Source organism: Macaca thibetana, chromosome 15, assembly GCF_024542745.1.
Source record: "Macaca thibetana thibetana isolate TM-01 chromosome 15, ASM2454274v1, whole genome shotgun sequence".
Taxonomy (NCBI): domain Eukaryota; kingdom Metazoa; phylum Chordata; class Mammalia; order Primates; family Cercopithecidae; genus Macaca; species Macaca thibetana.
Genome location: NC_065592.1, coordinates 36,853,865 through 36,925,953, shown reverse-complemented (window position 1 = coordinate 36,925,953; position 72,089 = coordinate 36,853,865). Strand labels below are relative to the sequence as shown.

Genomic DNA, 72,089 nt, shown 5'->3' with positions numbered 1-72,089 from the left:
GCTGGGTTTTGCATTTGGTTGAGGTCTGTTATCCCTTTATTCTATTTCACTTTTCTCTTTTAGCATGGAAATAGCTATCTTGTGACTGCCCTACCATTGTAATTTGGATGTACACAACTTATTTGATGTCACAGGCTCACAGCTGGAAAGCAATTTGCCTTAGGATGAATCACACCTTGAGTCTCGCCCAAAACTGATTTAGATGATATTTAGAAGAAACTTTGATGCTGGGTCAAGTTAAGACTTTGGGAGCTATAGAAATGGGATGATTGTATTTTATATATGAGAAATGTATAATTTTGGGGGTCAGTGATGAATGTTATGTTCTGAATATTGGTGTTCTTCCAAAATTTCTATGTTGCACATGAGCCCCCAATGTGATAATATTAAGAGGTGAGGCCTTTAATAGGTGATTAAGTCATGAGGGTGGCACCTTCATGAATGAGATTATTTCCCCACGAATTGAATTAGTATAAGGTTTAAAGCTGATTAAACCTTATACAAGAGGCTTGAGGAAGTCTTTTTATCCCTTGCACCAGGTGAGGACCCAGTAATAAGTCACCATTTATGTGGAATGAGCCTGCAGCACATAGGATATGCTGACACCTTGATCTCGGACTTTCCAGTCTGTAGAACTATGGCAAATAAATGTCTGTTGTTTATAAATTATCCAGTCTAAGATATTTTGCTATAGCAGCTGGAATAGACCAACACATACATTAATTTGAATCAGAGATGTTTATGACTAATCCTTCCACATTAAGAAAATATTGGGGGGCGGAGCAAGATGGCCGAATAGGAACAGCTCCAGTCTCCAACTCCCAGCGCGAGCGACACAGAAGACCGGTGATTTCTGCATTTTCAACTGAGGTACTGGCTTCATCTCACTGGGGAGTGCCGGACGATCCGTGCTGGTCAGCTGCTGCAGCCCGACCAGCGAGAGCTGAAGCAGGGCAAGGCATTGCCTCACCTGGGAAGCGCAAGGGGGAAGGGAATCCCTTTTCCTAGCCAGGGGAACTGAGACACACAACACCTGGAAAATCGGGTAACTCCCACCCCAATACTGTGCTTTAAGCAAACAGGCACACCAGGAGATCATATCCCACACCCGGCCGGGAGGGTCCCACACCCACGGAGCCTTCCTCATTGCTAGCACAGCAGTCTGCTATATCGCGGCAAGGCAGCAGCGAGGCTGGGGGAGGGGCGCCTGCCATTGCTGAGGCTTACGTAGGTAAACAAAGCTGCTGGGAAGCTCGAACTGGGTGGAGCTCACAGCAGCTCAAGGAAACCTGCCTGTCTCTGTAGACTCCACCTCTGGGGACAAGGCGATAACAAACATAGCCGAAACCTCTGCAGACGCAAACGACTCTGTCTGACAGCTTTGAAGAGAGCAGTGGATCTCCCAACACGGAGGTTGAGATCTGAGAAGGGACAGACTCCCTGCTCAAGTGGGTCCCTGACCCCTGAGTAGCCTAACTGGGAGACATCCCCCACTAGGGGCAGTCTGACACCCCACACCTCACAGGGTGGAGTACACCCCTGAGAGGAAGCTTCCAAAGCAAGAATCAGACAGGTACACTCGCTGTTCAGCAATATTCTATCTTCTGCAGCCTCTGCTGCTGATACCCAGGCAAACAGGGTCTGGAGTGGACCTCAAGCAATCTCCAACAGTCCTACAGCTGAGGGTCCTGACTGTTAGAAGGAAAACTATCAAACAGGAAGGACACCTACACCAAAACCCCATCAGTACATCACCATCATCAAAGACCAGAGGCACATAAAACCACAAAGATGGGGGAAAAAGCAGGGCAGAAAAGCTGGAAATTCAAAAAATAAGAGCGCATCTCCTCTGGCAAAGGAGCGCAGCTCATCGCGAGCAACAGATCAAAGCTGGACGGAGAATGACTTTGACGACATGAGAGAAGAAGGCTTCAGTCCATCAAACTTCTCAGAGCTAAAGGAGGAATTACGTACCCAGCGCAAAGAAACTAAAAATCTTGAAAAAAAAGTGGAAGAATTGATGGCTAGAGTAATTAATGCAGAGAAGGTCAAAAACGAAATGAAAGAGATGAAAACCATGACACGAGAAATACGTGACAAATCCACAAGCTTCAGTAACCAACTCGATCAACTGGAAGAAAGAGTATCTGCGATTGAGGATCAAATGAATGAAATGAAGCGAGAAGAGAAACCAAAAGAAAAAAGAAGAAAAAGAAATGAACAAAGCCTGCAAGAAGTATGGGATTATGTAAAAAGACCAAATCTACGTCTGATTGGGGTGCCTGAAAGTGAGGGGGAAAATGGAACCAAGTTGGAAAACACTCTTCAGGATATCATCCAGGAGAACTTCCCCAACCTAGTAGGGCAGGCCAACATTCAAATCCAGGAAATACAGAGAACGCCACAAAGATACTCCTCGAGAAGAGCAACTCCAAGACACATAATTGCCAGATTCACCAAAGTTGAAATGAAGGAAAAAATCTTAAGGGCAGCCAGAGAGAAAGGTCGGGTTACCCACAAAGGGAAGCCCATCAGACTAACAGCAGATCTCTCAGCAGAAACTCTCCAAGCCAGAAGAGAGTGGGGGCCAATATTCAACATTCTTAAAGAAAAGAATTTTAAACCCAGAATTTCATATCCAGCCAAACTAAGTTTCATAAGTGAAGGAGAAATAAAATCCTTTACAGAGAAGCAAATGCTTAGAGATTTTGTCACCACTAGGCCTGCCTTACAAGAGACCCTGAAGGAAGCACTAAACATGGAAAGGAACAACCGGAAATGTAAAGACCATTTAGGCTAGGAAGAAACTGCATCAACTAACGAGCAAAATAACCAGTTAATATCATAATGGCAGGATCAAGTTCACACATAACAATCTTAACCTTAAATGTAAATGGACTAAATGCTCCAATTAAAAGACACAGACTGGCAAACTGGATAAAGAGTCAAGACCCATCAGTCTGCTGTATTCAGGAGACCCATCTCACACGCAGAGACATACATAGGCTCAAAATAAAGGGATGGAGGAAGATTTACCAAGCAAATGGAGAACAAAAAAAAGCGGGGGTTGCAATACTAGTCTCTGATAAAACAGACTTTAAACCATCAAAGATCAAAAGAGACAGAGAAGGCCATTACATAACGGTAAAGGGATCAATTCAACAGGAAGAGCTAACTATCCTAAATATACATGCACCCAATACAGGAGCACCCAGATTCATAAAGCAAGTCCTTAGAGACTTACAAAGAGACTTAGACTCCCATACAATAATAATGGGAGACTTCAACACTCCACTGTCAACATTAGACAGATCAACGAGACAGAAAGTTAACAAGGATATCCAGGAATTGAACTCATCTCTGCAGCAAGCAGACCTAATAGACATCTATAGAACTCTCCACCCCAAATCAACAGAATATACATTCTTCTCAGCACCACATCGTACTTACTCCAAAATCGACCACGTAATTGGAAGTAAAGCACTCCTCAGCAAATGTACAAGAACAGAAAGTATAACAAACTGTCTCTCAGACCACAGTGCAATCAAACTAGAACTCAGAACTAAGGGACTCAATCCAAACCGCTCAACTACATGGAAACTGAACAACCTGCTCCTGAATGACTACTGGGTACATAACGAAATGAAGGCAGAAATAAAGATGTTCTTTGAAACCAATGAGAACAAAGATACAACATACCAGAATCTCTGGGACACATTTAAAGCAGTGTGTAGAGGGAAATTTATAGCACTAAATGCCCACAAGAGAAAGCAGGAAAGATGTAAAATTGACACTCTAACATCGCAATTAAAAGAACTAGAGAAGCAAGAGCAAACACATTCGAAAGCTAGCAGAAGGCTAGAAATAACTAAGATCAGAGCAGAACTGAAGGAGATAGAGACACAAAAAAAACTCTCCAAAAAATCAATGAATCCAGGAGTTGGTTTTTTGAAAAGATAAACAAAATTGACAGACCACTAGCAAGACTAATAAAGAAGAAAAAAGAGAGAAGAATCAAATCGACGCAATTAAAATTGATAAAGGGGATATCACCACTGACCCCACAGAAATACAAACTACCATCAGAGAATACTATAAACACCTCTACGCAAATAAACTGGAAAATCTAGAAGAAATGGATAATTTCCTGGACACTTACACTCTTCCAAGACTAAACCAGGAAGAAGTTGAATCCCTGAATAGACCAATAGCAGGCTCTGAAATTGAGGCAATAATTAATAGCCTACCAACCAAAAAAAGTCCAGGACCAGATGGATTCACAGCTGAATTCTACCAGAGGTACAAGGAGGAGTTGGTACCATTCCTTCTGAAACTATTCCAATCAATAGAAAAAGAGGGAATCCTCCCTAACTCATTTTATGAGGCCAACATCATCCTGATACCAAAGCCTGGCAGAGACACAACAAAAAAAGAGAATTTTAGACCAATATCCCTGATGAACATCGATGCAAAAATCCTCAATAAAATACTGGCAAACCGGATTCAGCAACACATCAAAAAGCTTAACCACCATGATCAAGTGGGCTTCATCCCTGGGATGCAAGGCTGGTTCAACATTCGCAAATCAATAAACATAATCCAGCATATAAACAGAACCAAAGACAAGAACCACATGATTATCTCAATAGATGCAGAAAAGGCCTTTGACAAAATTCAACAGCCCTTCATGCTAAAAACGCTCAATAAATTCGGTATTGATGGAACGTACCACAAAATAATAACAGCTATTTATGACAAACCCACAGCCAATATCATACTGAATGGGCAAAAACTGGAAAAATACCCTTTGAAAACTGGCACAAGACAGGGATGCTCTCTCTCACCACTCCTATTCAACATAGTGTTGGAAGTTCTGGCTAGGGCAATTAGGCAAGAGAAAGAAATCAAGGGTATTCAGTTAGGAAAAGAAGTCAAACTGTCCCTGTTTGCAGATGACATGATTGTATATTTAGAAAACCCCATTGTCTCAGCCCAAAATCTCCTTAAGCTGATAAGCAACTTCAGCAAAGTCTCAGGATACAAAATTAATGTCCAAAAATCACAAGCATTCTTATACACCAGTAACAGACAAACAGAGAGCCAAATCAGGAATGAACTTCCATTCACAATTGCTTCAAAGAGAATCAAATACCTAGGAATCCAACTTACAAGGGATGTAAAGGACCTCTTCAAGGAGAACTACAAACCACTGCTCAGTGAAATAAAAGAGGACACAAACAAATGGAAGAACATACCATGCTCATGGATAGGAAGAATCAATATCGTGAAAATGGCCACACTGCCCAAGGTTATTTATAGATTCAATGCCATCCCCATCAAGCTACCAATGAGTTTCTTCACAGAATTGGAAAAAACTGCTTTAAAGTTCATATGGAACCAAAAAAGAGCCCGCATCTCCAAGACAATCCTAAGTCAAAAGAACAAAGCTGGAGGCATCACGCTACCTGACTTCAAACTATACTACAAGGCTACAGTAACCAAAACAGCATGGTACTGGTACCAAAACAGAGATATAGACCAATGGAACAGAACAGAGTCCGCAGAAATAATACCACACATCTACAGCCATCTGATCTTTGACAAACCTGAGAGAAACAAGAAATGGGGAAAGGATTCCCTATTTAATAAATGGTGCTGGGAAAATTGGCTAGCCATAAGTAGAAAGCTGAAACTGGATCCTTTCCTTACTCCTTATACGAAAATTAATTGAAGATGGATTAGAGACTTAAATGTTAGACCTAATACCATAAAAATCCTAGAGGAAAACCTAGGTATTGCCATTCAGGACATAGGCATGGGCAAAGACTTCATGTCTAAAACACCAAAAGCAATGGTAGCAAAAGCCAAAATTGACAAATGGGATCTCATTAAATTAAAGAGCTTCTGCACAGCAAAAGAAACTACCATCAGAGTGAACAGGCAACCTACAGAATGGGAGAAAATTTTTGCAATCTACTCATCTGACAAAGGGCTAATATCCAGAACCTACAAAGAACTCAAACAAATTTACAAGAAAAAAACAAACAACCCCATCAAAAAGTGGGCAAAGGATAGGAACAGACATTTCTCAAAAGAAGACATTTATACAGCAACAGACACATGAAAAAATGCTCCTCATCACTGGCCATCAGAGAAATGCAAATCAAAACCACAATGAGATACCATCTCACACCAGTTAGAATGGCGATCATTAAAAAGTCAGGAAACAACAGGTGCTGGAGAGGATGTGGAGAAATAGGAACACTTTTACACCGTTGGTGGGATTGTAAACTAGTTCAACCATTATGGAAAACAGTATGGCGATTCCTCAATGATCTAGAACTAGATGTACCATATGACCCAGCCATCCCATTACTGGGTATATACCCAAAGGATTATAAATTATGCTGCTATAAAAGACACATGCACACGTATGTTTATTGCAGCACTATTCACAATAGCAAAGACTTGGAATCAACCCAAATGTCCATCAGTTACAGACTGGATTAAGAAAATGTGGCACATATACACCATGGAATACTATGCAGCCATCAAAAAGGATGAGTTTGCGTCCTTTGTAGGGACATGGATGCAGCTGGAAACCATCATTCTTAGCAAACTATCACAAGAACAGAAAACCAAACACCACATGTTCTCACTCATAGGTGGGAACTGAACAATGAGATCACTTGGACTCAGGAAGGGGAACATCACACACAGGGGCCTATCATGGGGAGGGGGGAGGGCGGAGGGATTGCACTGGGAGTTATACCTGATGTAAATGATGAGTTGTTGGGTGCAGCACACCAACATGGCACAAGTATACTTATGTAACAAACCTGCACGTTATGCACATGTACCCTACAACTTAAAGTATAATAATAATAAATAAATTAAAAAAAAAATGTAAAAAAAAAAAAAAAAAAGAAAATATTAAAGTCCTTTACCTGTATGAATAATAAAAATATCATGTTTTGTGTCTTTCGAGATTCTCTCTGTTGTATTTCTTAGTTCAGTACTCTTTTGAGGCTTTCATGCAAACTCTAGTAAATTATGCCATGTAAGTGCTTTTATCTGTAATTATAAAATTACTTTGTATATTGTTTTTCCTTTACTCTGCTATTGTAATGTAATTTATGGGTCTATACATCAGGCAAATCAAGCCCAAAATTAATAGAAGAAAAGAATCAATAAAGCTTAGAGCATAAATAAATAAAATTGAAATGAAGAAAACAATACAAACCATCAATGACACAAAGTTGGTTTTTTAAAAAGTTAAACAAAATTGTTAAATTGTTAAATTGTCTGACACTAAGAGAGAAAGAGAGAAGATCCAAATAAATAAAATCAGAGATGAAAAAACACACATTACATCTGACATCATAGAAATTCCAAAAATCATCAGTGGCTACTATGATAAACCGCATGCCAACTAATTGCAAAATCTAAAATAAATGGACACATTTCCAGAAATACAACCAACTAAGATTGAACCATGAGGAAATTCAAAACCTGAACAGACTCATAGCAAGAAACAAGATAATATTCTATATATGACTTTTTATATGCTAGAATATACATATATATTTTATAAATGTTATTTATAAAATTTGTATAGCTTATATAGTTTATCTATATAAGATCATACCATCTCCAGAAAGACACAATTTTTCTATTTCCTTCTGATTTGGATGCCTTTTATTTCTCTTTCTGGCCTAAATGTTCTCACTAAAACTTCCAGTATAATGTCAAATAAAAGTGAAGAGAGTGGGTGCCCTATCTTGTTTCTGATTTTAGAAGAAAAGCACTCAGCTTTTTACCATTATGTTAGCTGTGAGCTTGTCATATATGATCTTTATTATGTTTAGGTATATTTCTTCTATATCTAAATTGTTGAGAATTTTTATCATGCTAGTATGTTAAGTTTTATGAAATACTTTTTCTCCATCTTTTGAGATGATAGTATTTTAAAAAAATTAATTCATGTGAGTACATGGTAGGTAAAAAATTTTAATTTATGTGGGTACATGGTAGGTGTATATATTTATGGAGTACATGAGTTGTTTTGATAAAGACATGAGATGCCTAATAATCACATCATGGAAAATGGGGTATTCATTCCCCTCAAGCATTTATCCTTTCTTTGTGTTATACATAATCCAATTATACTTTTCTAGTTATTTTAAAATGTATAATAAATTATTGTTGACTGTAGTCACCCTGTTGTAGTATCAAATACTAGACTTATTCATTCTAACTATAATTTTGTACCCATTAAACATCCCTTACCTTCCCCATTACTCTTCCCAATCTCTGGTAACTATCCTGCTCTCTATCTACATGAATTCAATTGTTTTAACTTTTAGCTCCCACAAAGGAGCGAGAACATGTAAAGTTTATCTTTCTGGGCCTGGCTAAGTTTACTAATCATAATGACCTCCAGTTCTATTCAGGTTGTTGCAAGTGACAGAATCTCATTTGTATGTCTGTGTGTGTGGCTGCATATACTCAACTGTATATATGTACCATATTTTCTTTATCCATTCATCTGTTGATGGACACTTAGGTTGCTTCCAAATCTTAGCTGTTGTGCATAGTGCTTCAATAAACATGAAAGTGTAGATATATCTTTGGTAAACTCATTTCCCTCCTTTAAGGGATATACCTAGCAGTGCGATTACTGAATCATATTTTAGCTGTATTTTTAGACTTTTAAGGAACCTTCATACTTTTACCTATGGTGGTTGTAGTAATGTACATTCGCACCAAGATTGTATGAGAGTTCCCTTTTCTCCACATGCTTGCCCGCATTCCCTATTGCCTTTTAGATAAAAACCATTTTAACTTGGATGAGATGGTATCTAATTGTAGTTTTCATTAGCATTTCTCTGCTGATTCATGATGTTGAGTATCTTTTCATATACCTGTTTGTCACTTGTATATCTTCTTTTGAAAAATGTCTATTTGTAACTATTGCCCACTTTAAAAATAGGATTATTAGATGTTGTATCTATTGACTTGTTTAAGCTCCTTATATACTCTGGTTATTCATCTCTTCTCATGAATAGTCAGCTGATAGTCTCCCCCACTCTGTGGCTTGTCTCTTCACTTTGTGGATTTTTTTTTCCCCTGTGCAGAAGCTTTTTAAGTTGATGTGATCCCATTTGTGCATTTTGCTTTATTTTCCTGTGCTTGTAGGGTATTATTCAAGAAATATTTGCCCAGTTGAAGATATTTCTTAAAGTTCTTGTAGTAGTTTCATAGTCTGAGGTCTTAGATTTAAGTCTTTAATTCATTTTGATTAGATTTTGGTATGTGGTGAGAGGCATCTAATTTCACTATACTGCATATGGATATCCCGTTTTCCCAACATCATTTATTGAAGAGACTGTCATTTTCCCAATATATGTGCTTAGAACCTGTGTTAAAAATGAGTTCACTGTAGATATATAAAATTGCTTCTGGCTTCTCTAATCTGTTTCTTTGGTCTATTTGTTCATTTTTATGCCAGTATTACATTGTTTTGGTTACTAGAGCCCAATGAGTTTTGCCTCATTATAAGAGGTCTCAGGGTTGAAAGAAGTACTTTTTTGCCTTCCATGTATTCCACCACGTGAATATGTAGCATTTCTCCTCTCTGGAGTATGCAACAACAAGGCACCATCTTGAAAGCAGAGTGAGCAGCTCTCACATTCACCAAATCTGCTGGCACCCTGAGTTTGGACTTGCCAGCCTCCACAACTGTGAACCAATACATTTCTGTTCTTTATAAATTACCCAGTCCCAAATATTTTGTTATATCAGCATAAATGGTCTAAGAAACTGGTACCAGAGAAGTGAGGTGTTGCTGTAATGAATACGTAAAAATGTGAAAGTGGCTTTGGAACCGGGTAATGGATGGAGGCTGGAACAATATTAAAGTCAATGCTGGAAAATTCTGTATTGCTGTGAACAGAGTGTTAAGGGAGATTCCAATGAAGACTCAGAGAATGAGAGCTGTAGAGAAAGCTTCAGTTTTAGAGGTTATCTAAGTAATTCTGAACAGAATGCTGGTACAGATTATTTAGACGATTGTGAAGAGAATGCTAGTAAAAACACAAACAGAAAAGTATCATACTAACGAGGTATTACATGAAAATCAGGAATTTCGTATTGAAAACTGGAGGAAAAGTCATCTCTGTTACAAAGTGGCAATGAATGTAGCCGAATTGTATTTATGTACTAATAATTTGTTGAAAGCAGAATTAAGGAGTAATGAACTAGGATTCCGGCAGAAGAAATATATGTGTAAGCAAAGCATTTAGAGTGCTGCATGGTTTCTCTTAACTGCTTATAGTAAAGTGTGAGGAGAGATAAAGAAACTAAAGATGAAGCTTATAATTAAATGGAAAAAGAACTGAAATATTTAAACAATTTTCTGCTTGGTTAAGTTATGAAGAATAAAATGTGATGTTTGGGGGATAGAATCAAGGCTGTGGCCTTTTATTAAAGAGATTAATGACCAGGCGTGGCAGCTCACACCTGTAATCTCAGCACTCTGGGAGGCTGAGATGGGTGAATCACGAGGTCAGGAGTTCAAGACCAGCCTGATCAACACAGTGAAACCCCATCTCTACTAAAAATGCAAAAGTTAGCCAGGCGTGGTGGTGCGTGCCTGTAATCACAGCTACTCAGGAGGATGAGGAAAGAGAATCACTTGAACCCAGGAGGTGGAGGTTAAAGTGAGCCAAGATTGCGCCACTGCTCTCCAGCCTAGGAGACAGAGTGAGACTAAAAAAAAAAAAAAAAAAAAAAAAAAGTGATTAATATGGATAGAAAGAGTCTAAGTACTACTACTCAAGAAAATAAAATAACTCTGAAGGCATTTCAGATATTTTGGCGGCTGCCCCTCCTGCTACAGGCCCAGAATGTCATCGCCCTAAGGGCAGAACAATTTCAAGGGAGGAGCCCAGGTGCTAATAGGACCTAAGACCCTGTTGCCCAGGGTTGCCACAGGGATGTGGGCTCAAGTGGGCCAGGTGTGGCTCAGGCTGCTGCTTCATAAATCTTTAAAAAATGTTTTTTTTTCATTATACTTTAAGTTCTAGGATACATGTGCACAACGTGCAGGTTTGTTGCATATGTATACATGTGCCTTGTTGGTGAGCTATACCCATTAACTCATCATTTACATTAGGTATATCCCCTAATGCTATCCCTCCCCTCTTCCCCCACCCCACGACAGGCCCCAGTGTGTGATATTCCCCTTCCTGTGTCCCAGTGTTCTCATTGTTCAATTCCCATCTACGAGTGAGAACATGCAGTGTCTGGTTTTCTGTTCTTGTGATAGTTTGCTGAGAATGATGGTTTCTAGCTGCATCCATGTCTCTACAAAGGACATGAACTCATCTTTTCTTATAGCTGCATAGTATTCCACGGTGTATATGTGCCACATTTTCTTAGTCCAGTCTGTCATTGATGGGCATTTTGGTTGGTTCCAAGTCTTTGCCATTGTGAATAGTGTCGTAATAAACCTGTGTGTGCATGTGTCTTTATAGCAGCATGATTTATAAACCTTTGGGTATATACCCAGTAATGAGATGGCTGGGTCAAATGGTATTTCTAGTTCTAGATCCTTGAGGAATCACCACACTGTCTTCCACAATGGTTGAACTAGTTTACAATCCCACCGACAGCATAAAAGTGTTCCTATTTCTCCACATCCTCTCCAGCACCTGTTGTTTCCTGACTTTTTAAATCTTAGCATCATCCATCTTGTGCTAACTCTGCTGGCATGCAAAGTGCATGAGCTTTGAAAGCGTGACTACTTCCACCTATATTTCAAAGAATGCCTCAGGGAGCCTTGGAGTCCTGGTAGATAAATGCCATAATGAATGAAAATGTCCAGAGGAACCATAGTATGAGGGATTTAATGTTTGCCTGTTGAGTTTTGTAACCTATCATTCCTTAATTCCTTCCTGTTGCCTGTCCTACCACTGTATTTTGCAAATACGTTGCTTATTTAATACAGTTTCCTAGCTAAAGGGGAATTTGCCACAGGGGAATCGGACCTTGAGTCTTGTCCATATTTGATTTAGATAACATTAGGTGAGACTTTGACTTAGACTTTAAAGTTGATTCTGAAATAAGACATTTTGGGGCTACTCATATGGAGTGAATGTATTTTGTATATGAAAAGAACACAAATGTTAAGGGGAAAAGATGAATGCTATAGTTTGTATGTATGATTCCTCCAAAATTTAGGCTGAAAATTAATCCTCAACGAAATGATGTTAATAATTGAGGCCTATGGAAAATGATTAAGTCATGAAATATTCACCCTCATAAATGGATTAATTCTCTTATAAGAGGCTTTAAAGAAAGTTTGCCTGCTTTTTGCTCCTCTGTATGCCACCTCGAAGACCCAGTGCTTGTTTCCACTGGAGGATGTAGCAACAAGGCCTCATCTTGAAGGCAGAGAGAGCATCTTTCACCGGACCCCAAACTTGTAGGCACCTTGATCTTGGACTTCTTAGCATTCAGAAATATTATAAATACATTTCTTTTATTTATAAATTAAGCAATCTGTGGAATTTTATTTTACAATTACAATAGAACTAAGAGAAAGTAAAAGATATGCACTCTAAAAGTTATGAAACTGTGGTAAATTAAAGATGAATAAATAAAAATATACAATGTTTTCACAAATTTTAATAATTTATGTTGTTAAAATTTCCATGCCAATCAAAGTGATCCATAATTCTATACAATCCCTATAAAAATTCTAATGACATTTTTCACATAAATAGAAAAATAAATTCAAAATTTACATGGAATCACAAAAGAACCTGAAGCAATCTTGAAAAAAAAAAAAAAATAACAAAGTGGGACGCATCGTACTACTTGATTTCAAAATACACTACCAAGTTATTTTCTGTTCCAAGATGGTAGATTGGTAACAGTGTTAGCATATCTGTCCCACTTGGAAGAACAAAATACTGTTCAGAGAATCACACTGTGAACTTTTTTTCCAAGAAGCAACAGAGGAAGTTAAAAGGAAAACTGAAAGAATCCACAGATCCTTTGAAAGACACGGCAGACTGAAGCCTACTCTGAGTCAGGCATGAAAGTGTAAGGCCCTAGATTGCAAGAAGGGGAAGAGACTGCCTTCAGGATACACATCCATACCAGGAATCTGAAAAGCCAGGTCATGACAGAAGGCCATGGCCCTACACAGAATTGGAACTGATTTAAGGAACAGTGAAAAATAGAAAAGTACAAGAAGCAGCCCGAATTCCTTGCAGGCATTCCAAATCTCCAGCTTGAAACAAGGGAAGTCATTTCTTATTTAGCTCAGAAGGGAGCTCAGAGAAGTCAGCCAACTAGCTTAGACAGGATTTGAAGGTTGAAAGAAGCACCCAGTTGAATTTCATGTTATAACCTTAAGTGGCGATAAACTCCTTTGACCAGAATCTGAAAGGGGAAAAGTGGGATGGAGCAGGAATTGTGCTGCAGACAAAAGCACAGAAGTTGAGCACCAAGCACTGCAGTCAGACAAGGAGGGGCATGGCCTGAAAGCCACAATTGCTATAAGTTTATGGCCTGGGGCAGGTCTGCATTCTGTGGGCAGGCTGCCTGAATCTTAACCTGGCGCTATTAGTAAAGCATTGCAGGAGTGAGATTCGCTTTGCCAATGCCTGGGAGCTGGGTGAGACTTACTGCTGCCTGCTACCTCTCCACTCCCCTTGCAAACTCTTCTGTGCAGCAGAGAGAGTCATACTCCCCTCTGGAACATTACCTGAGTGGCCTAAGAATGAGACACACACAGGAACCACAACTTACCTGGCATGTGGAGGGCCAGACTGCAGACCTGTCTGACCTAGCAACCACCTGGCCCTACCCTTGCACTGGTAGCTTGAAACAAAGGATATAAAATTGGGGGAGATTTATAGTTCTGCCCATTGCCTGAGGAACCACAATACCCACACTGGGCAAGAAAGTGTATGCTCAAATCCCACTGCTACTACTGCAGCTGGTGCTTTTTGCAGGCATCACCTACTCTCTGGAAGCCAACCTACACAGTCAATTACAGCATCTCTGGGTAGAATGACACTGTGCCTGAAAGGACAAAAATGAGTGTGCAACTTCAGCTATCACTATTGCCTACAACACCCTGGAAAACCAAAGGTTCTGAGTCTGTCTACATAATAAGTTCACTATTATTATAACCAGCATTCAAGAAAGCCAGCACACTAAGCCTTTCTACAACCAAGAAATCTCACGGTGTCTTCATCACTCCCCTGTCACCACTATTAGAGTTGGTGTTGCTTCCCACTGCTGAGCATCTTGAGGATAGGTTACACCACCAGATTCCTTGCAGATATTTCCAAGCACCAGCCTAGGATGTGGCAGCCCCACTGGGTGGCTTGACTCAGAATAGTAATAGCAATCACTGTAGTCTGGATGTCAGGAACTCCTACTCCCAGGAGAAGGGAGGGTGCACCACATCAAGGGAACTCCCATGGGACCAAAGAATCTGGATGGCAGACCTTGGGTCCCAGACCATTTCATTGGTGGGAATTTTCTTTTAGCAGAGACACAGTGGCAGTGCTGGGCTCAGCAAGGGAGTCTGTGCCTCTACCCCATCAGTCAAGGCAGCCTTGGTACCATGAAGGGTCTTAGAGAAGGGTTCTTCTTTCACCATTTGACCACCACTGCGCACACAGGAGAACCCACAGAAGCTCAGTATGGATGCACTTATGGACAGCCTTCCTGGAACACTTCAGGGTGAGTGCTTCTGAGGAGGAGCACTCTCCAGGTTCAGGCTTGTATGACAGGCAGTCACAGTTCCTTTGTTTTTGGAGCATTAACACTTCTATAGATGTAAAGAGGTGCCTATCTGATCTGAATAGCCAGAACACTGCAGCAGAAGCCAGGCCAGGAAGTGAATAGCTTTTCTGCTGGCCTGGCAGAGGAGCTGAAGTAGCTCTCACCTTTCACCCTGATAAGACCTTGGTGTATCTAACTGAGGGCTCTTGCAGCCACCTTCATCAAGGGATCTCTGCCCACCACTGGGTATTGCATCTACCTACCCACTGTAGCTACAATAAACATGAAAAAATGCTCAACATTACTAATCATCAGGGAAATGCAAATGAAAACCACAACGACATCCCACCTTACCCCTATAAAAATGGTCATAAGTAGAAACTCAAAAAACAATAGATGTTGGTATGGATATGGTGAAAAGGGAATACTGTTACACTGCTGGTAGAAGTTTAAATTAGTATAACCTCTATGAGAAACAGTATTGAGAGTCCTTAAAGACCTAAAAGTAGATCTACCATTTAATCTAGCAAACCCACTAGTAGGTATCTACCTAAAGGAAAAGAAGGCGTTATATGAAAAGGACACATGCACACACTTGTTTATAGCAGCACAATTCACAATTGCAAAGATATGGGACCAACCTAAGTGCCCATCGACCAATGAATGGGTAAAGAAAATGTGATATATATCACATGGTGTGTGTGTGTGTGTGTGTGTGTGTGTGTGTGTGTGTGTATACACCCCATGAAATAATACCCAGTCATAAAAATTAATGAATGAAATAATATCTTTTTCAACAACTTGGATGGAGCTGGAGGCCATTATTCTAAGTGAAATAATTCAGGAATGGAAAACCAAATATTGCATGTTCTCACTTATAAGTGGGAGCTAAACTGTGAAAACACAGAGACATAAAGAGTGATGTAATGAACTTTGGAGACTTGGGAGAGAGAGGTTGGGATAGGGGTGAGAAATAAAAGCCTACACATTGGGTACAGCATACACTGCTTGACTAGTGGGTGCACTAAAATCTCAGAATTCGCTAATATAGGATCCATTCATGTAACCAAAAACCATTTGTACCCCAAAGGCTATTGAATAAAAAATGCGAAATATATTTATGTATACACACACAACCAACTTTTAGTAAATAAAAGCATGGTACTAGCATAAAAAATAGACATCTAGACTGATGGGACAGAATAAGGAACACAGAAATAAAGTCACACATATTAATATAAACTCAACCAATCTATGACCTGGGTGCCACAAATATGCAATGGGTAAAACATAGTGTCTTTAATATGTTATTTGTTGAACCGAATATGCATAATATTGAAATTGGACATTTGTTTCACCCTATATAAAAATATCAACTTAAAATCAATGAAAGATTGAAATATAATACCGGAAATTGTATATTGACTAGAAGAAAAGTAGAGGAAAAGCTTTTGACATTGTTCTTTATCATTTAATGTGTTTCTCAAGTGATGAGAAACTCATTTAATCTATAAAGACACTCATATATGGAAAGTGAAAGAATGGAAGAAGGTATTCTATGTAAATGAAAATCAAAAGAATGCAGTAGTTGTAATACTACTGCATATCATAATCAGATAAAATAAACTTTAAGTCATAAAATGCTTTAAAAAAGTACAAGTTAAACCATTATATAATGACAAAAGGGCCAATACAGCAAGAGGATATAACACTTCTAAATATATATGTCCCCAACACTGAAGCACCTAAGTATATAAGAAATATTAACAGACTTAATGGGAGAAATTAACTGCCAAAGATGGCATCAGGGTTAAACTTCCCATTAGACCAAATGAACCTAACAGACATTTACAAAACATTCCATCCAATAGCTCCAGAGTACACATTTTTCTCAAAAGCACACGTTACCCAGGAGAGATCATGTGTTAGTTCACAAAACAAGTTTAACAAATTTAAAAACACTGAAGTCTTACCAAGTATCTTTTCTGATCACCATGGAGTACTATTAGAAATCAATCAATAAAAGAATTTTGGAAACTACAGAAGTACATGGAAATCAACCAATATGCTTAATGGGTCAACAAGAGTTAAAAAGAAAACAAAAGACTGGGTGCGGTGGCTCATGCCTGTAATCCCAGAACTTTGGGAGGCCGAGGCAGGGGAATCACCTAAGGTCAGGAGTTCAAGACCAGCCTGGACAACGTGGTGAAACCCCGTTTCCACTAAAAATACAAAAAAATAGCTGGGCATGGTGTTATGTGCCTGTAATCCCAGCTACGCGGTAGACTGAGGCAGGAGAATTGCTTGAACCCAGGAGACAGAGGTTGCAGTGAGCTGAGATAGCACCATTGCATTCCAGCTTGGGCAACAAGAGCAAAACTCCATCTCAAAAAAAAAAAAAAAAAAAGTGAATCCAATGAAAATGGAAAAACATCATACCAAAATCGATAGGATACTACAAAAGCAGTTTTATAGTTCTAAGGAAGAAGTTTATAGTAATAAATGACTGCCTCAAAAAAGTGGAAAGATCTCAAATTAAAAATCTAATATTATACCTCAGGGAACTAAGAAACCCAGAATAACCTAAACCAAAATAAGTAAAAGAAATAATAAAGACCAGAGCAGACACAAATAAAAGAGACAAAAACAAATCAAAACAAACAAACAAACAAAAATACCACAAACATCTGCTACAAAAGATCAATAAAAGAAAAAACTGATATTTTGAGAACATAAAATTGGCAAAGCTTTACATAGATTAACTAAAAAAGAGAGAGAGATGACTCAAGTTAAAACAATTTTAAAAAGAGACATGATAAATGAAACCGCAGAAACACGAAGGACCATAGCAGACTATTGTAATAAACTATATGACAAAGAATTGGAAAACATAGAATAAATGAATACATTCCTGAGCACATGCAATTTACCAATACTGAATCATTAAAAAATCCCAAACCTAAACAGACCAATAATGAGTAACAAGATCAAAACATTAGTAAGGTCTCCTTGCAAAGAAAAGCCCAGGACCTGACAACTTCACTGATGAATTCTACCAAATATTTAAAGAACTAAAACCAATTCTACTCAGACTATTTCAAAAAATTGATGAGATGAGAATATTTCCAAACCAATTCTACAAGGCCGGCAGGTACACAACAACAACAAAATGACTACAGGCCAATATTCATCATAAACGTAGATGCAAAAATCTTCAATGAAATACCAGCAAACTAAATTTAATAATACATTAAAAAATCATTTACCATAATCAAGAGGGTTTTATTCCAGGGATATAAGGATGATTCAACATATTCGAATTAATGTGACACATGATATTAACAGAATCGAGGACAAAACAATGTGATTATTTTAATAGGTGCTGAAAAAGGGTTTGATAAAATTTAACATCCTTTCATGATTGAAAACTCTCAACAAATTAGGTATAGGAAGAGCATACCTTAATACAGTAAAACCCATATATGACAAACCCACAGTTCACATCATTCTGAATGGGGAAACCTTAAAAGATTTTTCTCTAAGATCTGAAACAAGATACCAATTTTTACCACTTTTAATTAACATAATGCTTGAAGTTCTAGCCAGAGAAATTAGACAAGAGAAAGAAATAAAGGTCATTCAAATTAGAAAGGAGAAGTCAAATTTTCCCTCTTTGCAAACAACACGATCATATATACAGAAAACCCTAAAGACTCTATCAAAAACTGTTAGAAGTAACAAATGAAGTTAGTAAAGTGGCAGGATACAAAATCAATAGATGAAAATAAGTATTTGCGTATGCCAATAGCAATCCATCTAAAAAACTAAATATGAAAGCAATAGCAACAAATAAAATGAAACAAAATGTAGACGGAAAAACTTAAGGAATTGAATGATCTCTACAGTGAAAACAATAAAACATTAATGAAGGAAAATGAAGAAAACACAAATAAATAGAAAGATTACCCAGTGTTCATAGATTTAAAGAATTAGTATTCTTAAAATGTTCATATTACCCAAAATAGCATACATTCAATGTAATATTCATCAAAATACCAATGGCATCTTTCACAGAAATAGAAAAACAATCGTAAGATTTGTATAGAAATACAAAAGACCCTGGATAGTTAAAGAAATCTCGAACAAAAAGAACAAATCTGGAGGCATTATACTATCTGACTTCAAAATACACTACAAAGCTATAGTATCAAAAGTAGTATGCTACTGGCATAAAATAGACACACAGCAATTGAAAATAAAAAAATGAAATACTAGCATAAAATAGATACATAGCGATTGAAACAAAGAAAAACAAACCTAGAAATAAATGCATGTATTTACAATCAACCTATTTTTGAGAAATGCACTAAGAAAACATATTGGGGAATGGTCAGTCTCTTCAATAACTGGTGCTGGGAAAACTGGATATTCTACAGGCAGAAGAATGCAACTAGACTCCCTATTTCTCACCATAAAGAAAAATCAACTCTAAATCCATTGAATACTTAAAAAAAAAAAAAAAAAAACACAAAAACTCTGATACTCAAAACTATGAAACTACTAGAAGAAAACAGAGAAAAAACATCACAAACCTGGACTAGGCAATGATTTTTTTGTGTAAGACCTCAAAATGACAGGCAAGAAAAGCAAACGTAGACAAATGAGATTACATCAAATTAAAAAGTTTCTGCAAGATAAATGAAACAATCAATAGAGTACAAACAACTTAGAGATGTTGAAAACTATATATCTTACAAGGGGATAATATCCAAGATATGTAAGAAAGTCAAACAACTTAATAACATTAAATGAAATAGTTTGATATAAACATGGGCAAAGTACCTAAATAGACATTTCTTAATACATACAAATGACAAACAGGTATATGAAAAAAATGCTCTTGCACATCAAAGTGACAATGAGATATCACTTCACCACAGTTATAATGGCTATCATTAAAATGACAAAAACTACCAAATGCTGGTGAGGATGTGGATAGAGGGCACATTGTTGGTAGAAACGTAAATAACTACAGCCATTACATACAATAGTATGAAGGTTCCTCAAAAAAGTAAAAATAGAACCATCATACAATATAGCAATTCCATTACTGAGTAAATAGCCAAAGAAAATAAAATAAGTATGTCAAAGACATATCCGCCCTTCCATGTCTATTGTAGTGCTATAACCTTTTTACTGTGTTATCATAAAAAAAGACTCAGTGTACACAAATTATAACCTACAAAACACTTAAATATATTTACATATACATTTGAAAACTAGAATATTTATGCTTGAAGACATAGTTATTAAGCTCAAAACAACCACAAAATACTTCTGTGTTATTACAGTGTTGAAGCTGGATAGACATTGGCAAGATCTTAAGATATAATAAAAATTATATATATGAGGCAGATGTATTTCTATTAATCCTCAAATAGTAATACTATTTGCCATAAAACACAGTGAAATCTCATCTTGTTATAATAACATGGATGAACCTGGATTACATTTTGTTAAGAGAAATAAGCCAGGCACGGAAATATAAACTGAATGATGTCACTCATTTGTGGAATCTAACACAAGATGATCTCACAGAGGTGAGGAGTAGAATGGTTACCAGAGGCTGGGGAGAATAGTGAAAGGGAGGTATGGGAGAAGCTGGTCATTAGGTACAAAGTTAGACATGAAAATAAGTTATGGTGTTCTATTACACAGTGGGGTGACTATAGCGAATAATGTATTACGTATTTCAAGATAGTTAGAAGAAAATATTTGAATGTTGATGTGGTTTGGATCTGTGTCTCCATTGAAGCTCATGTTGAATTATAATCCCCAGTGTTATAGCTGGGGTTTGGTGGGAGGTAACTGGATCACAGGAGTGGATTTCTCAGGATAGTTTAGCACCATCCCCTTGGTGCTGGTCTCATGATAACGAGTGAGTTTTCATGAGATCTGGTTGCTTTAAAGTGTGTAGTGCCCACACCCCCATGGCCTGTTGCTCCTGCTCTGGCCATGTGACATGACTGCTCCCCCTTTGCCTTCCACCGTGAGTTCAAGTTTTCTAAGGACTACTCGGAATCCAAACAGATTCCAGTATCATGCTTCCAGTACAGCCTGCAGAACTATGAGCCAATTAAACCTCTTTTCTCTATAAATTACCCAGTCTCAGGTATTTCTTTATAGCAACACAAGCATGAACTAATACAAATGTGATCACCACAAATCATAAATGTTAAAAGTGATGAACATGCTAATTATCCCGATTTGATTATTATACAATATATACATGCATTTAAAACCCCCAACTGTACCCCATACATATGTACAATTATTACATGTCAATTATAAATAAAACTTTTGGAAATGATACAAAGTATTATATGGTGTAAAATATCTTAGAATGCATTTAATAAGGTGATCTCTACATTTATATACCCTTTTTATTGTCTTAAATCTTTTGTGAAACAGAGGGAGATAAATTGATGATACATGAATAGAAAGATAGATGAATAAGTAGATATATAAGTCATACATATAGAAACATTATATATGCACATGCTACATAAATATGTGAAACATTGAGTCACTGAGATTATTACAAGCTTGAAGAATCTACAATTACATATATTGATTTTAAGGATGAAATTATAAGCCATGTTTCTGAGTTGATAACATACTGCAAACTCTTAGGAAATATATCTTGTTCAAGGACCACCTCCCCTAACCTTTACATTGTTATTATAGAAAAAATGAGTTAATGCATACAAGTAAGTGTACACTCTATAAAGCACTAAAAATATGTGTATATATACATTTATAAAGTAGAATATTTATGTTTGAAGACATGATTTCTAAGCTTAGAAACCACCACAAAAACATTAATATAGGATTATAGTGCCGATGCTGGATAGACATTAGCAATATCTAAATATATAATGTGTGTGTGTATATATATATTTATATGGTTGATATATATATATAAATATATGACTGATATATTTTGATATATTTCTATTAATCCTCATATTCTAGAATAGACTTTTCATCTTAACATTGGATATGTTGTATCAAAATTTTAAGAAAGGCTCTCAACAACCATTCCTTCGGAGTGTGAGTAGAACTTGTGAATAACAGGAGATAGCATTCCGCTGATATGCTACATTATGAAGTACAATTGATCAGTAAGATAAAGACAGTATCTAGGTTGCTTGAATCTAACCATTTGAGCCATTTAGGAAACAAAGTTTTTCCTCAACTGATAGTGGTTAGGAAGGCTGAAAAAAGATAAGACTGATTGAACTATAAGGACTCTATGAAATATTTCAGGTTTGAAGATGTAGGGGGCGTTATTTGAGAAGGAATTTAGGCAGTTTCTAAGAGCAGAAAGCAGCTCATAGCTAACAGCAGGAAGAAAACAGAGATATCAGAACTACAGCCACAGAGAATTAAATTCCACTGGTTGAAATGTGCTTAGACACTGATTCCTTCTTTGAGTCTCCAGGTAAGACATAGTTCAGCTGACAATTTGATTTCAGTCTTGTGAGACCCTAAGCAGAGGACCTAGTTAAACCTCTAAGCTTTTGAATTATAAAATTATGAGATTAAAAATGAGTATTGCTTTATTTCACCAAATCTGTAATAATTTGTTATGTAGTAATAGAAGACTGACACATGCTCATTATAAAAATATCATTGGCTCTCTAAGATATTACTAGATCATACACATTTAATTAAGAAAGACAGTAAGAGATTAATTAAAGAGATGATAACACAGAAGACAAGTATTGCTGGTTGCCCAGTCATGATTTAGATTTTAATGTATGATGATAGAGTAAATGCATTAGATATTAATATTTGTATAAGCCACTATAGACTATAAAATGCTCAACAAAATATTATAAAATTAGAAATTATACTTTGCTTATTAAACTATCACTTTTCAGGAAAACTTCCGTCGATATTCTCCTTAAGTCAGATAGTGAAATAATCAGATCATAGAAATCCAAATTATGGAAGGCTCCCATCCCAGCTCCAGTGCCTCTATAATTTATCATTGTGTAAGATCGGTTAGAAACTTTCAGTCAAACTACTAATATTTTTGTAGTTTACCTTTTATAGTAGCTGATATTTAACAAAATTATTTCTTTAAGACAAAAAATAGTGAAGACGTTTTAAAAAGAGCTAAACAAGAGCAACATGTTTAAATGCCCCTCTATATAGTACTAGTATTCGTTTACTAATGGGGTAAGATCGTGAGTTTAATAAAAATGTACTATCTCAGATATATCAATATGTTTATAAGTTTAAAAAAGCATATAGCTTTGTTTAAAATATTTTGTGTATGAGCAAACAATAAGTTTAAAATGAGAGAAAGACATGTAAAGTTTTGCAAATGATATAACAAAAGTTACAGGAATGAAACGGAATTCAGGACTGCAGCTGATTCTCACAAATAAATGTTTAGACTTACCTTTTTTCCCTATCAGTCAATAAGTTACAACTACATGAAAAAAAATAAAACAAATATTTTATTAAAGTGTAAAATCAATTGATTACTTTTAAAACCCCAGCTAGATTTAGTCAGTAATAATAAGTGAAAGTAAATATTAATCTTAGAATTTTAGAGAACATAAAACACAGGTGTCTCCTTTTGTTTTACCCCTTTAATTCCAAGTGCTCTTGGCTTCTTTATGATGTCACCTTTCAACATCACCAGTCTGAACTTACAATACTTAAGTCCTGGCAAGTCATAGGTGGGGAAAATGTCTCTCCCAAGATTGTAAGTCACATTTTATGTTTTAAAATAACTGAAATACTCGTTAGCTTTACATTTAATTTATTCAGTGTGAAGAGATGTTAATTATATTATTATTGCGCCATTCATAAGCAAAAGATAATGTGTTTAAGCAGACAAAGATTCTCAAGCGACATAACAGATTTTTTTTTTTTAATTTAAGATATCGTTAGTGCATGCATTTCAGTAAAATAGATACCTGGCTTTGAATAAGTCTTTTTTGTTTGTTTTTTTACTGTTAGTCTTACTTCATTTTTTTGGTCACATTGCATTTTGGGTGATATAAAATAAAATAATTCATGATTTTCAGTCAGGGAACCCCTTGGAAATTTCTGTGAATAATTTTTGTGTATGTAATAGTGACTGAGGAATGTGACTGAATTTTAGAGGAGGCATATATCACAGTATTAACCTTTAGTAAAAATGGGACAGCTCTATCCAAATACGACCAGCTGAATACTAATTGTATCCCTCTTACAAAATATTGAATATGTGAAAGTATTTTGTAATGTAAAGCAGATAATCCAGACATGAGAAGTAAATTATATGACAGTAGCTTACTTACGCTTAATTTATTCTGTGTCAAAATAAGGTAGGTAAAGAACACATTTCAATTCTGTAAACCTTTATACAGAGGACATGCAACAAAGGTGAAGGAATGGAGTTTTGCAATATAAAGTATGGGTGGGCCTTCATTTAGCAGTATTGTCAAAGGAAAGATAAAACATGAATTTTGAAAATAAATTGGCTTTCTATAGATGCTGGTGCCTACTTTGTATAAAACAATCATTAAAGTATAATTTTTGGTAAAGGTTTAAATGCATTTGTCATGATTACTTTAGAAGCTGAGTAACTTGATGCCTACTATGCAGTAATCCGTGTTCACCTAATATGGCAGAATTACACTATATTTTAATTACTTTAAAATATACACTGTATTTTAATTACTTTAAAATATATAAGCACTGTAAAATGTCTATGCTATTATTGTTATCATGAGCATCAAATAGCTTTCGGAGAACTTGACCACAATGGTTAAAAACCTCTTTTTGGTCTTATGGCTATTTTTTATCCTGTTATTCTAGTGTAATCCCAAAACATTCTTGTTTCTGTAGGAGGAAACTGATAGAATTCATAATCAAATGGCATCACCATTAACCACAAAAGCACACATAAAAAATCTTAATAACAAATTAGCATGTTTCTTTGGGTTCAAGTGACAGCTCTCAATTCATTTAACACACAAAATTTAAGATGCAGAAAATTAATTTTGAGCTCCATTTGTCTTTTCACTAAATTCTTCTAAGAATGGCAGAGCCTTAGTTTTGGACTTAACATTTCTGTGCCTATGGCTATCAACTTGTATCTGATAAAGAAAATTTTTCTGTTTGAACTCAGTTTTTCCCTTCCCACTTATTCCTTCTCTAATACCTTTGCTCTATCCATACCTGAGCTACACCATTTAACAGTTTCATCTCTTCTAGCCTTGGCCTCAAATTTAGGTTGTGTTAGTCAACTCAGCCCGTTTCTAAAGTTGAATAGAACTAAGATTTCTGAAACAAGTAGGAGAGGATATCACAAATATTTGATGTGAGATAGGGTATCTAAAAATATGAACAGTTAAAATTCCAATATTAGCTTCCTGATCTCATATCTAATGCGTATTTTACATTTTTCTCTCTATTGAGTAGCATTACTAAACTCATCTCTTCCTATCCGGGTCTAGAGATTCACCTTGATGTAGAGAAGGGTTTATCAATCTTGGCACTACTCACATTGTAGTCTAGAACACTTTTTGTTGGAATAGAGGATTAGAGGGTCCTGGGGGTAGGGGAGATCCAGCATTCTGTCCATAGTAAGATACATTATAATATGTTTACCAGTATCCTTGGTCTCTACCAACTAGATGCCAGTATCATCACACACACATACAGACAGACAACTGTGACAACTAAAATGTCTTCAGATATTGCAAAATGTTCTCTGGGTGAGGAGTTCAAATAAACCCATGCTAAGAAATACCGCTTCAGAAAATGCTAGAGAATGATAGAGAATTTTACTACACACAGAGCCATTCCTCAGCAAGACAATAATCCTGGGGCAGTTGACCTTGCCTTTACACAGAGACTCCTCTAGCAAATACAAGAGTGGCTCAGGCTGCAGTCAGTTCCTAGAAAGCTTTCTACCATGTCTTTTATGGTCTCCTTTTGCCTGCAGCTGATGCAGATTCCAAAAATCTAGTCTACTGGCAAGAAATCTGGCAATATGCATACAAACAGGAGGTCTATGAACAACTCACATGTAACTGGGGGAGATATAACATTTAAATACTTTGACTTTGAATCCACTATGCATTTTAAAAACACATCTAAGCAGAGATACAGTTACAGGCAAGAGTAAAGATGGGTGTATTTTGTATTTAGATTAAAATGTAATTCAGACTAAAAGGAAAAATACTCAGAAAAATAAACTTGGTTAAATGTTTACCCCTTTAAAAAAAAACCCCTTTTTTATACTGATAGAACAGAAATAGATTTTTCTCTTAAGAAATAAAGTCCCCCATGTCTCTTGCATCTCTACTTTTTATTTAAGAAAACTTAATCCTAGTTTTCTAAGTTGCAAATACATTATATTCTACATGGTTGACAACGGGAAACCTTCTTTACCTCAGAACACGCAGTTACTGAAAATGATTTTGAAGTGATTGAATATATAAGCTTGAAATGAAGGTGGAATTTTAGTTTCTACATTCCATTTAATCTTGGTAAATATGAGGCACTAATTACTATGTTTCCTTGTATACATCCAGACACTTTAATTTAAGCATTAGTCCTATTAAACAACAGCAATAACCTTTTGACTTAATAATCACATTTTTCCCTCTTCGTAGGTTAAGTCATTAAATTAGATCTTAGGGATTTAATTTAAAATTGTGAAAATACATTTACATTCATATAAAATATCTCAAAATGAAAAATAAAATAAGGGATACACTAACAGTTTATTTTTTAATATGACAGTCTGTTGGGGTTTTTCAATAAGAATGTCAAAAATTGAATGCAAATGCACCCTGACCTAGATAGTTACTTGACTATACCAGAGACGGAAGGAAAGAGATGCTCTCACCAGCACAGCCAGACTTAAAGAAAGAGTGGGAAAATGCTATCAAATCCAGAAGATCAAATTGCTCTAATTGCTTATCACACACATTTACATAGTGAGTAGGGGCAAGAGTATTTGGTTTATTGCTGTTTTGGTTCTTATAAATGAATCTCACTAAAAATGCAAGAGGTTAAAATTTATTGAACTGTCACTAATTCTAAACTCATAAATGCTAAGAAATATATAGAAAACGTTGATCACACAAAAAAGATACATTATGACAGATTCCAGTCAATCCAACTTGCTTTTCTCCAACCAATGGCCGTCCAGTACCACATAGAGTCTTGCTTATTTTTGAAATGAATAAAATAAAATTGTACTGTGTATGTGCTGGTATTTCTGGACTTTTTCTTTCAATATAATATTTCTTTGTATTCATTAAAGTTTCCATATTGCACATATAAGTAATTGATCCCTTTAGATTGCTGAGAAGTATTCCATTACATTTATATAGCACACTTAGTTTATCCATTCCTTCATTGATGGACACCTTTTAGTTTGAGGGTATTGTGAATAAAATTGCTATGAACATTTTTGTCTATGTCTTTCTGTGGACTTTTACTTTTGTTTTCCTCCTTTTCTTTATTTCCTAGAGGAAAAGTTTTAGTTCACTTATGCAGCTTTTATATGTATTTTAATAACTTGTTTCTGTATAATTTGCTTTTGTGTTATTTCAAGTTTTAATTAATTTTCCTGAATTTTATCTAATTTTCCTGGTATATAGAAATATACTTCATTTAAACTATTTATCATATAATCATTAAACAAGTATAATTCATTAAACTCTGTATCATATAAACTTATTACATTTGATTGGCAGCTTTAACAATGATTATTATAGATGCCACTGGATATCATATTTACCCAATTGTGTCCCCTAAAATTAAAGACAATTTCACTTCTTCCTTTTCAATTTTAGTGCTTTCATTATTTTATGAAACAAAATACAATCTGGATTTAAATGAATATATATAGTAGCTTTATCTTTGCCTTATTTTTGATTTTTAAGGAAAGACAGTCAATATTCCTCCATTAAGTTTGATTTTAAAAATAGGCATTATCTAGATGTATTCTATCCATCTGTGGACTATGTTCTCTACTGCTAGTTTTCTCAGAATTTTAAATTATGAATGCATATAACTACTTTCTTTCAAAAATCATTCTGCACATACTGAAATGATCAGGTGATTTTTTTTTTTTACTTATTTTGTCAATTGGAATGATTGCATTGGTTGATTTTAGGTTAAACCGACCTCATATTCTGGAAAGTAAACCAGATGATCATGATGTATTAGCAATTTTATATGTTTGTCAGTATGATTTTTTAAATTTTAAGAAATTATGTGCCCATATTAATGAGGGATATTCATCTGTAATATGCATTTTTAGTATTGACCTCAAAAGGATTTGGGTTATTTATATTAGCCTCAAAAATGAGTTGGAACATACTTAGTCCTCCTCTACTTCTTTTCTTATACTATTTTCCTAGTTTCAATGGAGAGATTTAAAACATTGATTTTAAACATTTTTTATAATATATTAAAACTGTAAGTTATTATCTATGAACTTTTAAGCAGTATTCTATAATTTTCATATATTATCTTATTGTTAAGTTGCTTCTTTTTAAATAGGTTTTCATTGTGGTCCTTATGGACCACTGATTCTTTAAAAGGAGCTGTTTATTTTTCAAATGTTTATATATTTTCTAGATAATTTTATTATTGATTTCAAATTCAATTGCTGGGTGATTAAAGAATATGTCCTAGAAATTAAAGAAGAAATTAACAGATCATTTTAATGTACTGTTTTGAAAATCTCAGTTTTAGAAATGTTTCATGAACTTGAAATCTTTCCTCTTTGAGAGCTTTTGGAATAATGCAGTTAGTTCATAATCATCGTTGGACATCAACATTTCTTCAGTAGTATATAAATGTACTTTGACTGGATCTGAATTTAGAGATTCAGATATGGTGGGGCAAGTAATTTAGTTGCATGTACTCAGTTTAAGATGATAGGCTAGATAACTTATTGGTGAAAACATATTAAATATTATTCAGCTAATACAAAATTTTATAGCATGAAAAAATGTGCCACGTTTTATGCTGCTAGCTTCATTCTTTAGTCAAGGTATCAAAACACTGCTTTTCTGTGCGTAAACTTTAGGTTTTACACACTGTCAAATAAACACCACATGTGTTTGTGTATGAGCACATAAGCCTCAAACTCACTCATGACCAACCATGGCTCTGTATCCAAAATATAATGAAACAATGTAAAGTAATATTTCTCTAATAGATCTTAGGATTTGTCTTCATCACTAATAAATAAAAATTGGATTGTAAAACACTCCTTCATGGGAACAACCATGTTTAGCTAGTAATAAAACAAATGGGAACCTATAAATGGAAAACAATTTGCAATATGGTTTTTTTCAGATTTTCTTTTAAAAGTAATAAAATTCCTTATGCACACTGACATATACACATGTACACACAAATTCATGGGTGCACACATATGCCATTTAATAATTTGGATTTGGTGAAGTTTTGAGAATATTTTGAGGATATGCTTTTACGTAAGCATAGAGTTTACAAAGTGATACCTTTTTTCAAATTCAATTGCAAGAGAATTTGGAGCATGAACTGGGAAAAATAATTCAACTGTGTTTTTGTATTTTTTTAAAAATGTATATTTTCAGATGTGCAATTTGTTTACACACACACATATATAAACAAAGTGTACATCTGAAAATATACACACATATATTTGTGATCCATATGTGTATATATAGTTTGTTTGACCAACCATTATTTAGTACTGTTGTAGTTTGAAAACACATTTGCTTATCTCTATTATCTTGGAGATGAAGTAATCTTATATAACAAAAGATATCTGAGATTGTAAAATAGTTCTCTAGTTGTTGGTTGCAAGTACTGAAGTATATTAATGACAATTTAAAACAGTGATTTTATATAAATTAACTAAAACCTTTCTTTTTTATTTTAATAGCCAAAGAGTAAACTTTGGGCCATATGATAATTACATTCCAGGTAAGAAAGCATTCAATATGTATTGCAAAACATGTGTGCTTAATTTTATGGTATTATCCTCCATTCAAAGTGATGAAGCAAACATTGCCATGAAATGAAATTGATAATTACCTTTCTTACAGGCACAGTGAACACCTTTTACATATATTTTGCTTTGTTTTGAATCCAAAGAAGTTTAAGTAAATATGTTCAGTATATGAAAGCCGGAAATAGTTACATGTTAGAATTCATACAATCAGATAATCTTACAGTTGAAAAGCAATGTAGAAATTGGATAAATAACTTCTTGTTATTTAGAAATTTCCTATAAGTCAGGAATTTCTTCTACAACATTCCTGATAGATTATATCCAGCTTATAATTGGCCCCAAATTTCATTACTAGACAAGACAAAGGCATTTGATTTTGAATAACTTCAAATATCAAGTACTTTCCCCTCAGATACTGAGTTTAAATATAATTTTCTTCTGTACATTTTTCCCATTGATCCGATTTTCTTTAGAAAACTCATAGAAATGTCTATTATTTCCACACATTAATGCTGCATGTATCTAAATACAATGATGAAATCTCTCCTTGGTCTCATTGGTAAATTAAATATCTTTAATCATTTCTATTATAGTTTCCAGATTACTTCACCCACCCAGTCACCATTCTGTAGACTTTTTGTCAATTTCCATTACAAAATATGTTACCTATAAAATGTCATTCTTGGGTGTATAGAATTTACTCTTTTTTTTTTTTTTTTTTTCTGGACACGGAGTCTTGCTCTGTCGCCCAGGCTGGAGCACAGTGGCGTGATCTCGGGTCACTGCAAGCTCCGCCTCCCAGGTTCATGCCATTCTCCTGCCTCAGCCTCCCTAGTAGTTTGGGACTACAGGCGCCCGCCACCACGCAGCTAATTTTTTGTATTTTTAGTGGAGATGGGGTTTCACCGTGTTAGCCAGGATGGTCTCGGTCTCCTGACCTCGTGATCCGCCCGCCTCAACCTCCCAACGTGCTGGGATTACAGGCGTGAGCCACCATGCCCGGCCGCATTTACTCCTGTACTTTGGAAAATTATTACTAATTAAGGAGATCTTAAGCCTTAGCACTTAGATTAAATCATATATTTACTGAATATTTATGCCGCCATTGTGCTAAGTACTGTGGGAGCTACAGAAGCAGTTAACTTATTTTCTGTTATTAATAAAATTGTATGCTAACGAAAAGCATAAAGCAAATACCTGGACTGGAAGAGACAGATTTAAAAGGAAGCAGTAAAACTGAATCTTTCCATTTATATTATAGCTATGTTAGTTTTGCAATGACTACCTAGCACAGTTATCTGTGAAACTGCTCAAAATAGAAAAATCAATGTTTATTTCCTCATATTGATAACAGAAAATTGCAAACATTACCAAACAAATGAAGTCATAATTTGAATCACTTGTTTATTCATTTACATGATATATGTTGCACGTAATGCCATTTCAGCTCTGATGAAATTCTATTCACTCCAAAATGTGTGTTTTGTCTTCCTTATTTTAGTCAGTGAATTAAGCAAAAAATCATGGAATCAGCAACACTTTGCCCTGTTATTTCCCAAACCACAACGGCCAGGAACCAAAAGGAGATCAAAACCTTCTCAAATACGGGACAATACGGTTCCTGTAAGCATTGGAAAGATTATATAATTATCGGTAATAAGTAATAACATAGCAATAATTATAACCACAGTAAGTAATTATAATTAGTCTTAAGTAATCACTGAGTAGTAAGCTTGTGAAATCTTGTATAGTTGTATGTGTTATAGTTCAAAGCTGACCAACAAGTTTCTGCAATGATGGGAATATTTATCTCTGAGTCCAATGAGGCTGTTAAATACTTGAAATGAGGCTAGTGCAACTAAGGAATTGAATTTTACATTTAAATCACATTGAATTAAAGTAAATTCACATGTGGCTATGAAATGCCCTATTGAACAGCACAGTTAGAGGTGATTCAACATCTACCACTTAAAGAAAGTAGATATGTTTTATTTGCATTTTACTGTATACAGTTGCCCCCTTTATTTCACATTAACTATTTTTTCAGCAACCCCATATTATAAAAATGGTTTCCAAGAAACACAAAAATATGGAGTTCCTGATATTAGAGTTAGTATGAACATTCAGGAAATGTTCTACAGCTGGAGAAACCCCTCATTTGAGTCATGGGATTACATTATACCTTTAATGCTTCCTCAGTTACATAATATGGAATTCAGGATTCAGAGTATTGGAAAATAAATATTTCCCAATGTTTCTGGAGTCAACATGGGATTTTCATATGTTCAAAGAAAAGTTTTCACAAAATAAATGTATCATTAACTTGCTTATTTTTAAAAACATAACCCATTAATTGTGAACAAAGTTCTTGTTCATTTTTTCCTGAGTTTATTTTTTTCCCATTTTTGTTAATATTGGTACAAAGATTAGCTATTTTTGCCATTGAGTTTTGTACATATTTAATTCAAAGCTGAAAACAAAATGCACAATTTCTCTCAAATTAACATTCCCTGTTATAGAGTTCATTATTTCAGTTACCAATCTGATGATACTCAATTCGTGTCTGCCAAGCAATAGGAGTTTCAGGCTTTTATCTTCATCCAAGAGTAGCATTCTAAATTCCAGAGACTCTGAAAATAAAAACAGACTAACATATGTCTCAACCTGAAACTATTAGATATTAGAAAATAGTTTCTGATATACCTGGAAATAGAAGGTGGGCAAGATATTCCAAGAATTCTCAAGAACATAGAGTTTAAAAAGCCTCCTATGATTGTGAAGATACACCATGAGTCTACCAATTAGAACCTAAAATCCTGAGGGAACTATGAAGATCCTATAATCTGAAAGTAAGCTCCAAATGAGGCATGATTATTCACTAGTTTAAAAAAGGGATGAAAATTTTTAAAAAAATAAAATAAAGGATGAAATCTCAAACTTCCCCATTTTTAAACAAAAGCTAAAATCTTTTTATGGTTGAAGTTAAAATATATTTGGGATATGCTAATAAAAACTGTGTTATTCACCCACAAGTTGTTCATCATTATTGTAACCAATCTTTCAGATAATTGATGAAGAACATTTTAGAGGAGGTCATAGACAACCATTATGGATGTACCGTTCTTTAATGAGAATTTCTGAGAGACCATCCGTTTATTTAGCTGCCAGGAGGCAGCCTCTCAAACCAACTCATGCTGCCAAGGTGGATTCTAAAGCCGCAGGTGGAGAGAACTTACTGTTTTTGTATTATCTCTGTAATTTTCTGATTAGGTTTCTATTAGAATTTTATCAAGTTTGGATTTTCTCATTTTAAGAAATATTTAAATATTTTTCCCCAGAGATTGGTAAAAAAGGTGAAGACAAGACAACACAGAAGGGCACAACAGATTCAGAATCAGAATTAAAACAAGGAAAAAAAGATTCAAAGGAAGGCAAGGATGAAGAGAAAGGAAAAGATGAAAAGCTAGTTGCAAAGAAAGATAGCAAAAAGGGTAAGAAGGCTGCAGAGAAGGGCAAAGACTCAGCTACAGAATCTGAAGATGAAAAAGGAGGTGCAAAGAAAGATGACAAAAAAGATAAAAAGGATTCAAAGAAAGGCAAAGACTCAGCAACAGAATCTGAAGATGAAAAAGGAGGTGCAAAGAAAGATAGCACAAAAGATAAAAAGGATTCAAAGAAAGGCAAAGACTCAGCAACAGAATCTGAAGATGAAAAAGGAGGTACAAAGAAAGATAGCAAAAAAGGCAAAAAGGATTCAAAGAAGGGCAAGGATTCAGGCACAGAATTAGAAGCTGTAAAAGCAGATGAAAAAAAGGATGAGGACGGAAAAAAAGATGCAAACAAAGGTGATGAATCAAAGGAGGCCAAGAAGGATTCCAAGAAAGATGCAAAGGAGAGTAAAAAAGGTAAGAAAGATAAGAAGCCCAGTAGTACGGACAGTGACTCAAAGGATGATGTCAAAAAAGAGTCTAAGAAGGATGCCAAGAAAGATGCCAAGAAAGTTACTGACAAAGAATCTGCTGAGTCAAAGAAGGATGAAAAGAAAGATGCAAAGAAGGATGCAAAGAAAGATGAAAAGAAGGATGCAAAGAAGGATGCAAAGAAGGATGCAAAGAAGAAGGGCAAGTAGAACTTGGATTAGAATTCACACTGCAAGAATAATTCAAAAGCATATCTGACGAAACAATAGTGGTAGTCTGCAACTGAATTTGTGAGAAAACAAGAGGGTTCAAAGAATTAAATAATTTTTAAAAGGTAGTAAAGAAGAATACAAAGGAGAACTCAGAAGAGATTTATAAAAATGTATAAGAAAGATGTCAAGAAAAATTAAGGGGGGATCCATTGAAAGACTTGAAGAATATATATACTCAAATTTGGGGATATGAAGGATTCAATGAATGATCTCTAGAAAGATTTAAAGAATATTCAGATAAGGATGTTGAAGATAATGACATTAAATCTATGAAGACACACACACAGTTTAATGAAGGCTTAAAAAATCCAAGGAGACAGATGTTGTATCTATAAATTTAAAATAATCTCAAGCTGCATCCACAGATTTAAAGAAATATAGGAGCCATGAAATGAAGTTAAACAGCTTATAGAAAGTCTGCTCTCAAGTAAATGTAGCATTCCTTTTGAAAAAAAAAAAAAAAGTAAAAGAAAAGAAAAAAAATGTATTACCGCCTGATGAGCCTACATCTTTCTTCCTGAAGTTTAAACAACCACAATCATGTTTATGGTTCTTGGATGTCCCACTTCCAACCCAAAAGAAACACACTTGGTAAGTCAGTTTTCTTTTATTTTAAGCCAGATTGAATTAATTCTTGTCTTTTTCATTTTTGTGCGTACATAGGAGACGTAATAATAATTGAACCAAATTATAACTAGATAAGAGGAATAAGTTCAAAAGATCTATTGTACAGCATGGTGACTATAGTTAATGACAATATATCGTATTCTTGAAAAATGCTAAGAGAACGAACGTTGTGCTTTCATTGCATAAATGATAACCATGTGAGATGATGCTTATGTCAATTAGCAAGATTTCAGGATTCCACAATGTATACACGCTTCATGACATCATTTTGTACATGATAAATATGCTTTTACTGATCAAATTAAAATAAATAAATTTGAAATAATAAAAATCAAACCAATGTAAAGGTTCAAATTGACACTATTCTTATATTATCTCTGTAGTTTTCTGATTACATTTCTTTTAGAATTTTATGAAGTTTGGACTTTCTCATTTTAAGAAATATTCGAAAAACATGGAGAGACAACCAAATAAATAAAGCTTTAAAAAGTGTCCATGGAAAGGTTAAGGAAGTCTCTCATTAGAGAGAGGTTACTAGCTTATGATAGATGATATTATTACCAATTAAGCATCCAAAGTTTTAAAACAGAAAATAGCAACCAATTTATTTTGACTGAAAGAAGGATGAAAATCAAAATTGTCTATTACTGACAAGAACAAATTTAAATGAGGCATATGAAAGAGCTACTTGATAAATGGCTAAATACTTCACAAAACTAAATTAACCAGAATTTAACAGAGTGTAACAGAGTAAGAATATATACATAATATTTATTTAGATGTAGAAACAATTAACTTGCTGTCTTTAAAACTATATTATTAAACTCTGTTGTGACCCGTAAGTCCTATTGATTTGAGGAAAAATAAAAAGCAATGTTAAGCAAAATACAATATCCTTGAACTTCTCAATTAATGACAATTCATTTATTCTGATTTAACATTTTCTTAAATACACTCAATGTTGTTGCAGAACTTGCTAAATGATTTTCTCTTCTCTTTATTCTTCCTGACATAAACTATGGATGCAACATAAAGCTTCTCTTGGACATTAAAGAAAGGGTCTCCTATTATCTATGTTCTCAAGAGCTAGCTTCCAAGGAACAATAAGGAATAATTGCTTTTCTTTAACATTCAGCATTAGGTCTTGTCCCTCTTGCATCAACTACTAAGAGTCAGTGGTTATTGTAACTCATGGTCTGCCAGGTGATCACGCCTTGTAAGCCTGGGTCAGCTATAATGGCAGAGAGCTTCAAATCCTGGCCCTTTGTTCCCTCCCCTCCCTCAAGGAACCTGCTCATCATCTTCCTCTGCTTATAGTAAAATTATGTGTTCAGATTGCTGAACTTTTCTGGAAATGTTACCATCTCTCTGAGGATTTAGGAAATCATTTCAAATCCTCTTTTTCCTCTATAAAAAGGCCCTTAAGATTATTTTCACCAATAGGATTCAAAAGTCGGGTTTTAGATTGAAATGTAATGTAAAATGACAGAAAAATTGAGCTTCTACTTTTAATATCCTACTGAGGTACACCATCACCGAGAACTTTCATGTAGTTAAATTTAATAGCAGTGTCCTTTTATTCTAGTACCTCTTCATTTACATCTACGTTGTTTTCTCAGTTATTCCAATAAAAAATAAAAATTATACCATTCTTATGCTGTTGAATCTTATATTTAAACCTAGTATTTACTTATTTACTCAGCTCCATATTCCCATATCCAAATACTTAATTAAGGCATCTAATTGACCAGCTTCCAGGTATCTCAAAATCAACAAATCCCAAAGAGAACAGTTGACATCCCTCCACCAATACCTCTTTCTCCCCAAGTTCTAGCCAATCCATTAAATGACACTGGTATCCAGTCTGTAGCTTAATCCAAAATCAGTGAGTCATCCCTAATTACTCTTTTTTCTTCACCCTGCCTACTAGTAGTAAGTCCTATTCTGTCTACCTACAAAATACTTGAATTGGTATAATTCATTACATTTCTACCACCTCTGCACACTAAAAGTCCAATCAACCGTTATCTCTTACTTGAAAACTCCAAAGCCCTCTACGTGAAGGGGAAGCCCCTGCTTCATATCTCTCCACAACGTCATATCCCATTATCCATATAGAAACCATCATGTTTCTCCCTTGGTCAAAGCTTTCTAGTGTGCTGATGCCGCACTTACCATCAATTTTTCTTTTGCTCTGGCTTATAAATCCATTAATGATCAGTCTGCTGACTATTTGTCTGCCCTCATGTGACAACACTATTCCTTTTGTCTACCAGGCACTTGTTGAACTGGATTTTTAAAAATATTTTACCACATGTAACCTTACAATATAAAGCCTTTACACTTGTTCCTTCTCCGTAAAATGCAATTCTCCTAGAACATCGCATTGACTCCTTGAAAATAGTAATTCTCAGCTTACATTTCATATTTCCAGATACTTTTAATAGACTAATTTATTTTTTGACACAGTGTCTCTCTCTGTTGCCCAGGCTGAGGTACATTGGTGTGATCATGGCTCATTGCAGCCTCAACCTCCCCAGGTTCAGGTGATTCTCTCACCTCAGCCTCCCCAGTAGCTGGGACTACAAGAACTCTTCACCACATCCAGATAATTTCTGTATTTTGTAGAGATGGGTTTTTTCCATGTTGCCCAGGCTGATCTCCAATTCCTGGGCTCAAGCAATCCACCTGCCTCAGCCTCCCCAAGTGCTTGGATTAGAGGGGTGGTACTATCAAAGACTGGGTGTTAATAATTACATCATGGAGAATGGGGTAATCACCTCTTCAAACATTTATCCTTTGTGTTAAAAACAATACAAATATACTCTTATAGTTATTTTTAAATGTACAATTAAGTTATTGCTGACTATAGTCACTCCAATGTGCTATCAAATAGTAGGTCTTATTCACTTTTTTCTAATTTTTGTGCATTAACTATTCTAATCTCTCCTTCAATTTCCCACTACCTTTTCCAGACTCTGATAACCATCCTTCTACCCTCTACCTCCATGAGTTTGTTTAATTTTTAGATACAACAAATGAGAGAGACATGTGAAATGTTTATCCACATCTTTGCTAACACTTTTATCTTTGTGGTAATAGCCAATTTTTATATATATATATATATATATATATATCACTTATATATACATATATGTATACACATACATATAGGTATATACACACATACATATATGTATACACATTCAATTTATTACATTATACATGTATATGTGTATATATATACATGTCAATATAGCAAAATAGAAGATAACATTTAAAATAACCTATATCATTTTCAGTGGCATCAAAAATATGCAATCATTTTATTATCACTAATTGATGTCTACTTATTCCAACTTATTTTCATGAGAAATCAATGCAATTAATCTTAAACAAATAAGAATTACTGAAAAAGGGCACAGAAGTTATAAGTCATATACGAAGTTGGTTATGTAGCAAGTGAAAAGTCTTATACAAGATTACTTTATAATCAAGAAAATGCTTATAAAAGCAGTGGCAAAATTCAAAATTATTGCATAATTATAATCATATTCAAGTTATCTCACAAATGCTTAATCCACAAAATATTTTTTAAGTTAAAATCACAGCAGCAGCAAAAATGACTATTATTTATTTACTACTATTTGCTAAACACTTTCCTCATATTATCACTTAATTCCCACAACAATCCTAATACATCTCCATTTGACTGAAACTCAGAAAGTTTAAGTAACAATAAATTTGCACAGATCGTGCAAAATTAGAATTTGAAGCTGAATGAATCTCATATGATACCAACGTTTAGACTGTGGTTATGTAGTGTAATTGTGGATTTGGGAGAATTTTTCTTTAGCACCACAGGTTCAGTTTCTTCATATCCGATGTATCTTTATTTGCAAAAATGTATAGTTACATTAAAATTACATAAAATTATATTATTTTTTAAAGATCTACTACAGAATTTGAGAAGGCAGTTGTTCTATTCATAATTGCTCACCATCAGCCTCTCCTGCTACTACTGTTTCTACTCTCTATACACTTTGTGTCTGCTCAGTAAGTATTGCACATTGCTTAGTAATTTACATTAGTTGTATCTGCAGGAATGTGCTGTATTGAACAAATACAGAAATTAAAAATATGCATTAGAATCCTAGATCAAGCATTATGTCATAATAAAAAGGGACTAAGAAGCAGGATGTAAAACATTAAACTCAAAGAAAAATGGAAGAATACTAGTGTACACCTAAGAATATTGATTCTAGAAACCATTAGAAAAAATAATAACTAGATATAAGATTATCTACTAATGATTAGTAATGTTCTCTAACCCCTCCAACATAAGGACTTCCTTGGTATATATGCATTGAGAGAGTGACAGTTAACACTGAAACATATGTATGTATGAATACATACATGCATGTACACACATACAAATAAAAGACTGCATTTTTGTTATTTTATTTATTATTTTTGCACCAAGAGGACAATATGCATTGTTCTCCATTATTTTCTTTTGTGAATTAAGCTGTTTGAGTATTTTTTCTCCCTTCTGTTTGCTTAACTTTTAGAATAACTTTAAAACATAGGTTTCTCAAGTACTAGGGGACATGAAATCGTTATATTTCATAAAAAATGTTTTATATCTAACATTGTCACATAGCTTTGATGGCTAAGTAACTTATTGAATTTTGGTACTTTAGGTTGAGGAACTTAAGCTATTTCTATAGAAAAGGTAACAGTCATTCTGCAATGGTACTTGAAACCTGATGAAACCACATGAGTGACAAAAATGGGGTCCAAGTGAAGCTAAACGATTTTGAAAAATGGGGGAGGGAGGGATGGCTAAGAGGATAAGGCACTATAATACAATTTCAAAATGGCTTAATTTTGCAAGAGATGGCAAAATCCAAAACCATTGCTCTGTGGGTTTATATAGTAAAGTTTTCTAAAGTTTATTTATGAAATAAACAGAAAAGTTTGCCTCCAGAGAAAAAGGTATTAGTCTAAGGGTCATAAACATTCTAAACTTATATGCAAGTGCTATAGTGATTTGCATTATTTTTTATACAAAGTTTGGCCTGTTTAAAAAGTGAGAGTCCAGGAAAAATATAAAAGGAATTTTTAAAATGACATTATTCCATTCTCTTTGCAACATATATCTTTGTCAAATCACAAAGTAATAACTTACTAATACTTAGATCATAGATCATTCCCCCCGCCCCCCGGGTCCTTTTTTTTTTTTTTTTTTCCTCTAGTCTCGCTCTGTTGCCCTGGCTGGAATGCAGTGGCATGATCTCAGGCTTACTGCAACCTCCATCTTCAGGTTCAAGTGATTCTCCTGCCTCAGCCTCTCTGGTAGCTGGGATTACAGGTATGCATCACCACATCCAGCTAATTTGTTATTTGTTTCATTTTTGTTCTGTTTTTTAGAGAGGTGGTTTCACCATGTTGGCCAGGCTGTTCTGAAATCTCTGCCCTCAAGTGATCTGCCCACCTCGGCCTCCCAAAGTGCTGGGATTACAGGCATGAGCCACTGTGCCCTGCCGCTAATGCAGGCAAATATATGAGGCAAATATATACAACCCCTGGTCTCCTTTCAGTCATTTAGTATTTTTATATGGTGTTCCTTCAGTTCTATTTTTTAACCATTGGATCAATACATCGTTAGTAGATATACCAGATGAAATAATTCTGGTGTTTTGAACATACTGAATATGGTCTCTGAAGACACCCAATAATTTCTAAGGGAGCATAGTTCCATTTTAAGCCTCGTATATAGTTTATGACAGTTTTTATAGTTTTTCTTTTTTAAATGATTCCAATGTAAGTTCTTCCCTTAGCATAATCTGAGCCCTAATCCATAATAAAATAAAATTGCTTGTGTAAATAAAGTAAAATATGAATAAAAGTATTGTGGAAAGTATCCAGTGATAATATCTAAATAATGATTGAGTTTTCTTATCAGGCTGAACTATTTGGCAAACATAGAAACCTACTCCAGGCATTAAATATATTGAATAATCAATTTTATAGTTATTAACGTTATTATACATGCTAATTTCTTATAGTTTCTCAATTATTGGATACAAAATAAAATAGCTGCCATAGTCATCACATTTGCAATTTTATGGTAGGCAAAATCAAATATTTTCAGGGTATGTACAGAGAGGATATGTGAGTAACAAATCACTGTATGGTTCAGTTTGGCACTGGGATAAAAAAAGTTAAATTTATATAAAAACCATAAACTTTGAAAGTATATTTCTGTTGATTGGAAAAAAAAAGGTAAGGGTATGATTCTATTGATAGCAAGATTGAGAACCAGAAATACACTTAAAAACTAATTACATATATAAATATGCAAAATATATATAATATCTAATATATAAATATGTAAAATATATAAATACATAAATAAATATAAATATATAGTTAACATAATATATATTAAATTTAATGTATAGTTAATATAATTTAATATATTTAATATACAAATATGTTTAATATATATTTAATATACATATTAAAATATATATTGTGTATATTATATAATATATAAAAATATATTATATATATAAAAAATATATATTATATTTAAAATAAGACTCCTTCAATCAATTTTAACATAAATCATCTTTAAAGAATTTCTCTTGAGTGTTCCTTGGAATCTCTACTTGACCAGCACTCCACCTTTCAGAGTAGCTCATTTTTGTCTATGACTAATATTGCCTTTTAGAAAGTATCTTTTAGGAAATTTTGCCTTTTAGAAAATGTCTTTCTTACATCTAGTTATAAACTCTGCCAATGTATCATCTAACCTACTAGTTTCATATCTTATTTTGTCACCAGAATACAAATATCTATTCCACTATTCCACTCTAAATACCTCTGTAACCAGATAAGATGGAAAGACAGAAACTAATCTCATCTGCTAATTCCCATTAAGGCTCAGATCTGGAAATTATATAAATACCTAATTATATATATATAATATATAATTATACATACATACATATATGTGAATATATGGATCAATTATCTATATGGATTTTGATAGATAATTGGTAATTCATAGTATCAATTATATATAATATAAAAATAGATAATAATCTATCTATATAGATTTAGATAGATAGTTGATATTACTATCTCTACATATACACATATATGTGTCAGATATAGGTATAGACAGAATTTTTCTATCTGGTATATTTAAAAATGAGTTATTTTCTAATTGTTAAAAAACAGTCCTGATGGAGCATAATATACATCAGATATGGATACCTAATTGGGAACAACTTAAATAAAAGGTGATAAATTATTGGGTAAACAGAGTGGCCTAAATAAGATTCAGGGAAAGCAGCAGTCACTGGCCACAGAAGTTCAGCGCAATCGTCAAGGAATAAGCTATGGGGCAGTTTTTTTCTCTATCACATTGCCATGGAAGATCTATGCCTGCTACTCTTTCTAGACAGAAGAATAAGATAGGATTTTAATACATTATAATTTCAGTAGTTGTCATATGTATATGTGTGTGCACAAGTCATTTATCCCATCATTGTTCTGTTTTCTGCTATTTACTACCACTAAAGCATTTTATATTCTAGTATAGGATTTTTTTGTGAGGGGAGCCACTATTTTTTAATCTCTATAAGTTACCTGTTAATTTCAGGTTGTTGTTGTACCTGGTCATTAATCATTGTTTATAAAGAGAGACAAGAAAGGAAAGTTAAAATTTCATATGCATTCAGGTAATTTAGAAGGAAAGACAACTTCCTCTTAGGAAAAGATATTTTGTCTTAGGTAAAGCAACTTAATGGCATAAGGGATGGCTGAACATGAAAGATAAGGTCCCAGTGCATCGCACATATGGAAGTTTACATTAGAAAAACATAATTCGTCTACATAAGACATAGCTTTTTGTTTTTGAAAGGGAAGGAAAATAGCTGGCATTTCTTGCTGGAGAAAGTTATCACAAGTGGAAAGGTTACCCTAGAAATAAAAGATATAAGAAAACCAAAACTTTACCTTTATGTGTAATAGACATCTAATTTTAGAACAATGATGTTTAGCATGTAATTTAAAGGGTTTTTTTTTTTTTTTCATGTTGTTTTCGTCTGCTGTCCCATACCTGCAATCAGTAAAAGTCATTTGAGTGAGTGGCTTTGCTTTGATGAAACTTAAGGTGAAGAAATGGGGAGTTAATTGGGCTAAGCATGATAATAAAGAGGAGAATGGAATTTCAAAAGGGGGTTTAAGGTGGGTGGCATTTGTGAAAAAAGCTTAAAAATGAAAATTATTAGAATATATCCTAGTAACATCCAATTTTCCCTAAATTCAAAAAAATTTACAAAGTTGGAAAATATTAAAGTTCATTCGATTATGGTTTAAATTTCCCTATTTAAACAAAGTAAAGGGCATTTACAGAATGTTGAAAGTTTGAAACTTTATGGACTTATTTATTTCATAAAGGGCTCTTTAACTTGCACACAAATTAGAGTTTTAATCAATTGATCCTAATTTGGTTTACTCAGTAAATTGATCTGAAATAAAGTACGGTTTTCAATTATGTTTAGTACGTTTCACTCATCTCTTCAGAAACTTCTGTTTCATTTCCTCCATTTATACAAACCTACATGTTAATATATTCACAATATATATATTTTCCTAAACCCAGAACAAATGAATATCAGTTGGACCCTCTGTAACTTTTCCTAGATATAGTTGGTAACTTTTTCTTAGAATGTATGCATTAGGGGTAGATTGGTTTGCTAGCACTGCCATAATAAACCAAAGACGGGGTAGTTTAAATAATAAGCTATTTTCTCACTGTTCTGTAAGGCTGAAAGTCCAAAATCAAGATATTGGCAGGGCTGATTTCTTCTCAAGCCTCTCTTCTTGGCCTCTATATAGCTATGTTTTCCCTTTGTCTTCACATGGTCTTTCCTCTGTGTGGATCTGTGTCCTAATCTCTTGTAAGATCAGTCATGTTGCATTAGGGCCCATCTTAATGACCTCATTTAACCTTAATTACTTCTTTAAAGGCCTTGTCTACCCAGTCACATTCTGTGGTGCTGGAAGTTAAGACTTCAACATGTAAATTTCAGGGGAGACAATTTATCCCATAACAAAAGCATATGAGATCAGTTTTTTAGTTTTAATCACTCAGAAACCTAAGGTTCTGAAGTAATATCTTCAGTTGAGGAAGTTGTACTCATGTTTTCGTAGAAACTCTTAACTTGTTTAAACAATGAAGAAAACTTTATGACATAATTGAAGTCCATGTATTTTCAAAACTTCCGTATTTGGCAGATGCCCTTTACTTATCACTGCCTCTGGGAGAAGCTTTAGCATCTCATTTGACTCTGTGTTGATTGTGTTCCAGGACTACCATGAAGATGGATTGGACATTACACCACACTGGAAACGTGAAACATCTCCTTCAGTTGGTGATCTTCCTGTCATGAAAGTTGCTTGACAGATCTAATTATGAATTGAACACATTGAACACCTGGTGAAATTATCAATTAAAAACATCTACTCACCATAGTTATTTGTGTCTAAGTTTCTGTGAGTTATGACCTAAGTCACAGTCATCTACACATGATTGTCAATGGCACTGGTTTTGCTAAATTATTAAAAGAGTCTTTGTTATAATTATTTAATTTTCCTATGGTTCTACCTGGACCTGGTCGTCAGTTCAATATGGAAGGTATGGAAGGAATCTGTTCTTTACCACACAATTTCTTTGTCAGAACTAGTAGGTTCTGTCATTATAAAGCTGGGTTAAAGAGCATACCACACTCAGGCTTGCTCAAAGTTTGCAATCATGTGTATGACATTATTCCCTGATTGCAACACTTTTCATTTTATGTTTTTCTATTTTTGTAATTTGGGTTGGTTCTTATATAGATTTGAAATTTTTCACTTACTGTAAGCTACCATTCCCAGAATTCCCTCTTTACAAGACTGATTTCTGCTTGGATTATCTAAAGATTCTACAAACACTAGAATTCAGGCCCCTAGTTCCTAATTTTTCCCACTATATCATATCTCTCCTTGACAGTTTGTAGTTTAGCAAGTCAGTTTTATGAACATGTAGCCCTTTTGAGCTAACACAAAACCATCATCAGGCAACACAATTCTTTATACCACATCCCCACATTCTCCTTCCCCTGGTCCCTAATAACTGCCTTTGTACCTTTGTATTTTCTAATTCCATGAGTTTGATTATTTTTGGTACATCATATATTTACAATTATGCAGAATTTGTCCTTTTGTGACTTACTTAGCATAATGTCATTAAGGTTTATCCATCTTGCCACATATGGCAAATTTTACTCTTTTAAAAAACTGTGAATAATACTCTGTTATATGTCTGTATGACATTTTTTTTTTTTTTTTTTTTTTTTTGAGACGGAGTCTTGGTCTGTGGCCCAGGCTGGCGTGCAGTGGCACAATCTCGGCTCACTGCAACCTCCACCTCCTGGGTTCACGCCATTCTCCTGCCTCAGCCTCCCGAGCAGCTGAGACTATAGGCGCTCGCCACTACGCCCGGCTAATTTTTTGTATTCTTTAGTAGAGACGGGGTTTCACTGTGTTAGCCAGGATGGTCTCGATGTCCTGACCTCGTGATCCGCCCGCCTCGGCCTCCCAAAGTGCTGGGATTACAGGCGTGAGCCACCGCGCCCGGCCGACATTTTCTTTATTCATTCATCTGTCCATGGATATTTGAGCTGTTTCCATAGCTTGACTATTGTGAGTAGTGCCACAATGATCATGGAGTACAGATCTCATAGAGATTCTGATTTCAATTAATTTAGGTAGATACCCAGCAATGAGATTGGTGGATCATATAGCCTTCTATTCTTAATTTGTGGAAAACTTTTCATACAATTTCCCATAGCAGCTGCACCATTTTTGAATTGTCACCAAGAGTGAGATATGTTTCAAATTTTCCATATCTTCACTAACATTTGTTATCTTTTGTTTATAATAGCCACCCTAACTGATGCAAAGTGGTATCTCATTATGATTTTGTTTTGTAATTCTCTGATATTGATGTTGAGCATTTTTTCATATACCCATTGACCATCTGTATGTCTTTTTATTTTGATAAATGTCTATTAAGATTTTTACCCATTTTTAAACGAAATTATTATTATGCTATTGAGTTGTATGATTTCCTTATATATTTTGTATATTATTATATACATGGTTTGCAAATACTTCTTTCATTTCATGTTACATTTTCACTGTACTGATTTTTTCTTTGCTGTACGGAATCTTTCTTAGTTTGCTGTAAATTTTTGTCCATTTTTTTATTTTGATGGCATATCTAAGAAATTATTGCCTAGCCCAATGTCAATAAGATTTTTTCCTATATGTCCTTACAGCAGTTTTACAGTTTTAGGTCTTACATTTGAATATTTAATCTATTTTAATTTGATATTTGAGTATGGTATAAGGGTCCAATTTAACAATTCTTTTTTTTTCCAAAATATATTTTAAACTTCACTTCTTTGGTATTTTTATCAAACGTTTACTTGACCTGGAATACCACTTTCTTTTATTGAATTTGTCAAACATTTGTGTATTTTCCAATGTCCCTATTTAGACAGTAGCTTCACAGGAAATTTCCAGATCATCTTCTATAATCTGTGTCTAGTTCTCCAGATGAGTATCTGTTAGGGAAATATGGCAATCTCCTTATCTTCATAAGCAGGAATCAGCAAAAATATTTAAAATATTATAATTCTTTCTTAGGACCAATATTTAAATTCTCCATCAATTGATCTAAACAGGGTTGACTTCATTGCAATATGATCAGTGAAGCAGTGTCGGAACCAGCGCTCAAAATGCCCTGCACCTAGAGTTAATATTCTGCAGTCATCGTTTTGAAAATCTTAATATTAATTTTTGAGCATCTGTATTGCAAATGAAATTCCACCAGACAATGTGGGCTGGGAGGAGGTAGGGTCAGATCCAAGTGAGGGCCCTGAAGTATCTGGAGATGGGAAAAGTAGCAGCCATCTCTGACTCTAGTAGCCATCCAACGATATTTGCTAGCACCTCTCATTCACTCCCATTCCCTTACTGAGCACATCGTCTCATGGTATCTGCAATCCTTTGGTGGTTTTCTAGCTGCCATGGTTTGGAGTGGTAAGCTTTGGGGAAAAAGGAGACTGACTTTCTGTCACTGGCCAGGTTTTTGCATTTTCATTTTGCACTGAGCCCCTCAAATTATGTAGTTGACCAAGCCTCTAATAAATCTCCCAGCAACAATCTAGCCAATGATTAATTCTATACTAATTATTCTAAGTTAATTGAAGTTCTCTTTTCCCCATATATTCACACAGTTTTGTTGTATTTTGTTTTGAGACAGTCTCTCTGTGTTGCCCAGGCTGGAGTGCAGTGGCAGGATCATGACCTCCTGGGCTCAAGCAATCCTCCCACCTCAGCCTCATGAGTAAATGGAAACAAAGGTGAGTGCCACCATGCTTGACTTTTTTTTTTTTTTTTAAGAGACGGGGTCTCCCTATGTTTCCCAGGCTTGTTTTGAATGCTTGGGTTCAAGCTATCCTCCTGTCTTGGTCTCCCAAAGTGTTGGGATTACAGGTGTGAGCCACCATGCTAGCCTCACATGGCTTAATACCAAATTAGACAATCGCAACACAGAAGGTTAAAGACATTCCATAGCCATTGATTATATTTCTCTTTCTCTTAAATGGTTTCAAGAAATACTGTTATTGTATTAAATTGAACTAATATTATTCTGAAGACAATATTTGTATGTGCCTGAATAATTAGAAAGCATATCATAAATGTAATCTGAGAAAAACATATTCTATAGTTCAAAGTTATAAAGAGACATTTCCATATAATGTGGTAGACAGAACATGTGTCTAGATTCTAGACCTATTTTCTACCTGTGCATTATTGAAATATTTTTGGTTCCAAATCTTAACTATTTTTATTTTTTATTTATTTAAACCTAAAAACATGCATGAAAATGTACTTGCTCAATAAATCTTAGTCGCTTTCTCTATCTAAAATAATTACCTTCTATTTTAACTTGGAAAGCTTATTGAGCTGCTAATTAGCTCCTAAAATATGTCCCATAGGGCATGGCTATAAATCAGAACATTGAAACAAAAAGAATAAAATTAATCCTCACAATTAAGTGTAAAATTTAGACTTTCCAAAGGACCTGAGGAAAAAGTAGATGGGGCCTTAGAGAAGAGAGGAGGCAAAAACAGAAGATGATATAATTGGAATGCTGTACACATTGATGGTTAGGAAGAATTGCAGAAAGACTTTTTAGGAAAATGGGTGAACTTTTAGTTATATGGTAATGGTATACAGTACCCCTCATTAAAATATCCACCACACTCTTAAAAGTAATAAGTAGGCAAAGCTTTAAGCAGTAAGTTTGTACAGAATGACTGATGTGTGCCATGGTGGAGTTCCATGATAACCAATGAGCATGGCATAGTTTATCAACTGGATTAATTCATCAGGAGTAGGAACTCAGTCCAAACTTGTAAGGTCCCTGTATTTCTTTGTTGGAGAAAATGAAGTAATAAAGAACCAGCACTAAAAAATAGGAAATGCCTAGATCATATTAAATATACAACAGATACTATTATATATGACACAAAAACTACACTGAAACAGATTCTATCAACATACAAATAGAGAACCTGAGGCACAGAGAGGTGATTTTCCCACTATCCCACAGATTATAAGGGGTAAAAGCAAGATTTGAATCATGACTCTTCATCTCCAGATCCCATGCTCTTAATCACTACATCGTAGAACCTCTCTGCACTGATTCTTAGTTTGTGATATGGTTTGGCTCTGTGTCCCCACCCAAATCTCATCTTGTGGCTCCCATAATTTCCAAATGTTGTGGTTTCAGATGGAAATGAGGAACTTGTTGAGAAGTTTAGCAAATGTGACACTTATTATGTTTCAGTAAAGAGGCTGGTGCATTTTTTCCCTGCCCTAGAGATTTGTGGAACTTTGACCTTGAGAGAGATGATTTAGGGTATCTGGTGGAAGAAATTTCTAAGCAGCAAAACATTCAAAATGTAACTTGGGTCCTGTTAAAGGCATTCAGTTTTATAAGGAAAGTAGAGCATAAAAGTTTGGAAAGTTTGCAGCCTGACATTGCCATAGAAAAGTAAATCCTATTTTCTGCGGAGAAATTCAAGCTGGCTGCAGGAATTTGCACAAGGAACAAAGATCCTAATGTTAATCCCCAAGACAATGGAGAAAATGTCTTCAGGGCATTTCAGCAGTCTTCACAGCAGCCCCTCTCATCACAGGCCTAGAGACCTACAAGAAAATAGTGGTTCCATGTCCCAGGCCCAGGGTCCTCATGCTGTGTGCAGCCTGGGGACTTGGTGCCCTGTGTCCCAGCCATTCAAGCCATGGATGAAAGGGGCCAATGTAGAGCTTGAGTTGTGGCTTAGAGGGTGCAAGCCTCAATCCTTCACAGCTTCCATGTGCTGTTGGGCCTGCAAGTGCAGAGAAGTCAAGAATTGGGGTTTGAGAACCTCCGCCTAGATTTCAGAAGATGTATGGAAATGCCTGGATGCCCAGGCAGATGTTTGTTGTAGGGGCAGGACCCACATGGAAAACCTCTGCTATGGCAGTGCAGGAGGGAATTATGGGGTCAGAGTCCCTACACAGAGTCCCTCCTGGGGCACTGCCTGCTGGAGCTCTGAGAGGAAGGTCATAGTTCTCCACACCCCAGAATGGTAGATCCACTGACAGCTTGCACCATGCATCTGGAAAAGCCACAGACACACAATGCCAGCCCATAAAAGCAGCCAGGAGGGAGGCTGTATCCTGAAAAGCCGCAGGGGAGAAGCTGCCCAAGACCATGAGGTCCTATGTCTTACATCAACACGACTGGGATGTGAGACATGGAGTCAAAGGAGATCATTTTGGAGCTTTAAGATTTGACTGCCCTGCTGGACTATGGACTTGCATGGGGCCTGTAGCCCCTTCATTTTGGCCAATTTCTCCCATTTGGAATGGCTGTATTTACCCAATGCCTGTATCCCCATTGTATCCAGGAAGTAACTAACTTGCTTTTGATTTTACAGGCTACTAGGCAGAAGGGAATTGCTTTGTCTTAGATGAGACTTTGGACTGTGGACTTTTGAGTTAATGGTAAAATGAGACTTTGGGGGACTGTTGAGAAGGCATAACTGGTTTTGAAACGTGAAGATATAAGATTTGGGAGGGGCAACAGAGGAACGATATGGTTTCGCTTTGTATACCCACCCAAATCTCATCTTGTAGCTCCCTTAATTTCCACGTATTGTGGGAGGGACCTGGTGGGAGATGACTGAATCATGGGGTGGGGGTCTTTCCTGTGCTATTCTCATGAGAGTGAATGGGTCTCAGGAGATCGGATGATTTTGAAAATGGGAGTTTCTCTGCACAAGCTCTTCGTTTTATTTTTTTGTTTTGTTTTTGGTTTTGGTTTGTTTTTTTACCTGCTGCCATCCACTTAAGATGCGAATTGCTCCTCCTTGCCTTTGACCATGATTGTGAGGCCTCCTCAGCCATGTGGCACAGTGAGTCCAATTAAACCTCTTTTTTTTGTAAATTGCCCAGTCTGGGGTATGTCTTTATCAGCAGGGTGAAAACGGACTAATGAAGTTTGCTAACATGTAAAAGTAATTTCAATCTTATTTCAATTTTCCACAAAGAACATGTGAATTACACTAACTGGGATCCCTTTCACTTTCTCAAACACCATGACAAAATAAACAGAAGTTTAAAACCACTGCAATGCAATGTTTTTGCAATAAAGAGTCATACCTCACACATTTTTTTTTCTTTTCTCCCAACTGCTTGGTACAGTATAGTATATTTCTCATGGTCCAGCAGCAATAAGATGGTATACTTTTAAATAATTTATACTTCCCTATTTTATAGTAATCTCAGCCCAATATATTTGCTTTTTGAGGTGGTGTGGAAGTGATTTTGTTCATTCAGGATCGTTGAATGTAATCTTTTCTAGTTAAGTAATTGTTTTATCTTCTGTAGATTCTTTACCATTTTAAAAAGTTTATTGTCTAAAAAAGAGTAATACTATCTATATTAGATTTTGAAATTATTATTGCACTGCTGAGCCTTCTACAGTGGATTGTCAGGCTAACTCCACAACATACATTTTGACAGGTCATGTTTATTTGATAGATGCCTTAGACAAGACAAAAAATACAGAGGCAGATACAGACATAGAAAACATGTTTGGATGGTGCTTCACTCTGAATTTAAGTTAATTTTCAGTGACTTTAGCAGTTTAAGTAACAGAAGGCTATTGTCACTGCTGGATGATTTATTCAGAAATGTATTATATTTACCTTGGAGCTAATGCGTCAGTGTGTTCTTAGCCAAAACAAGCAACAATGGGGTCACATAAAGTATAGGAAACTGTATATAATGTACATTAATTAACTATATATGTATCCTTGAATAAGAGGTACACATTTTCATATGTACATTCTGGCACTGCACTGGTAGCTTTAGACAACAGTAGCATCTTTGCAGTGCACGATCTTGACATTTAGTTGTACACTTGTAACTTTACCAGACATGGTAGAAAATTCTGAAGCAGAATGAGATCTTTATGCATTGTTAGATCAAATATGTCCTATATTTTAATAGCAGAACTGCTGATTTGCATGAATAACACAGAATAATTATGTCTGCAATTCTAGCTTAAACTTGTTAGTGCTCTTAGGAAGGCAACACTAGATAGACTGCCCCAAATTACAAGCAGAAAATATTCACCTGGTTGTCCTCAAATGCAGGAATCAACATCATATATAATTTCAAGTTGATTCCAGGATTGAATGATGTCTGAGATGTAAACACAAGTTTGGCCATGAGAAGGTATTAAGTTGTATTAAAACACAAATAAAAAGAAATGGTGGCTCTTATGGGCAATGTTTGACAAATTCTTAAATCAAGACAGTTAAGGTATTTATGAAGTTATTGCAAAGCCAAAAGATAAGAAAGCAATTTAAAGGGTCTAGGATTGCAACAGTGCCTCTGGAAATACTGAATACTATTCGATGTGTCTATGTACTACATTTTATTTATTCATTCATCTGTTGATAGACACTTAGCTTAATTCCATGTCTTCGTTATTGTGAGCAGTGGTGCAATAAGCATGGGGGTACAGATATCTCCTTGACATATTTATTTCATTTTTTGTATATATACCCAATAGTGGAATTTCTGGATCATATAGTAGTTTTCTTTGAATTTTCTAAGGAAGCCCCACACTGTTTGGTATAATAGCTATACAAATTTACATTCCCCAAAACAATGTGCAAGTGTTCAAAAATGATACTCAAAAAAGACAGTGTTGAATTTCAGAAATTATATCTTACACAACTTACTAAAACTCCGTAGGGGAATAATTAAGACTGAAGCTGCTGTTTGAACCATAGCTCTATCTAGTCTCTTCTCTAAATTAATCCATATGAAGAAAAACAAGATAGATTCTTCCCTGTTAGGCTAAAGCTATCAGTTGAGTCTACCAGCCATGTACATTTTTGGTGGAACTGAAGACACTTCATGTCAATTCCAGTGATGCTCAGTTAAGCTGACACCAAGTGCTTACACAGAAATTGTGAGATGGTAAGTGCTCATTGTTGTTTAAACCGATTAAGAGCTAGTATAATTTGATATTTAACAGTGGATAAGTGATGTATATACAAAATAATTTAAATAAAAAGTTTGCCTTGTTCAAATATTCTGTTTGGTAAGCCAGCCTAAACCATGCTGCAAATCTCTTTACCTACTCTTGAAATCAGTTCTGCAACAATACAGCCAGGTGATATCAGAAGATGGCAGAATAAGAGGTTCATCCACTCATATCCCCCCATAACCACAATAATTTGGCAGCCATCCATATAAAAGGGTGGCTTTATGAGACTTAAAGGATTCAGGTAGGATCTCGCAAAACAATAATGGAGCCCATATTAAGGCAGGTGTTTTGAGAAGATAACCCATGCTTAAGTGTCAAGGTCATCAACGATCTTCCTGGATACAGACCAAGAAACGGCCTAACATGGCCTTTGTCCTGACACCAGAACTATCTGCTAAGGGACCATAGAGGAGCCATGCCTTCTCATGGCTCGAGTAACAGACCTGTTGACCTTAATCTCGGGTGTAGACCCTGAAGCCGACTGTGACCTGGCTCTAGCTCGTCCTCGCAGCAGTATAGGATCAGTCTTTTCCACCCAACAAGTGAGTGGAAGACATGCCTGTTGGTGGCCCCAAAAGCAGGACTGTAGACCTTAGTCTGACAGAAGATCTAGAAGCACCCCTGTGATTCAGCTTCAGCCCTGCTCAGTCATTATCCATGAGAAATTCTGCCCACCCTGAAAAGTAGCAGGAGGTATATTTGTACTTCTGGAAGTAGGCCTGTAGATGCCAGTTTGATCACGGCCCCAGAAGTGACACTGTGATTCAGTTCAGCTCCTCTCAGCTGTAGCCTGGGGCTAGCTGTAGTCTCTGGGACTACCCACCCAGAGACCCACCCAATGACTCATAAGATGCATTCCCAAGGATGATGTTGCACATCTGTTTGGATGGAACATTTTTCAGGATATATCATACGATAAGATACAAATAAATCTTAACAAATTTAAGGAGATTAATAATCTTATCACCCATATTGATATGAAACTAGAAAACAATAATAGGAGAAAAATTGGAAAATTCACAAATATGCGGAAAATAAACAGCACAGTCCTGAACAATAAATGGGTCAGTCAATAAGGAAATCAAAGTAATATCAAAAGTTACCTTGAGACAAAAGTAAACAAAACTCTCCACAACATGCCAAAATGTACAGTATGCAGCAAAAAGCAGTTGTATGAGGGAAGTTTACAGCAATAATTGTCTACGTTAAGCAAAAAGGAAGATCTCAAATCCTAATATTATATCTCAAGGAACTAGGAAAAGAATGAACTAAAGTCAAAGTTATCATAGGAAGGAAATAATAAAGACCAGAGCAAAAATAAATGAAATAGACACTAGTAAGACAATGGAAAAGCTCAATGATACCAAGAGTTGGTTTTCTGAATGGTAAACAAATTTGACAAGTTTTTATCTAGGTTAACCAGTGGAAAAAATAATGAGGAAGACTCAATATTATCAATGGATGAAAAGAGATTACAACTGATGACACTAAAATACAAAAGATTATAACATGATAAAAGACTACCACGAAAATTTATATGCCAATTAATTGGATAACTTTGAAGAAATGATTAAATTCCTAGAAACATATGATATACCAAGACTGAATCATGAAGAAATAGAAAACCTAAAGAGATCAATAAAGAGTAAGGAGATAAAGCAGTAATCAAATCCTCCTAAGGAAAACCCCAAGACCAGATGGGTTTACAGTGAATTCTACTAAACATTTAAATAATGAACATAAATTCTCAAACTCTTTCAAACAATAAAGAGGAGGAACCCTTTCAAATTTATTTTGTAAGTTTAGCACTAACTTCATACTAAACCCAGATAATGACACCAAAAGAACAGAAAATGATAGAGCATCATCTCTTATGAATATATATAAATGCAAAAAATTGTCAACAAAACACTGGCAAATCAAATTGAACAGCATATTACAAAAATCATATACTATGCTCAAATAGTATTTTTTTCTGAGGTACAAAAATGATTCAACATATTTAAGTCAATAAATGTGATACATAATATTCACAGAATAAAGGATAAAATTGTATGATCATCTCAATAGATGAAGAAAACGTATTTGACAGAATTGAACATGTTTTCATGATGAAAGCTCAAAAAAAATTAGGTATAGAAGGAATACATCTAAACATAATAAAGACCATATATTACGGGACCAAATAACATCATACTCAATGCTGAAATGCTGAAAGTATATTCTCTAAGATCAGGAACAGGACAAGGTACTGACTCCCACTACTTCTATTCAGTATAATACTGGAATTCCTAGCCAGAGCAATTAGGCAAAAAGAGAAATAAAAGGCATCCAAATGAGAAAGGAAGAAGTAATAGTGTCTCTGCAGATGACATGATCTTATGTATAAGAAGCACAAAACACTGTATCAAAAAACCTGTAAGAAGTAATAGATGAATTCATTAAACTTGCAAGATATGAAGTAACGTAAAAAATCAATTGTGTTTCTATATTTACAAGTTATCTGAAGAAAATTAAGAAAAAAATTAATTTACAATAGAATTAAAAAATACTAAGAAATGAATTTAACCCAGGAGGTAAAAGATCTGTATACTAAAAACTATAAAATATTGATGAAATTGAAGAAGACAAAAAAATATGGAAAGACATCACATGTTCATGGGTTTGAGGAATTATTGTTGTTAAGTGCCCATGCTACCCAAGTAACCTAATGATTCATTGCAATTCCTATCACAATTTTAATGGCATTTTCACGGAAAGAGAAAATAAAATCCAAGACTTGCATGAAACCACAAAAGTGAGGACATCACACTTTCATATTTTAAACTGTATTGCAATGCTGTAATAAAACATTATGGTACTCGCACAAAAACAGACACACAGACTGATGGAACGGAATTGACAGCCTGTAAATAAACCCAACCATGGCTAGGTAAAGTGATAAATGCATGTAATCCCAGCACTTTGGGAGGCTGGGACAGGATTATCATTTGAGGCCAGGAGTCTGAAAACAGCCTGGGCAATGTAGTGAGACCCCGTCTCCATGAAAGATGTAAAAGAAAAAAGAATATAAACTCCTTGTACGTGGTCAATTAATTTTTTACCAAAGCACCAAGAACACACAATGAAAAAATAAAGGTATTTTTAATGAATACTATTGGGAAAAGTATATTCACATCCACAAAGAGTGAAAATGGACCTTTGTCTTACACCATATATTAACAATAACTCAAAGGTGATAAAAGACTTACATGTAAAATTTGAAACCTTAAAACTTCTATAACACAATATAGAAAAAACTTTCTTGCCATTAGTCTTGACAGTAATTTTTCTTGGATATGACACTAAATGCACAAGCAAAGAAAGCAAAAATCATCAAATGTGATTACATCGAACTAAAAAGCTTCTGTACAACAAGTGAACCAACAGAGTGAAAAGCAACCTATGACACTGCAGAAACTATTTGCAAACCATATATCAGATAAGGAATAATATCCAAAATTTACAAATGACTCACTCAATTTAATAGCAAAAAATAAACTCAATTAAAAATGGACAAAAATATCAATTTTTACAAATAAGATATACAGATACCCAACGGATGAAAATGCAAATTATAGGTACAATAAAATATTACCTTACCTGTATTACAATGGCTATCACCAAGAAGACAAAAGATAACAAATACTGGCAAGAATATGGAGAAAAGAAAATCCTTGCACACTGTTTTGGGGAATATAAATTGGTACAGCCATTATAGAAAACAATAGAGAGGTTCATAAAATATTAAAAATAGAACTATCATATTATTGAGCAATCCAACTTCTGGCTATCTATTCAAAAGAATTGAAATCAGGATCTCAAAGAGATATCTGCACTCTCATGTTCACTGTAATATTATTCACAATAGCCTGGATGTGGAAACAACCTAAATGTCCATCAATGGATGAATATATAAAGAAATAATAAATAGTAGATATAGATACACACACACATACACACACACACACACACACACATATATACATGGAAAGAGAAAAAAAAATCCAAGACTTGTATGAAACCACAAAAGTGAGGGCATCACACTTTCATATTTTAAACTGTATTGCAATGCTATAATGAAACATATAGAATACAGTGGTTCATTGTTCAGCTTTGAAAAAGAAGACAATCCTGCCATTTGTGACAACGTGGGTGAACATGGATGACAATTATGCTAAGAGAAATAACCAGACACAGTAGGACAAAAACTGTATTTCCTCACCTTTTTGTGAAATCTAAAAATGTTAAACTCATGCCCAAGGTAATTTATAGATTCAATGCCATCCCTATCAAGCTACCAATGAGTTTCTTCACAGAATTGGAAAAAACTGCTTTAAAGTTCATATAGAACCAAAAAAGAGCCCGCATTGCCAAGACAATCTTAAGTCAAAAGAACAAAGCTGGAGGCATCACATTACCTGACTTCAAACTATACTACAAGGCTACAGTAACCAAAACAGCATGGTACTGCTACCAAAAGAGAGATATAGACCAATGGAACAGAACAGAGTCCTCAGAAATAATACCACACATCTACAGCCATCTGATCTTTGACAAACCTGAGAGAAACAAGAAATGGGGAAAGGATTCCCTATTTAATAAATGGTGCTGGGAAAATTGGCTAGCCATAAGTAGAAAGCTGAAACTGGATCCTTTCCTTACTCCTTATACAAAAATTAATTCAAGATGGATTAGAGACTTAAATGTTAGACCTAATACCATAAAAACCCTAGAAGAAAACCTAGGTAATACCATTCAGGACATAGGCATGGGCAAGGACTTCATGTCTAAAACACCAAAAGCAATGGCAACAAAAGCCAAAATTGACAAATGGGATGTAATTAAACTAAAGAGCTTTGCACAGCAAAAGAAACTACCATCAGAGTGAACAGGCAACCTACAGAATGGGAGAACATTTTTGCAATCTACTCATCTGACAAAGGGCTAATATCCAGAACCTACAAAGAACTCAAACAAATTTACAAGAAAAAAACAAACAACCCCATCAAAAAGTGGGCAAAGGTTATGAACAGACACTTCTCAAAAGAAGACATGCATACAGCCAAAAGACACATGAAAAAATGCTCCTCATCACTGGCCATCAGAGAAATGCAAATCAAAACCACAATGAGATACCATCTCACACCAGTTAGAATGGCGATCATTCAAAAGTCAGGAAACAGGTGCTGGAGAGGATGTGGAGAAATAGGAACACTTTTACACTGTTGGTGGGACTGTAAACTAGTTCAACCATTATGGAAAACAGTATGGCAATTCCTCAAGGATCTAGAACTAGAAGTACCATATGACCTAGCCATCCCTTTACTGGGTATATACCCAATGGATTATAAATCATGCTGATATAAAGACACATGCACACATATGTTTATTGTGGCACTATTCACAATAGCAAAGACTTGGAATAAACCCAAATGTCCATCAGTGACAGATTGGATTAAGAAAATGTGGCACATATACACCATGGAATACTATGCAGCCATAAAAAGGGATGAGTTTGCGTCCTTTGTAGGGACATGGATGCAGCTGGAAACCATCATTCTTAGCAAACTATCACAAGAACAGAAAACCAAACACCGCAGGTTCTCACTCATAGGTGGGAACTGAACAATGAGATCACTTGGACACGGGAAGGGGAACATCACACACCGGGGCCTATTATGGGGAGGGGGTAGGGGGGAGGGATGGCATTGGGAGTTATACCTGATGTAAATGACGAGTTGATGGGTGCTGATGATTTGATGGGTGCAGCACACCAACATGGCACAAGTATACATATGTAACAAACCTGCACGTTATGCACATGTACCCTAGAACTTAAAGTATAATAATAAAAAATAAATAATAAATTAAATTTAATTTAAAAAAAGAAAGAAAGAAATAGAGTGTAGAATGGAGGGTGCCATAGGCCTGGTATTGGAGAAGGAAAATATTGGTCAAATTGTACAAAGTTTCAGTTATGAGGTTGGTAACTTCTGAGGATCTAATGTACAGCAAGATGACTACAGTTACAATAACTCTGTTTTATTCATAAAATTAGCTAGAAGTGTGAATCTCTAGTGTTCTCACCACAATGAAAAAAAAAAAGGGGGAAACCATGTGAGGTGACTGATGTGTTAATTAGCTTGATTATACTAAGCCTTTAACAGTGTATGCATATATCAAATTATCACATTGTACACTTTCAATATATACAATTTTATTTCCAATTACATCTCAGTAAAGTTGGCAGAAATGAAACACTGCAGTCAAAGGCTTGCTATGATTCTAATTCCTCACGTGATTCTTAGATTTTAAAATTTGTGTAAATGTGGAAAAAGAGAAATGACAAATCAGAACAAACCATTCTACCCATCCATGGAAGACTCTCAGTGCCTCAAACTTTGTCCTATATATGGCAAAGCTCCTTTCCCCTGTTTATTAGAAGTAAGTGTTTTCTGATCAGTACAACAATCTATAGCTTCCTTTCTGGGGGTCAGAGACTTGAGAAGTGAAACGTAATGAAAATGAATCTAATATTTATCTTGAAATAAAGGCTAATTATTATTATCATCAATATTATTACTTATTATTATTTTAACAAAAAGCCAAAGCTAAGAAATTTATAAATGGATCAATGATTTCCAGAAGATGTTGGATAGTGAGGGGTCAACTTTAAAGAGAATACATTGGAAGAGCATTTATGGTGACAAAACTACACTGAATGTTAGTGGATTGGAAGAGCATTTATGGTAACAAAACTGCACTGAATGTTAGTGGGATGGAAGATATGTGACTCTAAGCATGTGTTAAAATTTGTGGAACTGCAATACTAATAATGAGCTTGAAGGCATGAAAACTAAAAATAAAGATAAAAGACACATAAAGGATGGTGAGAGATCCTAGGATGGCATACAACCTTGACAAGTGAATGTTTTATAGACATATGACTTAACTGTGTTATTAATCAAAGGGTTAGAGGAACAATATAAGGGCATATCTAACTTTGAAAAATGGTGTTTTGACTGGAAACTGTACAACTAAAGACAAATGGAACTTTTTATATAAACTGCACTCAAAATTTAGTTGGTAAATTTGAATTTCATGAAGACACATATTACCAATTCTGCTTTACATATGGACTGGGTTGAACAAATAATTAAGTGGATGGCAAATGTTGGGAGTCAGGTTTCCCACTCTCTGGGAAAGAAGCTACAGATAGGCAAGAAGGAAAGGCTAGTCTGTACCTCGTGTTCCTCAATCAGAGTCAGATATATTAGTATGAACTCATGTTTAGCTAGATGAAAATAGATAACTAGATAAATGGTAGACATAAATAGATAGATTAAACATATAGATATGTGAATATTCATGAGTTAGTATATACAAATAAATTAAATGACTTTGTACTATAAGAGGGCTTAGACACAGTGATACCCCAGCAGCAACGGGCATACCCAGCATTCACATACTTACTGAAAAATACCATGCACCAATAAAAAGAACCAGAATTATTGGTAAAGTGATTGATTCTAGTACTGGGACATGGAAAATATAAGACAAGATGAGAGCGTCCCGTAGTACTGGAAAATAAAAATGTGCTCAAAAAACAAAAAAGAGCACATTTCAAGGAAACACAGGAATTCACCCTAAGGATTCTCCAGGAATGGTTCCCCACTGGAACGTTTCTACAACAAAAAGCCAATATAGTATTGGATTACATAGCCAAGTTTAAAATATATGAGTCCCTACTAATATAAATTATTAAGTAATTAAATATGTGGGGGAGAAGAGGCAAATCCTCCATACAGAAAAAATCTCAAATACCATATGTATGTATACATGACTTTCCTCTCAAGGCAATGGAATTTAAACCCTTCATGAATGTGAGCAGAACTTGGTGAATAATGTCCAAATAATAAAATATTGAAAGGTGAAAACAGTAACTTTATAGTGATGAAGACTTTCAGATACTAAACCAAATGACAAAAGTGAATCCTACCAGTCATGTTGTGTGGATATACTATAGCCCCTGGTAGGATATAATGCAAAAAGGGCTTTGCCTGTGTGATAATCTTCTCCAAAAGCCATCACCCAAGTCTAATCATCAGAAAAACTTCAGACCAACCTAAATGGAGAAACGTTCTACAACATATTAACCAATCGTCCTCAAAATTTTCAAAGACATGAAAAACAAAGAATGACTGTCAAACTGTCACAAAATAGAAAAGAATGACAGAGAGATGTGAAAAATTAATCAATATTGTATCCTGAAATAGAAAAAGATGATAAGTAAAAAAACTAGTGAAGTATGAGTACATTATGGAATTTAGTTAACAGTATTATACCACTGTTACTTTCTTAATTTTGACAAATGTGTGAAGGTAATGTAAAATTATAACAAGAGAAACTTAAATTGAATAAGGAATATATGAGAACTCTGCAATATGTTTGCATTTATTCTATATATTTATAATTATTCCATAATTTTAAGTTTATAAAGAAGTAAATTTTATGTATTATACATTAATAAAATTCATAGTTAAAATTATATTATTGTAATTGTTTTATTGTTAATTATTATGAATAAATGATAGTTTTACATATTTATGGGGTACATGTGATCTTTTGATACATGTATACAATCTGTAGTGATCAAATCATGGTAACTGGAGTACCTGTTACCTCAAGTATTTATCATTTGTTTGTGTTAGGAACATTACAATTCCACTAGTTTAGTTATTTAAAATATAAAATAAATATGTTAACTATTATCAGCCTACTGAATATTAGATTTTATCAACCTACATTAAATTTTATTTAGTGCACTTTAACTGTCTATGGAATGAGACACAATGAAAGATTAATACCACCTAATTGAAAAATAGAGAAAAATACTTTCTCTGCACATCTGAGTTCAGTTTGTATAAATATTTAATCTCTCTACAAATGAACGCATTTGCCATAGTTCACTGCACAGTTTCGTGAAATGTTCACATTGGTTTTAGGCCAGTACTTACAATCACCACTTATAAAGGTATTTTACAAGAAAACATCCATAGGAAAAAAAATATTTTTAGACATTGTTTGTAACCTATTTTAACCTTATGTTAGGAAATCTGAACATTGTGGTTTTAAAATATATTTTGATGTCTAAAGGGCAAATTTTCTCATTACCCTTCCATTTGAAATTGTCTTGAGTAATTTTGCAAGAATATTATTCCAGAAGTATTATAGAATCATTTTATTAAATGTAAATGTCATTGGGTTCTGTAATAGGAAGACATGCATTAAATTTAATTTAATAGATTTGATTGTTTTAAAAATATATAATCTCCTAGAGCCAAATGCATGTCATTTTTTTTAATTTTATAGTTTTAAACAGCATAATTCCTGTATTGTCCTTTTTAAGTCCCTTTTTTTAGGATAACAATTTTGTGCACTCTTCTCACTGCTTTGGGTAAGGTTTTATTTCACATCACTTTCCTTTTTATCACTCTAGTACAAAAAAACTACAAGTTTTATTTGTCTCACAACAAAACATCTAGCTGAACCCCTTATTATTTCTGTGCTTATTCAGCTGATTATCATATGATATTTTTATGTAGATAATCCTATCACCTGCAGGGTGGGGAATTAAAACAAAAAGCACTTCTTTGCTAATATTTACACCCAAAGTCATTTTCTTGGATAATTGCATTTCCTGTTGTTCCCAAAATAGAGTAATAATGATAATAATTACAATCATAATGCCACCTGGCAATAGTTTCCGAACTTTATTAGAACACCTCTAAGGTTCCATGGTTTCAAAGCATTGCTTGCTTACTTGATTTGTCTATTTTGCTTGTGCCATGTATGATACATTTTTGTAGATTATACAAGTAATCTCAACCCTTATAATTTTATCAGTGGACTTTTCAAGGTTTCTGCTTTGCCTAGTTATCCCTTTACCTACTAATAAGTGTTGAGGGTAAAATAATATAATACATGGAGTATCAATAGTGTCTCTGTATTAGTCCATTTTCCCACTATGATTTAAAAAACTGCCTGAAACTGGGTAATTTATAGAGGAAAACTCTTTGATTGACTCACAATTCCAAATAGCCTGGGAGACCTCAGGAAACTTACAATAATGGCAGAAGGCAAAGGAGAAGCAAGTACCTTCTTCACTTGGTGGCAGGAGAGAGAGTGCACGCGTGCAGGGGAGACTACCACTTTTAAACCATCAGATTTCCTGAGAACTCCCTCACTATCATGAGAACAGTATAGGGAAGCTGCCCCCATTATCCAATCACCTCCCACCAGGTTGCTTCCTTGACACGTGAGGATTACAATTCGAGATGAGATTTGGGTGGGGACACAGGGCCAAACCATATCAGTGTCCATTGTAAAGGAAGTCCAGCTGTGTTTCTGACTCTTCTTCCTTTTCTGTTCCGGTGTTGGTCTGATACTAATTTTCCCCTGCCAACACACAGTCATCAATTGTGACATAATTGCATTAGCTTTGAGTTTGTTCTAAGTATATTGGAAGCAAAACAAATTACAGGAAGCATGGAACATGATGAATTTTTTACTGCTAACCTCTTCATTGATATTTTAATAGGGAATTGATAAAAATTTAAGTAGAATATAAAAGTAGGAACACCGCAGGAAGACAATTGCATATACTCCCAGTTTGCATCCTGGACTGAGGGAAGCCATTCCTTTCCTGTACTTACAGGGCACCCTGTAGAGGACAGCCAAGAACAGTTCAGGCAGGGGTCGCAGGTTGAAAGAAGTGCCCAATTAGGTTTAATGATATAACCTCAGGTGGGGATGCACTCCCTTGGCCAGGGCTGAAATGGGGGAGTGAAAAGTGGGCTGCAGCTGCAAGTGCAGGAGTCACAAGTGCAGGAACCACAAGCCTGGAAATCAGACACCCAGCTTTGCAGCAGATAAGGGGGACAAGGCCTGCAAGCTGCATATGCTATCTCAGCAGGAAAGCTTATGACTCAGGGCAGTTGCCAGTTCTGAGTGCAGGCTGATTGGAATTTAGCCTGCTGCTAAGTGGAACACTGCCAGAGTGGATCTGCCTCATTGTGTATTTTGGATCTGTGTGGGACTTACCACAGCCTGCTATTCCCCACTCCCTGTGTGAGCTCTTCTGTGCATCAGAGGCAGCAACTCTCTCCTCTGGAACATCAGGCCAATGGCCTGAGAACTGCTCCTGTCCTCCGACACCCCAGGGGCTGCAGTTTGCCCGCGGGAAGAGACTCAGAGTGCAAACCCACCAGACCCGGCCCCCATCCGGCGTTGTCCTGCCATTCACCCTGGTAGCTTACCACAAAAGACTGAAATTCTTGGGAGCATATGGCCCTGCTCATTGCCTGAAAAACCAGAGTGCCCCTCCTGGGCAACATAAGGCAAGCAAAAATCCCACTGCTACTGCTGAAGCTGGTGTTCTTTTTCAAATACCACCTCCTGTCTGGAGGCTAACCAAAACAGTCCACTACAGCATCTACTCCTGGTAGAGTAACATTTCACCCAGGAAGGAGAAGATGGCTGTGCGATCTTAGCTATCATCACTGCCTGCACTACTGTGGCTAACTAGGACTTCCTGAGTTGGTCCACTTGACCAGTTCATTACCACTACAACCAGTTTTCCAGAAAGCCAACACACTAAGCTTATCAATAACCAAGGAATCTTACAGATTCTATGTCACTCCCCTATCACCCATATTAAAGCTGGTGCTGCTTTCCACTGCTGGGATTCTTGAGGCCAGGTCACATCATCACATCCCTTGGAGACATTCCCCAGCATCAGCCTGGAATATGGCAACTTCACTGGGAAGCCAGATCCAGAGGAGTAACAATGCTCACCATAGTCTGACTGACCCCCAGGAATGCTCACTCTTAGGGAAAGGGGAAGTGCACTACATCAAAGTAACACCCTGTGGGACAAAAGAGACTGTACAGCAAACCTTGAGTACCAGATATTTCCACAGGTGAGAAGTTTCTTTCAGCAGAGGCAGTTATAGTGCTGGGTTCAGCAGGGAAGGTCTTCAGCTCTAACCCAACAGTCAGCTCCCTGGTGCACACCACAGGCACAATTGGGGGCCTCTCGCATGGGAACCTGGCATAAGTGCAACTCTATATGCCTTTGTGGAACATGTCAGAGTGACTGCATCTCTGCAGGAGGAGCACTCTCCAGGGTTGCAGAAGAGAGAGTCGTAATTCCTCTCTACTTGGAACATCAACATTCCTACACCTGACAAGAGCTGCCTATTTGATCTGAGTAGCTGGAGCACTGGAACAGGAGTGTGTCTGAGAGATGAATAATGTTCCAGCTGACATGGCAGGGGAGCTGAGGTGGCTCCAACCATTTCCCCTGATAAGACCTCAATGTAACTCACTGAGAGCTCCTCCAGTCATGTCTGTCAAGACTGTGACCTCTGCCCATCATTGGGTATTGCATTTATCCATCTGCTTTAGCCACAGCTGTTTCTTACTGAGGGACAACTCCCCTACTGGCTGGAAGTCCAAATCATCAAAACAGTAAATAAAATACTGGGGAAAAATCAATAAATAAAAAGTATATAAGTAGAATGAGATAAGCTTCAAGAGACCTCTATCATTCCAACCCCACAGGAGACAATGAAATTGTTCACACACCAAGCGTATTACTACCACAACCAACACATGAGAAAGCCATCGTAAAAAGACATTGTATTACCACTGAATTCTTACAGAGTCTTCATGCCTAAAGGCACCAAAAATAGAATTAGACTATAATTAACTAAAAGCATTAAATTCACATCCTTAAGGGGTAAAAATAAATTAACAAACATATAAACAAAAAAGAAACAGTCAAATCAAACATACATTCAAGAATAATTAGAAGAAATAGTCCACCCAAATGAAAAGGAAGCAGAAAAATAACTCTGGTAACATGGCAAAACAGGGTTTTATAACACCCCCTGAAAGATCACACTAACTCACCAGCAATAGCCCCAAACCAAGATGAAATCTTTGAAAAATCATATAAAAAATTCAGAAGGTCGATTATTAAGCTACTCAAGGAGATATCAGAGAAAGGTGAAAGCCATCATAAAGAAATTTTAAAAGTTCAGGATATAAATGAAAATTTTTCTAGAGAGATGGGTATCATAAAGAAAAACAACTGGAACTTCTGGAAATGAAAGACAATCCTAGGGAATTACAAAATGCAGTGAAAAGTTTTAACAATAGGCTAGAACAAACAGAAAAATGAATTTCAGAGTTTGAAGACAAGACTTCTGAATTAACCCAATCAGTCAAAAATAAAGAAAAAAATCAAAAGAAATAAACAAAGTCTCCAAGAAGTATGGGAGTATGTGAAACAAACAAACCTAAAAATAATTGGTGTTCTTGAGGGAAAAGAGAAAACAATAATTCTGGAAAACTTATTTGAGGAAATAATTGGGGCAAACATCCCTTGCTGAGCTAGATATATAGATTCACATCCAGGAAGTTCAAAGAACTCCTGGGAAATCCACTGCAAAAAAGGTCTTCTCCAAGGCATATAGTCATTAGGCTATCGAAAGTCAACATGAAGAAGCAAATTCTAAGAGTAGTAAGACAAAAGCATCAGGTAACTTACAAAGAGAAACCTATCAGACTAACAGCAGGCTTATCAGCAGAAATCTTACAGGCCAGAAAGGATTGGGGTCCTATCTTCAACTTCCTTAAATAGAATAACTATTAGTCAAAAATTTTGTATCCAGCAAAACTAAGTTTCATAAATGAAAGAAAAATAATGTCATATTTAGAAAAATGCTGAGAGAATTTGTTACTACCGAACCAGCACTACAAGAAATGCTAAAAGGAGTTCTAAACTCTGAAACAGAAGCCTGATATGCATCAAAATAGAAACTGTTGAAAGCTTAAAACTCACAGAACCCATAAATAAAAAAAAAAAAAAGAAAAAAAAAACTATCTAGGTAACACTTAATATGATGAAGAGAATAGTACCTCACATCTCTATATTAACATTGAATGTAAATGGCCTAAACTTTTCACTTAAAATATACAGAATGGCAGAATGGATGAAAAATTATAAACCAAAAAAGTACTGTTTTCAAGAGACTCGCCTAACATGGAAGGATTCATATAAAATCAAGGTAAAAAGGTAGAAATATATATTCCATGCAAATGAAAAACAAAAACAAGCAGTAGTAACTATTCTTATATTAGAAAAAACAGACTTCAAAGCAACGGCAGGGAAAAAAAAGGATCATACCAACAATTCTACATCTTTATTCACCTAACACTGGAATTCCAAGATTCATAAAACTGTCACTACTAGATCTGAGAAATCAGATAGACAGCAACACAGTAATAACATGAGACTTCAATGCACCACTGACAGCACAAGACAGATCATCAAGACAGAAAGTCAACAAAGAAATAACGGACCGAAATGATATGCTGGAATATATGAACTTAATGAATATTTACAGGATATCCTACCCGAGAACTGCAGAATATATTCCTCTTATCAGCACATGGAACATTCTCCAAGATAGACCATATGCGAGGATAGGAGATACATTAAAAAAAAATCAAAATAATATCCAGTGTCTTCTCAGACCAGAGAAATAAAACTAGGAATCAACTCCAAAAAGAACCCTCAAAACTATACAAATACATGACAACTAAATAATCGGCTCCTAATGATACCTGGATTAACAAAGAAATCAAGATGTAAATTAAAAAAGTATTTGAATTGAATGACACTAGTTATCAAAACCTCTGGAATACACCAAAAGCAGTGCTAAGAGGAAAGTTTATTGACTGAATGCCTAGATTAAAAAGTCTTAAAGAGGGTCAGACATAGTGGCTCAGACCTGCAATCCCAGCACAATGGAGGTCGAAGCAGGTGGATTGCTTGAGGCAAGGAATTTGAGACCAGCCTGGGCAACATGACAAAATCTTGTCTCTACGGAAACAAAATAAAACATAGCCAGGCAAGGTGGCATGCTCTGTGGTTCTAGCAACTCCTGAATCTGAGGTGAGAAGATCGCTTGAACCCAGGAGGCAGAGGTTGCAGTGAGCGAGATCAGATCACTGCACTTCAGCTGGGGAGTGACATAGTGAGACTCTGTCTTGAAAAAGAAAAAAAAAAGTCTATAAGAGGACAAATTGATAACCTAATGTCATACTTCAGAGAAAAAAGAACAAACTAAACCCAAAGCTAGAAGAAGAAAGTAACAAAGATCAGAGTAGAACTAAATGAAATTCAAACAAAAAGAAAAGATACAAAAGATCACTGAAACAAAAAGCCACTTCTTTAAAAAAAATAAACAAAATAGAGAGACCATTAACTAGGTTAACCAAGAAGAGTGAAGAACCAATAAGTCAAATTATAAATGAAACTGGAGACATTACAACTGACACCACAGAAATACAAATGATCATTTGAGACTACTATGAACAACTTAATGTACAAAAATTAGAAAATCTAGAGAAAATAAATTTCTGGAAACATATAACCCTCCTATATTATATCAGAAAGAAATAGAAGCCCTGAATAGATCAATAACAAGCAGTGAGATTGAATCATTATTTTAAAAGATTGCTGCAAAAGAAAATTCAGAACCAGATGGATTCATAATTGAAATCTACCAGACCCTCAAAGAAGGATTGGTACCAATTCTACTGAAACTATCACAAAAGACTGAGAAAGAGGGAATCCTCCCCAACTTACTATATGAAGCCACTATCACCCTGCTACCAAAACCAGGAAAGGACACAACAACAAAAAATAAATTACAGATCAATTTTTATTGTAAACATAGATGCAAAATTTCTCAACAAAATACTAACTAACCAAATCCAACAGCACATCAAGGGATTGTTTAACACACACAAGAAAATAAATGTGATATACCACAAACAGAATTAAAAACAAAAACCATATGAACACCTCAATAGATGCAGAAAAGTCATTTCATAAAATGCAATACCCCTTTATGATAAAAACTGTCAACAAACTAGGCATAGAAGGAACTTACCTTAAAATAATAAAAGCCATATGACAAACATAGAGCAAACATCACAATAAATGGGAAAAAGTTGAAAGCATTCTCTGTGGGAAGAGGAACAAGACAAGGATGCCTGCTTTCACAACTCCTATTCAACATAGTTCTGGGAGTCCTAGCTAAAGCCATTAGGCCAGAGAAATAAATAAAGAACACATAAATTGGAAAATAGGAAGTCAAATTGTCACTGTTTGCAGATAATATGATAGTATATCTAGAAAAGTCCCAAAGGCTCCTCCAAAAGACTCCTAGATTTGATAAATAAATTCAGTAAAGTCTCAGGTTAAAAAATCAATGTATATAAATCAGTAGCTCTTTTATATACTAACAACAACCAAGCTAAGAATTAAATAATAACTCAATACTTTTTACAACAGTTGCAATAAAATAAATAAAATACCTAAGTATTGGTGAAACCCCCACCCCATATACTCAATGTGGGTTCTTTTCTATTTCCCTAAGCATCAGCTGGTCTGAGAAATAAAGGGAAAGAGTACAAACGAGAGAAATTTTAAAGCTGGGTGTCTAAAGTCAGGAAACAACAGGTGCTGGATAGGATGTGGAGAAATAGGAACACTTTTACACCGTTGGTGGGATTGTAAACTAGTTCAACCATTATGGAAAACAGTATGGTGATTCCTCAAGGAGCTAGAACTAGATGTACCATATGACCCAGCCATCCCATTACTGGGTATATACCCAAAGGATTATAAATCATGCTGCTATAAAGACACAAGCACACGTATGTTTATTGCGGCACTATTCACAATAGCAAAGACTTGGAATCAACCCAAATGTCCATCAGTGACAGATTGGATTAAGAAAATGTGGCACATATACACCATGGAATACTATGCAGCCATCAAAAAGGATGAGTTTGTGTCCTTTGTAGGGACATGGATGCAGCTGGAAACCATCATTCTTAGCAAACTATCACAAGAACACAAAAGCAAACACCGCATGTTCTCACTCATAGGTGGGAACTGAACAATGAGATCACTTGGACTCGGGAAGGGGGACATCACACACCGGGGCCTATCATGGGGGGGGAGGGGAGGGATTGCATTGGGAGTTATACCTGATGTAAATGACAAGTTGATGGGTGCTGACGAGTTGATGGGTGCAGCACACCAACATGGCACACGTATACATATGTAACAAACCTGCACGTTATGCACATGTACCCTAGAACTTAAAGTATAATAATAATTAATAAATAAAAAAGTTAAAAAAACAAACAAACAAACAAAAAAAAACTGGGTGTCCGGGGGAGACATCACATGTTGGCAGGTTCCTTGATGATCCCTGAGCCGTAAAACCAGAAAGGTTTTATTAGTGATTTTCAAAAGGGGAGGCAGTGCACGAATAGGGTGTGGGTCACAGAGATCACATGCTCCACAAGGTAATAAAATATCACAAAGCACATGGAGGCAGGGCGAGATCACAGGACCACAGGACGGGGCAAAAATAAAATTGCCAATGAAGTTTTGGGCACACATTGTCATTGATAACATCTTATTAGGAGACAGGGTTTGAAAGCAGCCAACTTATCTGACCAAAATTTATTAGGCAGGAATTTCCTCATCCTAATAAACCTGGGAACGCTACAGGAGACGAGGGCTTATTTCATCCCTTCGTCTTTGACTGTAAAAGGCAGCCACCCCCAAAGGGGTCATTTCAGAGGCCTACCCTTAGGGGCCATTCTCTTTCTCAGGGATGTTCCTTGCTGAGAAAAAGAATTCAGCGATATTTCTCCTATTTGCTTTTGAAAGAAGAGAAATATAGCGCTGTTCCACCCAGCTCACCAGCAGTCAGAGTTTAAGGTTATCTTCCCTTGTTCCCTGAACATTGCAGTTATCCTGCTCTTTTTTCAGGGTGCCCAGATTTCATATTGTTCTACAAATAATTTGTGCAGTTAATGCAACCACCACAGGGTCCTGTGGGGACATACATCTTCCTCAGTTTACAAAGATGATGGGATTAAGAGATTAAAGTAAAGACAGGCATAGGAAATCACAAGGGCATTGACTGGGGAAGTGATAAGTGTCAATGAAATCTTCTCAATTTATGTTCAGAGATTGCAGTAAAGACAGGCATAAGAAATTATAAAAGTATTAATTTGGGGAACTAATAAATGTCCATGAAACCCTCACAATTTATGTTCTTCTGTCATGGCTTCAGCTGGTCCCTCCATTCGGGGTCCCTGACTTCCCTCAACACCTAAGCATATACTAAAGGAGGTGAATTATCTCCAAAAGGGGAAATACAAACACTGCTGAAAAAATTAAAGATGACACAAACATATGGAAATGCATCCCATGCTCATGGATTGCAGAATCAATATTGTGAAAATGACCATATGGCCCAAAGCAATTTACAGTATCAATGCAATTCCTAACAAAATACTGACATAATTTTTCACAGAATTAGAAAAAATCCTAAAATTAATATGGAACCAAAAAAGAGCCGAAATAGTCAAAGTAATAATAACCAGAAAGAACAAATCTGAAGAAATATTACTGGACTTCAAATTATACTACAAGGCTGTAAGTTAGCAAAACAACATGATACTGTAATAAAGGTAGGCATATAGACCAGTGGAACAGAATAGAGAACTCATAAATGAAGTCAAATATGTACACCCAGTTTACCATTGACAAAGCATACAAAAACATACATTCGGGCATGAATATCCTATCTAATAAATGGTGCTGGTAAAACTGGCAAGCTGCATATAGGAGAATGAAACTGGATACCTGTTTCTCACTTTGTACAAAAATCAACTCAAGATTGACCAAAGACTTAAATATAAGACCTGAAACCATACAAATTCTAGAAGACAAGTTGGAAAAACTCTTCTAGACATTGGCCTGAGCAAAGAAGTCATGGACTAAGACTTCAAAAGCAAATGCAACAAGAACAAAAATAAATGGGACCTAATTAAACTACATAGCTTGTGCACAACAACAGAAATATTTAATAATTAGAGTAAACAGACACCCACAGAATTGGAGAAGTTATTTGCAAACTACACATCCAACAAAGGACTAGTATATAGAATCTACAAGGAATTAAATACTATCAGCAAGAAAAACACAAATAATCCCATCAAAAACAGGGCAAAGTAAAGGAATAGACTTTTTTGTTGTTGTTGTTGTTGTTTTTGTTTTTGTTTTTGTTTTTGTTTTTGTTTTTTTGTTTTTTGAGACGGAGTCTCGCTCTGTCGCCCAGGCTGGAGTGCAGTGGCGCGATCTCGGCTCACTGCAAGCTCCGCCTCCTGGGTTTACGCCATTCTCCTGCCTCAGCCTCCTGAGTAGCTGGGACTACAGGCGCCCGCCACCGCGCCCGGCTAATTTTTTGTATTTTTAGTAGAGACGGGGTTTCACCGTGGTCTCGATCTCCTGACCTTGTGATCTGCCCGCCTCGGTCTCCCAAAGTGCTGGGATTACAGGCGTGAGCCACCGCGCCCGGCCAGGAATAGACATTTCTTAAAAAGAAAGTATACAAATGGCCAAGAAACATAAAAATGCTCAACATAACTAATTATCAGGGAAATGCAAATTTAAACCGCAATGAGATACC

General features: G+C 35.5%; 1 protein-coding gene across 1 annotated transcript; it reads left to right on the top strand.

Moving 5' to 3' along the window:
• The first annotated feature begins 23,503 nt into the window (after positions 1 to 23,503).
• CYLC2 (cylicin 2) lies at positions 23,504 to 44,327 on the top strand. The gene is made up of 7 exons (XM_050760732.1): positions 23,504 to 23,590; positions 29,777 to 29,817; positions 31,347 to 31,468; positions 32,910 to 33,066; positions 33,184 to 34,628; positions 38,616 to 38,720; positions 44,053 to 44,327. Exons 1-5 carry the CDS (start codon positions 23,574 to 23,576, stop codon positions 33,972 to 33,974), a joined length of 1,128 nt encoding a protein of 375 aa, XP_050616689.1. The 5' UTR covers positions 23,504 to 23,573; the 3' UTR covers positions 33,975 to 34,628; positions 38,616 to 38,720; positions 44,053 to 44,327.
• Positions 44,328 to 72,089: the final 27,762 nt, after the last annotated feature.

What these genes read in the sequence shown, in the direction of transcription:
- CYLC2 (XM_050760732.1), top strand. An exon ending in ATATGATAATTACATTCCAG is followed by an intron (nt 29,818 to 31,346) that starts GTAAGAAAGCAT and finishes TCCTTATTTTAG; the next exon opens with TCAGTGAATTAAGCAAAAAA. An exon ending in GGTGGATTCTAAAGCCGCAG is followed by an intron (nt 33,067 to 33,183) that starts GTGGAGAGAACT and finishes ATTTTTCCCCAG; the next exon opens with AGATTGGTAAAAAAGGTGAA.